General features: G+C 38.5%; 4 protein-coding genes and 3 pseudogenes across 4 annotated transcripts; 6 read left to right on the forward strand and 1 right to left on the reverse strand.

Annotated features, from left to right (window-relative positions):
- Positions 1 to 18,572: 18,572 nt before the first annotated feature.
- On the reverse strand, positions 18,573 to 18,824 carry LOC136176163 (U2 spliceosomal RNA; annotated as a pseudogene).
- A 2,531-nt stretch (positions 18,825 to 21,355) lies between these two features.
- On the forward strand, positions 21,356 to 22,375 carry LOC136175363 (olfactory receptor 5D13-like). The gene has a single exon (XM_065945688.1). The coding sequence runs from the start codon at positions 21,356 to 21,358 to the stop codon at positions 22,373 to 22,375; it is 1,020 nt and encodes a 339-aa protein (XP_065801760.1).
- A 4,086-nt stretch (positions 22,376 to 26,461) lies between these two features.
- LOC136175364 (olfactory receptor 5P60-like) lies at positions 26,462 to 32,705 on the forward strand (annotated as a pseudogene).
- Positions 32,706 to 32,883: 178 nt separating this feature from the next.
- LOC136174136 (solute carrier family 25 member 3 pseudogene) lies at positions 32,884 to 33,794 on the forward strand (annotated as a pseudogene).
- Positions 33,795 to 42,488: 8,694 nt separating this feature from the next.
- LOC136174921 (olfactory receptor 1165-like) lies at positions 42,489 to 43,390 on the forward strand. The gene is given in 2 exon segments (XM_065945186.1): positions 42,489 to 42,957; positions 42,960 to 43,390. Coding segments are annotated over 2 exon segments (900 nt in total).
- A 10,366-nt stretch (positions 43,391 to 53,756) lies between these two features.
- Positions 53,757 to 56,498, forward strand: LOC136175365 (olfactory receptor 1165-like). The gene is made up of 2 exons (XM_065945689.1): positions 53,757 to 53,760; positions 55,543 to 56,498. The coding sequence occupies exons 1-2, from the start codon at positions 53,757 to 53,759 to the stop codon at positions 56,496 to 56,498; spliced, it is 960 nt and encodes a 319-aa protein (XP_065801761.1).
- A 10,887-nt stretch (positions 56,499 to 67,385) lies between these two features.
- On the forward strand, positions 67,386 to 68,335 carry LOC136175366 (olfactory receptor 5D13-like). Its single transcript, XM_065945690.1, is given in 2 exon segments — positions 67,386 to 68,049; positions 68,052 to 68,335. Coding segments are annotated over 2 exon segments (948 nt in total).
- Positions 68,336 to 72,089: the final 3,754 nt, after the last annotated feature.

Raw genomic sequence — 72,089 nt, forward strand, 5'->3', positions numbered from 1 at the left:
TTAGAATCCACATATAAGTGATTGCATGTATTTGTTTTTCTCTGTCTGACTTATTTTACTTAGATTTCTTGGTCCATCCATGTTGCTGCCGACTCCCAAGTTTTTTAATAATCCTCATTCACAACTTTTATTCCAAGAATAAAAATAAAACAGAAATATTTGTGTTAATTTTTGAAGTTTTATTTTTCAATAATACAAGTCTGGTTGGTTGGAGGATAGGACTTCTGAAGCAGGGGGAAACTTTGAGGGTTGGCTGGTCTTCTTATTAAAGACCCTGCTTATTTCACACCAGAAGTGATCTTTCACTTTCCCGCTCTGTTATGTTCTCTGACATGTATACTGTGCATGCCCTATCCAGGAGTTCTCAGATAGCTGTCAAGAATTAGGTTTAAAACAACAATAAGCAAATATGTTAGGATCTTTTTATAAGAATTTCTAGCACATACTATTTTTAGGTTTATTTGTTGGGCATTTTAAACTGAGTCATAGAACTATGCTATTTTTCTTTTTTATATTATGAACCCATTTTAAGAATCCTCAACATTGACAACTCATTTTTATCTAACATGGCTCTCTCTACAACTTGAAAACAAATTCTCATGCAAGTACATCATATCCACAAAGTTTTTTAAAGACTTTTGAGATTCTACCCATTCCTAATCAGTTATCTAGTGGCCTATCTTGTTCCTAGTCATTTCTGACATTGGGCAAAGGAGCTCCAGGATGACTTTCAGTTTCTACTGGAAAAACTGCCATTAACTTGAACAGTGCCAAAGATGTGCCCATTGACTTTAAGTGATATTCTCCACTTGCCCACTCTAAGAAAAAAACAATTTCCCCAGTAATAGGTGCCCACTGCACGCTGCGCTGTGCTCAGTCACTCAGTCATGTCCTGCTCTTTGGGACCCCTGGACTGCAGCCTGCCGGGTACCTCTCTCCATGGGGGAAAAATACTGGAATAGATTGTCATGCGCGCCTCCAAGGGATCTTCCCAACACAGGGATTGAACCCAGATCCCCCACTTTGCAGGCGGATTCTTTACTGTCTGAGCCACCAGGGAAGCCTATTAATAAAAGCATGATATTAACATGAGCCCCGTTCTCACACCCTCACTGCTCCCAAGGAAAGCTATTATCAGAACGGTTGCATTTCTGATGCATAACAGGAGATTGGGCAATAAAACAGTTCATCCGTGTTCAGCACTGACTGGGTGACCAAGCAGTGTTTCAGTCCGGCACATATCCTCACAAGACTGTGTGCTGGGCTATTGTTATCACTTGACGGATGATCTGTTGAGCATATGTCCCAGTCCTCATGGTTAGTAAGCAATTCTGGGTCTAGAACACATGCCCATAACAAATATAGACTATCAGCTGCTAGAATTAGCCAGAGTTGCAGTTCACATTTACACGGACAGAGTTGGGAGAGACAGTTCCTTTGAACAAAAGAAAAGAGATTGATGTGGGGCTTAGGTAAGAGTACTGGTGTTGGACATGTGAGAAGCGCCAGATTGCCACTGGCTATAAAATTATCAGAGTAGAAAGCTATATTTTTAAGAAATATAGTTGCAGGTCCAAAATTTGGTCTTTTAGAATATTCTTTAAATGATGCAAGTAAAATGATGGAATTATCTTGTAAATCATTGCTACCCGGAATTGTCTGTATTGAATAAAGTCACATACAAAGAATGGGCTCTAAGAGTTCTCAGTGTGGATTTGTATTACATGATGCCTTTGATATCTAAATTGATATTTAGATATGCTAAATATCTAAATTGATTACACAGCCAAAAGATCAGAGGGGAAGAGGAGATATAAATAAAAAAACAAGAAAACTAGAAAAGAGCACGTCAGAGAATTTGCATAAATCCAGGGAGTTGCAAGATTTTGCTCGTACTTAAACCTATATATTGCTAAAACAAAATGAAACAAGAAAGCATATAAGGCAAGCATTATACATTTTAAAGTCTTCATTGTAGAAAATTCTTATATTCAACAAGTTCAGCGGTGGAAATCAGAGGTATCTTTTAGTTCATTTCCTCTCTTACTGCGATATGGCACCAGAGTTTCTTTATGGCATTCTTCTGGTAAAGTAGTTACTGGTCGAATGTAAATGAAGAATAAAGGAGCGAAAAAGAGGACCACCACAGTGATGTGGGAACTGCAGGTGGAGAGAGCTTTGCGGTGATTCTTTACAGAGTAGGATCTGACCGCGTATAAGATCACAGCGTAAGATATCAACAAGACCACGAAAGTCACCAGGCCCATCAGGCCCGAATTGGCGACGACAAGGAGACCGATTTTGGTGGTGTCAGTGCAGGCCAGTTTCAGCAGAGGATGCACATCGCAGAAGTAATGATCTGTTTCGTTGGGGCCACAGTCGGGTAAAAAGATGGCCAGGAGAAACTGACCAAAGGAATGCAGGAACCCCCCAGCGCAGCAAGCAGTGATCACGGCAACGCACTTCTGTCTGGTCATGATCAGAGTGTAGCGCAGAGACTTGCAGATGGCCACATAGCAGAACAGTAAAAAACAGAGAATTTCAATTTCCTTTTTCTGAGAAAGTCCTAGGAGAATAAATTCTGTAATGTTATTCCTATTTTCCATGACTCAGAGCAGTTTGTAGCTACCTAAAATTAAAGTTATCAATCTTTATAAATACGTAAATACAATGATGTATATTAGTCCTTGTCATGGGCATTTTATAATGGAAAGCATTCAAAACTTGAAGAAAAAGATTTGATTTTTATTTTGAAAGGCTTTTGTTGCATTCTCTTTGTCTCTTTCTGGAAAATGTTAATTCCTGAGAAGCAAATTTGATACCTGATTTAAAAACTAACACTGTAGAATGTAGCAAGCATATTTACGCAACCATTCTATTAGCATGTATTAACAAACATAACTGGATATTATGCCCTGGTAGAATTCAAGAAATGGTACTGTAGAAAAAAAGCAGTCATCCATTTCCTATTTTCACCATTTGTTATTGAGAAAATAGACATAGAAACGAAACTTTGACAGAAAATACAAACACACTTATATGTGGATAATGTTATATGTGAAAAATTTCCTTACATCTATCCTAGGTGATAAATAGAAAAAAAAAAAATCAACCAATTTGGAATCATGAGGCATATATACGTGGCCAAATTCAGTTTTATATATCTATTGTGCCTAATTTACAGATATGATTAATTTATAAGTGTGCCTAATTTACAGATAGGATATGATATTTTATACTCAAAAAGATAACAAGCAAAGTATAATTACATCTATTTTTTCAAAAGGTATCATCTCAAACTTTAAAAATATTTGTTTTAGACATTCAGTAAGGCAAAGAATGCTCAAACTACCGCACAATTGCACTCATCTCACACGCCAGTGAAATAATACTTAAAATTCTCCAAGCCAGCCTTCAGCAATACGTGAACCATGAACTTCCAGATGTTCAAGCTGGTTTTAGAAAAGGCAGAGGAATCAGAAATCAAATTGTCAACATCCGCTGGGTCATCAGAAAAGCAAGAGAGTTCCAGAAAAACATCTATTTCTGCTTTATTGACTATGCCAAAGCCTTTGACTGTGTGGATCACAATAAACTCTGGAAAATTCTGAAAGAGATGGGAATACCAGACCAGCTGGCCTGCCTCTTGAGAAACCTGTGTACAGGTCAGGAAGCAACAGTTAGAACTGGACATGGAACAGCAGACTGGTTCCAAATAGGAAAAGGAGTACGTGAAGGCTGTATATGGTCACCCTGCTTATTTAACATATATGCAGAGTACCTCATGAGAAACGCTGGGCTGGAGGAAGCACAAGCTGGAATCAAGATTGCAGGGAGAAATATCAATAACCTCAGATATGCAGATGACACCACCCTTACGGCAGGAAGTGAAGAGGAACTCAAGAGCCTCTTGATGAAAGTGAAAGAGGAGAGTGAAAAAGTTGGCTTAAAGCTCAACACTCAGGAAACTAAGATCATGGCATCCGGTTCCATCAATTCATGGGAAATAGATGGGGAGACAGTGGAAACAGTGGCTGACTTTATTTTTCTGGGCTCCAAAATCACTGCAGATGGTGATTGCAGCCATGAAATTTAAAGATGCTTACTTCTTGGAAGGAAAGTTATGACCAACCTAGACAGCATATTAAAAAGCAGAGACATTACTTTGCCAACAAAGGTCCGTCTAGTCAAGGCTACGGTTTTTCCAGTAGTCATGTGTGGATGTGAGAGTTGGACTATAAAGAAAGCTGAGTGCCAAAGAATTGATGCTTTTGAACTGTGGTGTTGGAGAAGACCCTTAAGAGTCCATTGGACTGCAAAGAGATCCAACCAATCCATCCTAAAGGAGATCAGTCCTGGGTGTTCATTGGAAGGACTGATGTTGAAGCTGAAACTCCAATACTTTGGCCACCTGATGCAGAGAGCTGACTCATTTGAAGAGACCCTGATGCTGGGAAAGATTGAGGGCCGGAGGAGAAGGGGACGACAGAGGATGAGATGGTTGGATGGCATCACCGACTCAATGGACATGGGTTTGAGTAAACTCTGGGAGTTGGTGATAGACAGGGAGGCCTGGCGTGTTGCAATTCATGGGGTCTCAAAGAGTCAGACACGACTGAGTGACTGAACTGAACTGAAGGCATTTTAGGATAATAGTAGGTTTCACTTGAGTTTTGGTTTCACACAGTGTCTTTTTCATTTGCATAAATTTGCTTCTTTCTAATTGATGTACTCAAACTCTTCAAATCTTCCTAATAATCAGTCATCTTGAAAATGTTTGTTTCTTTCTGTTCCTACATCACACGTCTTAGTATCTCAGGCTGGCTTTTCTCTCTTTAATTTCTGTTATTTTTACTTCCTCTCCTCCTAGCCACTGCTATAAAGTAATGTAAGACCAGTGCTAATAATGTGTTTATAACCATCACACCTTTGAACAAACCAATAACTTTCTATTGGCAGAAGTTCAAGAAGCATAGACTAGGGGAAACTACTGAGAATTAATCATCACACTAAATCACACCAAAATTCTCTACTTCAACTATATAAAACAGAGGATCTTAGTATTTAAAATATTTTATTTCTTTTACTCCAAACTTCAGAGCCAATATATTCACAATTTATTTTCAAATCTGTAATGCTCCTCTCCTTCTTTTTCATTTTCAGAGAAATTGCCATTCAAATCTGTATACATAAAGTGGGGTTTGGAAGAGGAAAACTGCAAATCTGTCCGGTGTATGAGGGTTACCATCAATGCCCACAAGATGACATTTAAATAGGTATCATACTGAATAGTGAAGAGGGGATATTTGTAGTGGTCAAATAAGCCATCTCCTTCAACCAGCACTAACAATTATGCTTTAGGCTTTTAATCATTCCCAATAATTTAAAAGCATGTAATTCTCTATTCTGATTTCTCCCCTAAATTTTATTCTTCTTCTTATTTGGTGGGAAACACTGCAAGTTAAATATTCAATCACAGATTATTCTTTATATAATACTTGATTTGCTGCATGATCAGTTAACTTACATTTTCTCAGCCTTTTTTCACCCTTACTATTTGTCTAAAATTCTGCATCTGTGAGACTCTTTATCAGATGACAGACCAAATTATATTTGAAAAAGACAATGTAAATGCCATTTTGATGAGTGTGCTTACACTAAAATTGGAAAATCAATGAAATGATTATGAATTATCAAGAAAATAAACACACTTTTAAAATACAGGTTATTTTGTCCTACCAATATTTGAATATTTCAGGCAAAATTGAAAATTTTTTTTAAAAATAACAATCATGTAAATGCACTCAATCTACTCTATTAGGAAGAGAGGGAAATATGTGAAAAATTCCTAAAAACTAATTTACCTTTTAAAATATAAAAACTGTATAATGCATGACTCAAAAGCTATAGCCTGTATTCCTGAACAACTTGAAAGCATTTCCCCTATTTTCAGTTATTTCTATAGAAATAAAAAAGTATGACTCATGTCTAAAAGTATCACAGCATTTTCACATTTAAAAAAATAAGTATTATATCATCTTAACAGAAGATATTCTTTAAAATGAAGCAAAGTATTTTCTCCTTCATCTCGTTGTGCTATTTTCTAACTTGTTGACTTGAGTATGCCACATCCCTTTTTTGTATTTCAGTTTAGGCATCAACGAGCAATGGGAGTTAAACTATATCTTTAAGGATCTCTGCTGGACCTGAACTTTTTGTCCATGGTTCTGACATGAATTTTGAGGCGTCAGCAGCTGGATGTTGATGATTATTGTTTTCCAAACAAATCAGAGTAAATTTACAACTCCTCTCCAGGTTATTGTCTCTCTTACCTCTTATAAGATTAACTGATCCGGTTCCAGAAAGAAGCACAACTCCTTGAGCTCTCCTTTAATTTGATCCTTTAGAGCTTGCTATTTTAATTTCCTTTTATCCAATCCAGGTATATGGAAATCTCTATCATCTATAGTTCATACTTAAGTATTCTCTGAAATCTCTAATGATTCTGTGAAGTAGTGAAGCTAGACTAGCAGTTCCAAATCAATATTTGTCCAATACTATCACAGTGTATTAAACTCCAGCTACTTCCAGGTAGATTTCACTAACTACAGCCCACCATGCCACGGTTGCCCAAATATTCTGTCTTGTGGTTCCTTGCCTCATATTTTTATCTGATTATTGTCAGATACTATTAAATGCTTTAGCTTATCTCTCTAAAAAAATCTTATCTTGGTGAGAGTTAGGGCCAGTGCCTCATTTTCTCCCTGAAATAAACAAAATTAAAAATGAAACAAAACAAAATTTATGCCATTCAGATCTATGTTGAATAGTGAATGCTTAACTTTGGAACAGATTATGTAAACTCTGAGCCACCTTACTTGTTTAATCTCTAAAGAAAGGAAAATAAAACTCATTATTAATTAGTTATCAACTACTATATGCGAAGAGTTGTACTAGCTGGAAAAAAGACTAAAATCACCTAGGAGACTTCACTGAAATTCTCATTTAGTAGTTAGTTACCCAGTTCTCCTATAATAAGATTGTGACTCGATAATGAAATGATGAATTATGAAGGATTTGATGTATTAGATTATACAATACATTCCTCATTTAATCAGTTGTAGTGCACTTTGTCTCATCATGAATTAAATTATTAATTATATTAGTTTTCTCATTATATCCTCACTCTATACTTTAAGTGTTCAGTGTATATTTGTCAAAGAAATAATTTTATTTCAATATTTGATAAAATGAAACAAAAGTTTAGTTATGTCATTATCAATATAATTGTTTTGAGACATAAAAGCACAGAATCTTATAATCATATTTACTTCAGAAAGATAGAGACTCGGAAAGATCAACTTAGGATTGTTCTTCTAATTTTTCCTAGTATTCTGTCTATTAGCAAAAATCATTTGAAGTTCACATAACCCCCTCCCTGTAGCCTTTCTCCATTTTTCACTCCCTTGGCTTACTGTGGAGACTAGACCCTGAAGAGTAGTCTTATATATTCAAACTCAGTCACTTGCCCTAAAACCCTGGTTGTCTCCAGCCTGGGTGGTTTCCAAAATGTACAGAACTAAATCTGACCATGCTCCATTCACCACTCTTTCATTTATTCTGAATAATTATTCAGATCAACTTCATTAACCTCCTATTTTAATAAATAGCTCTGTCTTGGTTGAAATGCAATAGAATAAGTAGTGTTAATACAGGAATGAGAAACTCAAGCTACAAATATGGCACATTCATAGAGAGTAAGAGCAGAGTGATTTAACACACTCTGTGCACTCCAGTGCTCTTGCCTGGGAAATCCCATGGACGGAGGATCTGGTGGGCTACAGTCCACGGGCTCGCAAAGAGTTGGACACGACTGAGCGACTTCACTGTCACTTTACACTTTCATGCACTGGAGAAGGAAATGGCCACCCGCTCCAGTGCTCTTGCCTGGAGAATCCCAGGGACGGGAGCCTGGTGGGCTGCCGTCTATGGGGTCACAGAGTCGGACACGACTGACGTGACTTAGCAGCAGCAGTACTTCTTGAGGTGTTCCTTAACAGATTTTCTGTATCCTTAACTGAAATATAAGTCACCGACTTTCTGCTTTAATTGTTTCCCTTTAATATCCCCCAAGTTATGAGAAAGTGTTTATTACTGTTATTGTTTATTACTTTATGCAACTGACATCGGAAGGGTAAGTTATCATACATGAGTTGTATAACCATGAAAGAGATGCTCTATGTTATCCGGTAGGTAGAGCAATAGTTTCAAATATTGACTGTGTGTAAATGTGGCTAAAGTTTACTTACAAACATTAGCCAGAGGGCAAATGATCATTAAATTATATTTAGATAATTAATTCTAAAATCATATTGATCAAGCAATAGTAATTAATTGTGGGTTGATTAAAGAAAAGTCAACTCATGTCCAACTCACCAGATATTTGGCTTAAATCTAAGGTACATGTAGTATTTCACAGTACCATATCTTAAGTTAACCAGTAAATTTTATGACTATGTAGTAATATGTCTCATTATACAAATAATTTTAAAGAAATCTGAAAATAGGACTTACCTGCTCTCTAAGGTAAGGTGTCCAGCTTTTTTCTTAAGCAAATTCAAAAGGCTTTTCCCAGTCTTACTTTAATATTTAAGAAAATAAAAGGGGGCACCGCCAGCATTTATGTTGGCAGCTATTCTTTATTTCTCTTTAAATAACACTTTTATTGTATTCTATGGTGAGCATAAAAGCAAAGACAACGCAAGGTTCCCATCTGATTTCTAAAAACTTTACTTGGGAGACATTTAACTTGCAGACACTTCTTGCAGTATCTCTGTGAGTCTGGAAATTCCCTTTGGGATAATTTGACCAAAGTGAAGCTGAACTTTTGGAACATTATTCAAAGACCTAAAAATAATTATATCGACCAAGCCATATTTTCCCTATGTGTATATGGAAACTAAGCACAAGTCAGCTTCTACTTTAATATGGTGACAATTGTGAGCAAAACTCTAATGACTTGGAAAGAAACCTCACAATACCCACACCTCAGAAGGAAGAGGTGAGGAAAGAAAAGGAAACTCTGAGTTGCAGGTGAAAGGGAAGCATTGATGCTGCCTCAACTGACAGTTTGTGGGGGATGCTGGCTATTCCAGCATGCATCTCCTAAAGTCTATTAATAATGAAACCTCTTTGAAAAGCTACCACAATCTATTCTTTACTCCTCAGTGTCCTTCACTGTTGATTTTTCTGTCAACAAGTCACTCAAACATCTCCCTTATCTACCTCATCCCTGTAATGGAAGATAATGCCAAGCATTTTTGTGATTGTTTATGTTTTTCTTATTTCTCAGTAACATTTTAAGACAGTATTTTCTCTTCTTTGACAGCATTTTATTCAGGCTCCAGAGACCATATTCCTCAAATGTATTAATATCTTAAAAAATGGAACTTTAACAACTTTAAGTGCACAACACAGTGGTATTAATTACATTTAAAATATTGTGCCACCGCTACATATTTCCAAAACATTTTCATCACCACAAACAGAAATTTGCACCCATTAATATTAACTCCTCAGCCTCCTATCCCTCTAACTGATATCCTGTAATATACTCTGCCTCTAGGAACCTGCTTCTTATCTTTCATGTAAATGGAATCACACAATGTTTATTTCTCCTGTTTTTTGAAATTAATTAGTTAATTTGGCTGTATCGCGTCTTAGCTGTGGCACAGGGATCTCTCATTACTCTACCTGGATGATTCAATGCAGTGTGGGGTCTCAGTTGCTCCTCTACATGTGGGATCTTAGCTCCCAAGTAGGGACTGAACCCGTGTCCCCTGCACTAAAGGTGGTTTCCTAACCACTGGACCACCAAGCAGATCCCCTATCCCTTTTTCCAACCTTGCAATTTACTCTTCAGTTCAGTTCACTTCAGTAGCTCAGTTGTGTCTGACTCTTTGTGACACCATGGACTGCAGCATGCTAGACCACCCTGTCCATCACCAAACCCTGGAACTTACTCAAATTCATGTCCATTGAGTCGGTGATGCCATCCAACCACCTCATACTCTGTCATCCCTTTCTCCTCCTGCCTTCAATATTTTCCAGCATCAGGGTCTTTTCCAATGAGTCAGTTCTTTGCATCAGGTAGCCAAACCATTGCAGTTTCAGTTTCAGAATCAGCCTTTCCAATGAATATTCAGGACTGATCTCCTTTAGGATGGACTGGTTGGATCTCCTTGCAGTCAGAGGGACTCTCAAGAGTCTTCTCCAACACCACAGTTCAAAAGCATCAATTCTTTGGTGCTCAGATTTCTTTGTAGTCCAACTCTCACATCCATACATGACAACTGGAAAAACCATAGATTTGACTAGATGGACCTTTGTCGGTAAAGTAACGTCTCTGCTTTTTAATATGCTGTCTAGGTTGGTCACAGCTTTTCTTTCAAGGAGCAAATATCTTTTAATTTCATGGCTGAGTCACCATCTGCAGTGATTTTAAAGCCCCCAAAATTAAGGTCTTTCACTGTTTCCACTGTTTCTCCATCTATTTGCCATGAAGTGATGGGACTAGATGCCATGAACTTAGTGTTCAGAGTGTTGTCCTAAGCCAGCTTTTTCACTCCCCTCTTTCACATTCATCAAGAGACTGTTTAATTCTTTTTTGATTTCTGCCATAAGGGTGGTTGTCATCTGCATATCTGAGGTTATTGATATTTCTCTTGGCAATCTTGATTCCAGCCTGTGCTTCATCCATCCCGACATTTCTCATGATGTACTCTGCATATAAGTTAAATAAGCAGGGAGACAGTATACAACCTTAACATACTCCTTTTCCAATTTGGAACCAGTCTGTTGTTCCATATCCCATTCTAACTGTTGCTTCTTGACCTGCATATAGATTTCTCTGGAGGCAGATAAGGTTGTCTGGTAGTTCCATCTCTTGAAGAATTTTCTACAGTTTGTTGTGATCTACACAGTCAAAGGCATTGGTATAATCAATAAAGCATAAATATATGTTTTTCTGGAATTCCCTTGCTTTTTCTATGACCCAACAGATACTGGGAATTAGATCCTTGGCTCTTCTGCCCTTTCTAAATCCAGCTTGAACATCTGGAAGTTCACAGTTGATGTACTGTGGAAGCCTGGCTTGGAGAATTTTGAACATTACTTTGCTAGTGAGTGAAAGTGAAAGTGAAGTCGCTCAGTCATCTCTGACACTTTGTGACCCCATGGACTATAGCCCATCAGGCTCCTCAGTCCATGGAATTTTCCAGGCAAGAGTACTGGAGTGGGTTGCCATTTCCTGTAATTGTGTGGTAGTTTGAGCATTCTATGGCATTGCCTTTCCTTGTGATTGGAATGAAAACTGACCTTTTCCAGTCCTGTGGCTTCTGGGGAGTTTTCCAAATTTGCTGGCATATTGAGTGCAGCACTTCCACAGCATCATCTTTTAGGATTTGAATCCCAAGGATTTTGTATCCCAAGGCCAAATTTGCCTATTACTCCAGGTATATCTTGACTTTTGACTTTTGCATTCCAGTCCCCCCGATGAAAAGTGGGCTTCCCTCATAGTTCAGATCATGAACACCTTATTGCCAATTTCAGACTTAAATTGAAGAAAGTAGGACAAACCATTACACCATTCAAGATATGACCTAAATCAAATCCCTTATGATTATACAGTGGAATTGTCAAATAGATTCATGGGATTATATCTGATAGACAGAGTGCCTGTTGAACTATATAGATGAAGGTTTGTGACACTGTACAGGAGTCAGGGATCAAGACCATCCCCAAGAAAAAGAAATGCAAAAAAGCAAAATGGCTGCCTGAGGAGGCCTTACAAATATCTTTGAAAAGAAGAGAAGCAAAACACAAAGGAGAGTAGGAAAGATATTCCCATTTGAATGCAGAGTTCCAAAGAATAGCCAGGAGAGATAAGAAAGCCTTCCTCAGTGATCAATGCAAAGAAATAGAGGAAAACAATAGAATGGGAAAGGCTAGAGATCTCTTCAAGAAACTGAGAGACACCAAGGGACATTTCATGCAAAGATGGGCTCAATAAAGGACAGAAATGGCAGGGAACTAACAGAAACAGCAGCTATTAAGAAGAGGTGACAAGAATACACAGAAGAACTGTACAAAAAGGATCTTCATGACCCAGATAATCACAATGGTATGATCACTCGCCTAGAGCCAGACATCCTAGAATGTGAAGTCAAGTGAGCCTTAAGAAGCATCATTAGGAACAAAGTTAGTGGAGGTGATGGAATTCCAGTTGAGCTATTTCAAATCCTAAAAGATGATGCTGTGAAAGTGCTGCACTCAACATGCCAGCAAATGTGGAAAACTCAGCAGTGGCCACGGGACTGGAAAATGTCAGTTTTTATTCCAATCCCAAAGAAAGGCAATGCCAAAGAATGCTCAAACAACCACACAATTGCACTCATCTAACAAGCTAGTAAAGTAACACTCAAAATTCTCCAAGCCAGGCTTCAATGGTACGTGAACTGTGAACTTCCAGATGTTCAAAGAAAAGGCAGAAGAACCAGAGATCATCCTCTGAATCATCGAAAAAGTAAGAGAGTTTCAGAAAAACATCTATTTCTGCTTTATTGACTCTGTCAAAGCATTTGACTGTGTGGATCACCACAAAATGTGGAAAATTTTGAGATATGGGAATACCAGTCCACCTAACTTGTCTCTTGAGAAATCTGTATGCAGGTCAGGAAGCAACAGTTAGAACTGGATATGGAACAGCAGTGTCCTCCAAATAAAGAAAGGAGTATGTCAAGGCTGTATATTGTCACCCTGATTATTTAACTTATATGCAGAGTACATCATGAGAAATGCTGGGCTGGATGAAGCACAAGCTGGAATCAAGATTGCCAGAAGAAATATCAATAATCTCAGATATGCAGATGACAACCCCCCTTATGGCAGAAATCAGAAAAGAACTAAAGAGCCTCTTGTTGAAAGTGAAACAGGAGAGTGAATATGTTGGCTTAAAACTCAACATTCAGAAAACTAAGATATGGCACCCGTCCCATCACTTCATGGCAAATAGATGGAGAAACAGTGGAAACAGTGGCAGACTTTATCTTTTTGGGCTCCAAAGTCACTGCAGATGGTGATTGTAGCCATGAAATTAAAAGACGCTTACTCCTTGGAAGAAAACTTATGACCAAACTTGAGCGCATATTGAAAAGCAGAGACATTACTTTGCCATTACTTTGTTTTAACTCCTCTTCATTTATAGTAAGACTGCTTTAAAGCTAAGAAAAATTTTATGAATTCTTATTCACAACCTTACAGAGTTATGAACACAAACAGTAAATTGTGTCAAATAAGACTATTACAATGATTTATTCAATCTTATTGAGAACCAACTTGGTGGGGTAGATCATAGAAGATGCCATAAAACATTCATTCTTTAAGAGCGCCTGCTTTACAGTTGAGATGAATAACTCTCCCTGTCCTAACCTCAAGAAGGCAATGGGCTCGCAGAGGATACAACACAGTTAACAACACAGGTTTGGACTGAACGAGTCCACTTATACACACATTTTTTCAGTATTAAACACAGTACTACATAATTGCAGTTGGTTGAATCTGGGAGATGTGGAACTGTGGATTCACAGAAACCATGTATATTAATTGTATTTGTTTCTGTAAGGATTTTAATATTTTTACTAATATCTGTACATAGTATTAACCACATTTTTGTGTATTAGCTTCTTATGCAATTAATTGAAATGAAGTGTTAACTCTTATTAACCAAAATATGTGATTATGTAAGTGACCAAGGGACAACACATCGCTGCTAGTTCAAAACTGAAAAGTGAAAAAGCAAAGATAAAAATCAAAGGTGAGTGGATGCTTGAATGTGATCAAGTAAATTACCATCTTTGAACACTTGTTTCCTTATTCCTGAAAGAGAAGTGAAATTACCAACTGACCAAAAAAAAAAACACCACAACCTAAATATTGATAATTATTTTTTATTCTATTGACTGAAACCTAGAAATTATGGGGCTTCCCTGGTGGCTTAGACAGTAAAGAATTCACCTGTTGTGCAGGAGACCGGAGTTCAATCCTTGGGTCAGGAAGATCTCCTGGAGGAGGAAATGGCTTCCCGCTCCAATATTCTTGCCTGGAGAATCCCAGGGACAGAGGAGCCTGGTGGGCTCAGCCCATGGGGTCACAATAGAGTCAGACTCCACTGACAGACTATGCGCAGCACAAACCTGGGAGACAACAGCTCACTTCAAGGAAACTGCTCTGAAAAGGGAAGGCAGGAGTCAGAATGTCCATGCATTTTGCAGCAAAATCCAGGTAGTCAGCCATCAGAAGATTACTGTAAATCAGAGAAAGCCAGGGAGCTCGTGTTAATGAATTCAGGGCTTCTCTGCGCCTGGGAAGGGGGAACAGTCTGGGCTCCTTGACATCATCCCTGTGAGCTGCACCTTAGCTGCTTAGGGCCGGTGCCTGTTCTTTCCTATTCTGTTCTCTCAGGGTGCAGCTCTGAACCCACCCAGAGCTCCTCAGGCTCACGGTCTGGGCGGGAGCTGGGGGTGCAGGAGCCGTGCTGACGGCTTGGTGGCCTCAGCATCCTCTGTCGGTCGGCACGACAGGTCAGTTTTCCTTCACAAAACAAAATGTTTTCAAAGTTATATTTAAACCACGAACATCTTGCTTTCTATCAGTTTCTGCTACTTTCTCTAAAGCAGTCAATGCACATTATTTGTGCCTTGATTTAAATTATAGTGTCACCCTGCCATCTAGTGGATATGCTAGGTGCATCACTTGTTAGGGAAAGACTAATTCATACTCTCTGCTACTAATTTGCAGGGGGATTTTATGCTGCTTGTGGCTCAGAATGTAAAGGATCCGTCTAGAAAGTGAGAGATTCTGGGTTCGATTCCTGGATCAGGAAGATACCCTGGAGAAAGGAATGACAACCCACTCCAGTATTCTTGCCGGGAGAATTCCAGGCGCAGAGGAGCCTGCTGGGTTACAGCCCACAGGGTTGCAAAGAGTCAGCCACGACTGAGCGATTAGCACTTTATACTCTTCGATCCTATGAAAACATTCTGCCAGTTGCTATGTAATTTTGCTGAGAATGAGACCACAAATAGCTAATGTAGGGTCAAACTGGGAATGTTGGGGGAAAGTAAAACCAACATTTCCTTCCCATTATGTCAAACTAGTATTTAAACTGTATATAAACTTAAGGGGGAAAAATAATCTCTTGTGTAATAAGAAATAATACTGGACTGAGATGATCAGATTTACTCTAATTCTTGAATCTTTTCTGAAATATGTGCCAGACTGGAGGCCCAGGCTAGATCAAAGAAAGATAAATAAAACTGCCTGTGAGCACAGTGAGGGACCCTGGACACCAGGGTGCTCGTGATGGCCTGCCTTCACACTCGCCGTTCTCAGAGGCATCTGCACACACATACCTGGGGGAGGAAAGTGCAGGTGTTAGTGGCTCTGTCGTGTCTGACTCTTCATGATCCCATGGACTATAGCCCACCAGTCTCCTCCATCCACGGAATTCTCCAGGCAAGAATACTGGAGTGAGCAGCCATTCCCTTCTCCAGGGGAATCTTCCTAATCCAGGGATAGAAGCCAGCTCTCCTGCATTGCAGGTCAAATCTGCACCATCTGAGCCCCCAGGGATCTATCTAAAACTACATACTTACATGTAATACTGAATTTAGGAGGCTATTTGAATTAACTTTCTTACTTTTTTCAAGTATGCTTTGCCCACTACACTTACAGGAATGACCTCTCAGTTTGTGCCGAGCTCAGCCACTCAGTCGTGTCCAACTCTTTGTGATCCCATGGACAAGAGCCCGCCAAGCTCCTCTGTCCATGGGAATTCTCCAGGCAAAAATACTGGAGTGAGTAGCCATTCCCTTCTCCAGGCGCTATTCCCAACCCAGGGACTGAACCTGGGTCTCCTGCATTGCAGGAGGATTCTTAACCATCTGAGTCACCAGGGAAGGCCCTCCTCTGTTATAGACAAAGATTAATAAAGTTTGCATTGAACTGAATCCTTCTGCGTTAAGGTGGTTAGAATGCACCACCCAATTATAGCAATAGATTTTTTATCAGGTGGAGTAGTTAAATCAACCTGTTACAGATGTGTAAATTATGGATTTTGAGAATTATACAAATAATTTTAAAACAGTATTTTGAGAACACCAAGTAAAAAGTGATCTTAGTGAGAACTCTGGGCCAGTGTGAGGACCAGTCACAGAATATGGGAAATGTAGAGACACATTGTGGAGTTTAATATCTTGTCTGCGTGCTTCCTGAGGAGTCTCCGCCTTCCTTTCGTTTACATTAAAGTTTGTGTCTCTAGAGCCCCTTCTTATATACTTTTAGTGAAATTGGGCAACCCAGAGACTCTGAGTCATTCATACTATTCTGTTTATTGACACTGGAGAAAAAAAGAAAATTCTTTTATTGTTGTTGTTCTGAAATTAGCTTCCTGTTGCTTTTAGAAGTGGATTCATTTAAAATTAAATTTCTGTCCTCAGGAAACAGAAAAAAAGGGCCAGTGTTTCTTTCATATTTTAGCCTTGAAATATTTGAAGACAGTGTTAAGAGTCTGTTTTTGTTTTCTTTCTGTGTTCCAGATGTCTTCAGGCCTTTGACTATCAGATGCTCTAGCTCCCATATTACACCTCACTGTTTATTACTTCACATTTTAGGTGCCTGTATAATTATCGCTAGTTTCTGGGAATTATTCACTTATCTGCAGTGAGATGTTGTCAAGAACATAATGTTTGCTTCTGAATCAAAATGATAATGGGAGTTACTTCTTTCTGTTTACGTCAACTACTAATGAAACCACACTGAATGCCATGATTATAATATTGAAACTGAATCAGTTTCATTCCCATTGTCCACACTGTTTTACAACCACAACCTCTTCATTACTACAGACTTGTCCTGTGGGCATGGAACTCTATTTCAACTCTGTTCAGCAACCGGTACCAATCCTAATTGCATTCTTTACACAGTTTAGATTCCCTGGTCGACTGATCAATCTCATACTGAAAGGTTGTTGCTGAACGATAAGACGCGGGATTCTTGGCCTCCGGAGGAGATGAATTCAGTCCGGGGCCAGAGACGAGGCTGGATCGCTCAGAGCTTTTGTGTAATAAAGTTTTATTAAAGTATAAAGGAGATAGAGAAAGCTTCTGACATAGGCATCAGAAGGGGGCAAAAGAGTACCCCCCTCATAGTCTTTAGCTGTATGTTATATAGTCACTCACAGTCTGTTAATGAAAAGAAAGGAATGTCATAAAATTTAGAATGGCACCAGATAATTCATCCCTGGCCATAAAACGATTGACTTGAATCTTGTAGAAGGGCAGATCACCATCAAATAGTTTCGTTTACATAGATTAGGGGAACAAAACCTGAGTAAGTAAGTTAGGCCATTTGGCAGAACCAACTTGAAGATAGAGTCTGGGGTTCATTAACATAGCTTAAGACAACATTTCCATAAGAAAAAGAAACGCATTGGTTAGCTCAAGGTTTGAGAGTAGTTAGCTTCAGGTGAGACCAGGTGTCATGGCAACACAGCATTTTAAGAGAAACCTTCTTTTAAATTTGTATAGAGAAGAAAACATATCACTGGTTTGTTTCTTCCTGCTGCTTAAGAGAGATAAAAATGTCTGGCACTTGCAGCCTCCTTCCTCCTTTTGGAGACCCCTGGCCTTCCCGCCTGCTACCCTCTCATTACTTTCTGTTGTTCAGTCTCCCAGTCCTGTAAGACTCTGCAACCCCATGGCCTGCAGCATGCCAGGCTTCTCTGTCCCTCACCATCTCCCAAAGTTTGCCCTGCATAAACTCTACTTCTAATTGAAAAAAAAAATTGAACATTCAAACTCCTACCTTGGTTCAGACTGTCTTCTCTGCTTAAAATGTCTTTTGTTTTTCTTTCTTATCCCTTCCCTCTACCTTAACACTATAGTTTGACTCAAACTTCAAAGTCCTATTGTGATTTTATTGATCAGGAAATACCTTGGTCATTATTCAAGTATCTCAACATGTGAAGAGCACTCTTAATATGTTTGACAAAAGTTTAATGAAAAATAAATAAGCAAAACACAAAAATATTATGCACAGTAGCAATGCAGAACAGTGTAGTATTTTTTAAACCAAATTATTATTTCTCTCACTACATTATAATTATACCATAAAAATCCTATTGTTGTACTTCCCAGGTGGCGCTAGTGGTAAACAACCCAAGTGCCAATCCAAGAGAGACAGGTTTGATCCCTGGGCTGGGAAGATTCCCTCGATGAGAGCACTGCATCCCAGTCCAGAATTCTGCCTGGAGAATCCCAAGGACAGAGGAGCCTGTCGGGCTTCAGTCCATACCCCTGCACAGAGTCAGATACCACTAAAGTGACTTCACACACATGCACCCAGTCACAAGTCACACACATGCACCCAGTCACATTATCATAAGCCATAACTGAGAACAAGCTTAAGTCTCTGCATTGCCACTCAAAAGGCATCTGCCTACTAATCTGGAAATAATTTGAGACTTTGAACAATCAAGAAATGCATTCTATTGCATAGGTTGACAAGGTGTGATCTGCAAACCAAATCTGTCCTACTGTTTTATAAATAAAATTTTATTGGAACAGAGTCATGCCTATTGATTTATGTATTGTCTACAGGTGAATCCAGGCTGCAAGATGCAGACGTGCATAGCTGAAATTGAGATGATGTGGCCCACAAAGGCTAAAGTATTACACTTGATCTTAGCCAAAAGGCCGAGAAGCGATAAAGTATTTACTGTACACATTTTTCCAGAAAAAAGTGCTGCTCCCTGTTCTATTAATTAAGTCACTGGAGTTGAGATGTTTATATGTTGATACGTCAGCTTCTTAAATAATAAGTATACTATACTTCCCATAAACCTAGACTACAAATTGAAAAATAGAATGGAATTTCAATAATAAATGTAAGAATAAAAAAAATTTTGCTCATATTTGTAATAGTAATGCAAGTTGTATTATCTTAAGAAAACCAATCACTTTTATAGAAAATGAAACACAACAGAATGTTAAAGAAAGGATTAAAAAAACACTATAATATGATTCATATTGTTTAAGTTTTACATCAAACACATCAATATGTCCCTCAGATACAGAGAAAGTGAAAGTTGCTCAGTCATGTCCGACTCTTTGCTACCCCCTGGACTATACAGTCCTTGCAATTCTCCAGGCCAGAATAGTGGAGTGGGTAGCCTTTCCCTTCTCCAGGGAATCTTCCCAGCCCAGAGACTGAAGCCAGGTCTCCCGCATGGCAGGCAGATTCTTTACCAGCTGAGCCACAGGGGAAGCCCAAGAATACTGGAGTGGGTAGCCTGTCCGTTCTCCAGGGGATCTCTCCGACCAGGAATTGAACTGGGGTCTCTTGAATTGCAGGAGGATTCTTTACCAATTAACTATGAGGGAAGCCCACAGATACAGATACAGATGGACAACCAGAATTCAACAAAAATTAAGAATCTTTGGATTGTGACACAATAGCTGATTTTGCTTTAGTATATTTCTGCAAGTATTTAAAGACAAAAATATAGTGTCTAGTTCAACATTTCTAAAAGATCAATGAACTAGAGTGCATGATGAAATTGTTCCCCAAACTTTGGAAAAAAATGCATATGCAACCGAAGTATCACAAGGGCATTATTTCATCTAATTGCCCCATTCGTGGTCTCACGGCAATAGTTAAATAATATTCTCTAAGGTAAACCTCCGTAGGGTTTTGGTGGCATATATATGTGACAGTTTGATGTTAGGGTTCAGCTTTTTTGGTCTCCTTTGCTCTTTGTCATGCCTGAATATATTTTTAATACATTATAAGAGAAATTCATTTTCTGTAATATACTATAGATTCCTATTTTTCAGGCTTATTACTATATTAAAAAAAAATTGACTTCTCAGCAGAAATTTTCCTGGAATCCATTAAACTTAGAAGCTTTATTAAATGAGCCAGTCAAATTCTTCTACACTCAGGTGAGTTGATTTTTATTTCACTTTAAAGGGAAAATAATATGTTTCTAATATATTCCATTAATCTTTGCAGGAGGCAAACAACATGTGCATAAATCTAATTGCCAGGTTACCTGTTTAGCTGACTAAAAGTCTTTGATTATTTATCTTTCACCACATTTATTGTTGTTCACTAGGCTACATCGCTAGGAAATATCTTTGGTTTTTCTGAGTCACAATATTTTCATTCCCTTTATACATACAAACTTTAATAATAAACAAGAAGTATAAGTTGTCATTTGTGCTTATACGGATTATATCCTGGAATAATGCTCTAAGAAGCAAATTGAGGCTGAGATTTTATAATTTTATAATTTCTAAAATGCCTGTTACAGGACTGAGTACATAGTGGGTCTGCAATGGGAAAATTATTCCAGGGTAATTGCACAGAAAAGAAGATAAATACTATGCACAGCACCTGTGCTCCTAACTGAGCATGGCTGACACTTCCTGGGGCTACATGGGCGATTGGGAACATTGGCCCCAGCCTGTTGATGAATACAGAATGTGGGAGGTGGAGTGAAAAGCTGCAGGTGTGGAGAAGGCGTGTGGGGAAGAAGGAACAAGTATGCATCAGAAATTGTATTCATCCTTGGTGAAGATTTCCCTTTCAACCCTGGACTACTCAAACTTTGTTACCATAGACATAGGGAACAAATCCTGACTTTTGGAAAAAGTGTTTTCAGTTAGAGAATGTGTCCTCTATGATTTGTATGTTAAAGTGAAACATACTTTCAGGGAATCAGGAATTAATCACATGTTTAGGAATGTAAACGAACAACTGAAGAAAAAGAGTGGGGGAATATGTGAATGGCATAGCTATACATGTAGAGGAAATCTTCAAGTGTTATATGTGTTCTTGGAGTATAAAGTTATAAAACCTGAGTGAAAGTAACAGAGTGTTTAATTTCAACTCCTAATGAGATATAGAATTTTTAGAGAATTCTATGTGGAATGAACTTCCCTTTACACTGAGTGCCATTTCAGGTTTCGGTAAGAATTTAGGAAGTAGTTTGAAAAGAATGAATTTTAATGTCGAAAAAAGACAATAGAGGCATTTTGGAGGAAAAGAGGTTAATTAAAAAAAAAAAAAAGAATTCAATGCACTCTTTTTCCCATAAGTACTCTCATTCTATGCCTGGGTCAGGAAGATCCCCTGGAGGAGGGCATGACAACCCATCCAAGAGAATCTCATGGACAGAGGGACTTGGCAGGCTACAGTCCATGGAGTTGCAAAAACCTCTGACCAGACTGAGCGAATGACACGACTTTTCATTCAAATTTTGCTTCAGAGGTCTCTGAATCAACTTTTATATTTTGTCCACAGGAACCAAGAAAACCAGAATGCTGCAGTCACTTTCATTCTCTTGGGCTTCTCAGAATACCCCAAACTCCAGATACCCCTTGTCCTGTTATTCTTAACCATCTACTCCGTCACGGTGCTGGGGAACCTGGGCATGATCCTAATTATCAAGATAAACCCCAAACTCCACACCCCTATGTACTACTTCCTCAGACACTTGTCCTTTGTTGATCTCTGTTACTCAACAGTAGTTACGCCCAAGCTACTAGAAAACCTGACTGTGGAGGACAGAACCATCTCCTTCACAGGATGCCTCGCGCAATTCTTCTTTGCCTGCACATTTGTGGTGACAGAAACATTCCTGTTGGCAGTGATGGCGTATGACCGATTTGTGGCTGTTTGCAACCCTCTTCTCTACACAGTCGTGATGTCTCCGAAGCTTTGTTCCTTACTGGTGGGTGCATCATACTCTTGGGGTACAGTCTGTTCCCTGACTCTTGCCTACTTTTTATCCGAATTGTCCTTTAGAGGAAATAATATCATAAATAACTTTGTCTGTGAGCACGCATCCATAGTTGCTGTTTCCTGCTCTGACCCCCACATTAGCCAGGAGATCACTTTAGCCTCTGCCACGTTTAATGAAGTAAGCAGCCTGATGATAATTCTTACCTCCTATGTTTTCATTTTTATCACTGTCCTGAAGATGCCTTCGACTGGGGGGCGCCACAAAGCCTTCTCCACCTGTGCCTCCCACCTGACTGCCATCACCATCTTCCACGGGACCATCCTTTTCCTCTACTGTGTTCCTAACTCGAGAAGCTCATGGCTCATGGTCAAGGTGGCCTCTGTCTTTTACACAGTGGTCATCCCCATGCTGAACCCGGTGATCTACAGCCTCAGGAACAAAGACGTGAAAGAGACTGCTAGGAAGCTAGTTAACACCAAATTATTATGTCAACAATGCAAATCGGCTTAGGTTTGCTTTTTCATTTTCAAGAGCACTGTGGAGAACTGTCCAAGTTTCTAGCATTTTAAAAAGCATTTCAAACTCCAATTTTTAGGAAGGAAAACAGTGCACATATTTAACATAATTCCCTTGTTGATACATCGTTCAACAACTTTAGTAAACTGTAGAGAATTAGCAAAAAAATAATGAATAACACCTAATTAAAGCCTAGATGATTTAAAAAGTCTCTAGATAACCTGTTTGTCACGAAAAGATTTCTGAGTAAAGACACATTACCATTTGCCTGTTCAGGTGAGTCTTCTTCTTCTTCTTTTTTTTTCTTTAAGTCATGATAAGTCATGGAAGAATGGATTTGAGTTGTCATGAAAATTGGCCACCTGATGAGAAGAGCTGACTCATTTGAAAAGATGCTGATGCTGGGAAAGATTGAGGGCAGGAGGAGAAGGGGATGACAGAGGATGAGATTGTTGGATGGCATCACCGACTCAATGGACATGGGTTTGGGGTGGACTCTGGGAGTTGGTGATGGACAGGTAGGCCTGACATGCTGCGGTTCATGGGGTCGCAGAGTCAGACACAACTGAGCGACTCAACTGAACTGATGAGGGAGTCACATCAGTTGAATCACAGTAACTAAGAGTTGTTCAACACTAAGACAGTGAAGTTAAAAGACTTGCTGGTGCTTAGTTGCCCAGTCATGTCCGACTCTTTACAATTCTAAGGGCTTTAGCCTGCCAGGCTCCTGTGCCCATGGCAAGAATACTGGAGTGGGTAGCCATTCTCTTTTCCAGGGGATCTGCATGACTAGCAATCAAACCTATGTCTCCGGCATTGAAGGCAGATTCTTTACCATCTAAGGTACCAGGGAAGCCTAAATTTAAAGGATACATTTATTTAACACCACGTAGAAAGAATTGGTACATTATAAGTGCAAAGAAGTCATGTCTCTGCCCCCACAAAGTCCTCAATATGATTTGGTAAAATTCTACTTGTTAATATAGAATGTATTTGTTTTTTATACACAAATCATCAAAAATAAAATTAAGAAATGCACACTTCAGAAATAGTTCTGGCTAAATCTAAAATAGTCTTTCATGTCAGTCAAGTTACATATAAAATAGCTATTGATGTAGAATGATAAAATAACAGAGAACTTCATCAGTTATAGCATCTTGGTTAACCTGATTTAACTTTGCCCAACTGGCAAACTCATGGACTTCCCTCATGGCTCAGATGATAAAGAGTCCGCTTGCAATGCAGGAGACCTGGGTTCTATCCCTGGGTGGGGAAGATCCTCTGGAGGAGGGCATGGCAACCCACTCCAGTATCCTTGCCTGGAGAATCCCATGACAGAGGAGCCTGGTGGGCTTCAGTCCATGGAGTCACAAAGATTCAGACAGGACTGAGCAACTAACACACTTTGCGGTAAACTCACGTCCAGTCTATAGAGTGAATCTATTTGACATATGCTGTGGAACTTCCCAGCTGGCACTGGTGGTAAAGAACCTGCCTACCAGTGCGGGAGACATAGGAGACATGGGTTCAGTCCCTGGGTTGGGAGGATCCCCTGGAGGAGGGCATGGCAACCCACTCCAGTACTCTTGCCTGGAGAATTCCATAGACAGTGAAGCCTGGTGGGCTTCAGTCTATCGATTGGCAAGGAATCAAACACCACTGAAGCGACTTAGCATGCACACACCTTGATATCAAGTGTACCCAGCCCCTCCTCCCTAAGTAGAGTCTACTATCACATAAGACATATAATATCTGTCAGAAATTGGGGGGAAAGCCTAACACCTCTTTGTGAAAGACTATTTTTTTTCCCTGCTAAGCATTTTGTCTAATAGTAATTCTATGTTCATTCATGTGACAGGAACCACCAACCTATTCTACAGTGTCTGTAGCATTTTAGATTCCCAGGCACAATATATAACTTCTGGTTGCTTCATATCCTTGCCAATCATTGCTATTATATACATTTATTATAGCAAATCCAGTGGATATAAATTGATATCTCATCATGATATTGATTTGCATTTTCCTAATAACCAAATAAGTTGAGAATATTTTCACATGCTTGCTGGACATTTGTAAATCTTGTGTTGTATCTGATTTGACTTTTTGTCTTTATTGTTTCTTTTCTGTACCTTTTCTTTTCACTTTATTGATAATGTTTTTAATATACAAATATTTTAAATTTTGAGGAAGTTCAATTTAGCAATTTATTTATTTATTTATTGTCACTTATGTTTTTGTTTCCCTAAGAATCTACTGCCAAATTCAAGGCCATGAAATTTAAGGTCTATGTTTTTCTTGTAAGAGTTTTATAGTTTATGCTCTTTCATTCAAGTCCTTGTTCACTTTCTGAGTTAATCGTTGTATATAATATGAGGTGAGTGTCCAATCCCATAATTTTACTTGTGAACACCCAATTGTCATGGCATCATTTATTTGAAGAAGAGTGTATGCTTTCTCCAATGAATATTAAGAGATCCATAACCTCAGAAGCACCATGATGATGCTGAGGTACCATTTGGGAGAAATCAGAGCCCGTATAGGACACAGCTGCACAGTCAAAGTGTATTTTATGTCTTCCACTAGTGAGAAATGAGCGTGTTGTTATTGCTTTTCAGGCACTAAGTTTCGCATCCAAGTCTTTGCCACCCCATGGACTGCAGCATGCCAGGCTTCCCTGCCCTTTGCTGTCTCCTGGAGTTTGCTCACACTCACGTGCATTGAGCCGGTGATGCCATCCAACCATCTCATCCTCTGCTGCCCTCTTCTCCACTAGCCTGCTCTCTTTCCCAGCATCAGGGTCTTTTCCAGTGAGTCAGCTCTTCACATCAGGTGGCCAAGGCACTGGAGCTTCAGCTTCAGCATCAGTCCTTCCAATTAATATTCAGGGTTGATTTCCTTCAGGATGGACTGGTTGGATCTTACTGGATGAAGGACTCTCAGTAGTCTTCCCCAGCACCACAGTTTGAAAGGAAAATTCTTCGGCACTTTGTCTTCTTTATGGTCCAACTCACACATCCGCACCTGACTACTAGAAAAATCATGGCTTTGACTGTATGGACTTTTGTTGGCAAAGTGATGTCTCTGGTTTTGTATATGCTTCCTAGTTTTGTCATAACTTTCCTCCCACGGAGCAAGTGCATTTTAATTTCATGGGTGCAGTCACCATAATGCAGTGATTTTGGAGTCCAAGAAAGTAAACTTACTGCTTCCACTTCAGCTCCTTCTGCATCACGTTATTATTATTGTTAACCTGTGTCTTTAAAGCCAAAATGGGTAGTTACCAAAATTAGTGAAAATATCATCCTTTTCATAAACAGATATTTTTAGAAAACATATCATCCAAAATTTCTTTTTAGATTCAGTAATAAACATCTGAGAACATTCTATATTTGAAAAGCCAATGGAAGCTGTTTTCTATCAATAGAATCAATAGTGTAAATATAAAATAAAGTTTATTATACAAATATTGTAAAGTACAAAATAAACAGTATAATTATAGTTTAGCAGCCATACGTTTAGAAACATAAGAATATATATATATATATATATATATGTACCTTCATAAGAATATTAAAAAAATTAAATATGGATAATAAAAGATAAATCTATTGTGGTATAATTTCCCCTTGTGGATTTATGTATTTTATATCCACATAAAATTTTTTTAAATGGTGTTGTTTATTTGTTAGGATTAAATGAGTAAAGTTGATAATACAGCTGCCCTAAGGCTTTAGGGAAAGAATATACAACCAATATACCACCTGAGACAGTGTTAACACGTGATTAGTTGAACTGCAGTCATCAAGGCAGTACTTCAGTTATATTCTCTATTTTTCACATCCCTAAGGTCATGATGGCATATATTTGTGATACAGCGTGGTGCCAGGATTTACTTTTCAGGCTTCATCTTATCTTTGGTATCTCTGAGTTTTCTTAACAGGTTGGAAAATCATAAGATATGAAATAATTAATGAAAAATGCTGGGCACTTTTATTACCCTTTTCATGTGTGTTTCTATCAAGTACCAAGCAGCAGCATTGCTAGAGTTCGTTAATCTTGGCAAAGAGGTCTTCACTAATGACTCATTCAAGTTCTTCTGTGTTTAGGTGAGTTGACTCATGTCTCCTTTGTTTTACTTAAAAAATAAAACACAAGGATCCAGTAATCTTTGTAGGAGACAAACACATGTGTAGAACAAAGTGTCCACAAAGAACCACTTTTTGGCTGAGAAGGTTTATGGAATTATATTCCAATTCTTTCTTTCAAATAGTTTTTATCATAGTTTTCTCATTGGATATTCATCATAAAGTCAGAAATGGAGAATTCTCCTTTTGGTAAAAGGAAGAATTATAACAAAGTGGGCCTTGTCTTCAAGATTTTCCTGTAATTTTCTAGAAACAAAGTGACAGTAACAACCATATTTGTAAATAATAGGAAAATAACCTACAGCAATTGTAAGTGATAAATATGAAAGTTTGTCTGTATACAGAGGGGATGAAACAATGAGTCATGTCTATAAAAGTAGGTGGTAAAATAAAGCAAACGTCATAAGAAAGAATCAAATGGAGAAATAAATTATAAAGAAATAGGCGTGTACTACATAGCAGAAGTTGATAAATCCACCTTCACTAAAGAAGGATGTATCAAGTGATAATGAGGTTGAATATAGATCTAAGCAGTTTTTGGAAAAGTCATACTGAATAATGTTAATGTTATGCATTTGCTTAACATTTATTTGGAACCTTAAAGTCACTGTTATATTAAACAATCGTGGAAAATTATTCTCATAGTCTTTCACAGAGTGTTTTAAATGGAAGGAATGTGACTGGAATAATAGAGTCATAATCAATCTTTGCAGAGCTGAGAGCTTACAGAGTATTTTCACAGAGGATCTGTTGTGGATATGGTCTTTGGAAGATATCTTTCTTACAAGTTCATCATGTGGGAATCAGAGAAAGCTATAGTGTGGTGAGAAAACCTAGAGGAAAATAAGGAAATATGCATCTTAAACCAGGCGTCCTAATGAAATTCTACAGTGCTTCTATGGTGGGGCTTCTAGAAGAAGGGATTCTGACATTTTATTCCCCAATGTCACCTCCAGTTGATAGATGTCCATGTTTCTGCAGGATTTTCACAAACATATCAGGTGTTTGATCTAACAGTTATCCATAATTCTAATATATAAAAAGGTAAATATCTGTTCTACCATGTCTTACAGCATTTGAATTCATTATTGAAGTATCTAGTTCCATTCTAGTGATTGAAAGTTTATATTAATATTCTTATCTTACTGTTGAGGAAATGCCTTGTGATCAGTAATAATCAAGAAACATTCTGGTGTCCCATTTGAAATAGGTGTTTTCCAGCCACTTTTCCTCGGAATTCAAATTCAAATTCTTTTTAATTCAAAATGGCAGAGTATATATTTGATCCATTCTGAAGCCTATATACTTTCTCCAGTACTTTCACAGTTCTTATTTTTGTCACCCAAACTCCAAAGTCTGCTACAATGGAAAAAAGTAAGAGTTTTCTGTTCAATACTGTTTCAACTATTATCACAGGAAGCATAGCACATATTTTGTTTTGAAACTTCTGATAAATAATACAATTGGCTATGAAGAATACATTTAAATATTTTCAAAATTAATTCAACATAAGTGAAAAAATTCAGTATGTTTTATAGCATAGCTCCAGAAAGGGTTGAGAATTTGGAATAACTAGGAATAAGAAAAGAATTGAAAGGAGATAGAACAACCAAGAAGATATTATATTAACTGTTTTGCAGAGATGTTACCATTCTACAAATAAACATATAAGTTAATTTTCTCATATCTCAGGAGGTGAGGCAGGTAAGAAACTGGAACCTAATGATATGTTTTTCTCCAATGCATGTAATTGAATTGTCATATCAGATATTTTCACAAAGCTCAGAGTCATGCAAAGACAATGTCTCTTGAAAGCAGCTGATAATAATGAATTTTATTATTTGAAATAAAGCTGGATCTAATCTGTTTTAGTTCTTTGTTTCCGAAGATCATACACAATGAAAATTATTATTGGCTATTTAATTAACATATAAGTGGACATTAGCATCTGAAATAAGGCAGAAGTATAGCATTTACAGAAACACTGTAAACAGAGACCCACTGAGCTTGTCAACACTTTTCTGTTCTCTCACCTATTTCAAAGTTTAGTTTTTACTTCTGGATCAACATTAATATTTTGTCCACAGGAACCAAGTGAACCAGAGTGCTGAGGTCGCTTTTATTCTCTTGGGCTTCTCAGAATATCCTCAGCTCCAGCTGCCCCTGTCCCTGGTCTTCCTGACCATCTACACAGTCACTGTGCTTGGGAACCTGGGCATGATCCCGATCATCAAGTCCAGCTCCAGGCTCTGAACGCTCATGTACTTCGTTCTCAGCCACTTATCCTTTGTGGATTTCTGTTACTCAACAGTAGTTACACCCAAGCTACTAGAAAACCTGATTGTAGAAGACAGAAGCATCTCCTTCACAGGATGCCTCATGCAATTCTTCTTTGTCTGCATATTTGTGGTGACAGAGACATTCCTGTTGGCAGTGATGGCATATGACTGATTTGTGGCCGTTTGCAACCCTCTTCTCTACACAGTTGTGATGTCCCAGAGGTTTAGTTTTGTGTTGGTGATTGCTACATACTCTTGGGTTATAGCCTGTTCCCTAATATACACATTACTTTTTTTGATTTTATTCTTCTGTGGGACTAAGTTCATAAATAACTGTGTCTGTGAGCACACGGCCATAGTTGCTGTTTCCTGCTCTGACCCTTGCATTAACCAACAGATCACTTTAGCCTCTGCCACATTCAATGAAGTAAGCGGCCTGATGATTATTCTTACCTTCTATGTTTGCATTTTTATCACTGTCCTGAAGATGCCTTCAACTGGGGGCCGCCATAAAGCCTTCTCCACCTGTGCCTCCCACCTGACTGCCATCACCATCTTCCACGGGACCATCCTTTTCTTCTATTGTGTTCTTAAGTCCAAAAACTCATATCTTATGCTCAAGGTGGGTTCTGTTTTACGCAGTGGTCATCCCCATGCTGAACCCGCTGATCTACAGCATCAGGAGCAAAGATGTGAAGGCCGCTGTCAGAAAGTTAATCAACACCAACTTAATATGTGAGGCGAGCAGAAGTAATGCAGCTTAGATTAGGAGTAGGCCTTCCTACTTGGTAAGAATATCAGGCCACCTGGATACCACCAATTAACTTTCGCTTAACACTGACCACCGTTTGCTCATTAGGACCAATTAGCTTTCACTTAATACTGACCGCTGTTTGCCAATTAGGAAATTAGGAACGGGGCGGAAACCCCCAGGAAAGTCCCGCCCACGCGAAAGTTTTGACCAATGAAATTGCTTTGCAAACTTGTAACCAATCCGCTTAAACCAACTACCAATGGCGTGTGCTCACCCTATAAATTTGTGTAACAGCTTGGGCTCGGGGCTCTCTGACCCACACCACTGCGTTGGTTGCAGCAGAGGGCCCTGGCTCAAGTCAGTAATAAACTTCCCTTTTTGCAAGGTGCATTGTCTTGGAAGCCTTCTCTCTTCCCTCTCGGGGATTCGGACATCAGGCATAACATTTGGGGGCTCGTCTGGGATCCCTTGACCGGGAGAAGAGAACACTTCCAGGACAGAGGGGAAGAATAGATAATAGCACCGGTGCTCAAGAAAACTCAGGGGATCCGAAAACCCAGCGCTGTGTTGTCGGCCGACATTTGTCTGTCCGTGTGTTTTCTTTGGCTCTCCGTGTTTGTGTGTGTGCCGGCATTGTCTCAGGCAGGACAGGAAAGTTCAGTGTAAATCTGAGGCCCTGCTGTGAAGCAGGAAGGTATCTGGCACAGGAGAAAGCTTTCCATAAAGGGGGGAACGGATTAAACGTTCCAGCCGGTATAAGGCCGAGGCCAGCGAGCGCACTGGAAGGCAGCCGGCTCTGTGGGAAGGAGAGTTCTTGTCCTGATCCCGAGGCTGGTGAGAAAACTCAGGGGGCCCGAAAACCCAGCGCTGTGTTGTCGGCCGACGTTTGTCTGTCCGTGTGTTTGTCTTCAGCTCTCCGTGTTTGTGTGTGTGCTGGCATTGTCTCTGGTCTCGTTCCTACTCTTTTCAGGAGTTTCAGTGAATAGGCGAGCGGTTGTGGGCGCAATTGGTGAGTCCTGACCAGGGTTACACTCTGGCGGACTCTGAAGGCCCTACAATAAGTGAGCCTCAGTGACTAGAGCCTGATCACGTGAAACTCTCCTTTCACTACGATTGTCAGCAGCTGTTGCAGGTGCTCTTCACCACAGAATGGGAGCGAATTCTGGCTGAAGCGCGGAAACGGGTCCCAGGGGCCGATGGGAGGCCAACCGCCCAGCCTCATATCATGGACGAGGGGTTTCCTCTGTTGCGACCTAACTGGGATTTTGAGCGAGCAGAAGGTAGGGAGCATCTCCCAGTGTACCACCAGACTCTGATGACTGGCCTGCGGGCCGCAGCAAGAAAGCCGAAGACAAGAGCCCACTGAGAGCTCAGCAGCCTTCCTAGAGAGGCTGAATGAAGCTTTCAGGCAATATACACCTATGGACCCCCAGGTTGAGGAGTCACGTGCTGCAGTTCTGTTAGCGTTTGTAAATCAGGCAGCCCCAGATATTAGGAGGAAATTACAAAAGATAGAGGGATTGGGAGAATAGATGATACAGGATTTACTGAAAGCAGCTGAAAAGGTATTTAATAATAGGGAGATCCCAGAAGAAAGGGAAGAACGAATTCGACGGGAGGAAAGGGAATTAGCTGAGAAGATCAGGAAGGAAGATAGAGAATATAGAACGAGGGAAAACTGGAAGAACCAGAGGGAGCTAGCCCAGATTCTTTCTGTGGTGATAAAAGCTGGAACAGAACTGAGGGAACCTCGAGACCCCTGGATGGAAGAAAAACAGAAACAAAAAGGCAGGCCCTAAAGAAAGATCAGTGCGCCTACTGCAAAGAACGGGGGCACTGGAAAAACGAGTGCCCTAAGAGGGACCTGAAGAGAGAAACAACCCAGAGAGAGAGAATCTCTCCTGGAACTCCAATTCTATATGCGGGGGAAGACAGTGACTGGGGGAGTCAAGACTCGGCACCCCTCCCCGAGTCCTGGATAACCATACATGTGGAGGGGAAGCCCATTGGCTTCATGGTAGATACTGGTGCCCAACACTCTGTTTTAAATCAAAAACTGGGATCAATGTCTAAGAAAACCAGCTTGGTGCAAGGAGCCATGGGGACAAAAAGATATTATTGGACCACAGAACGAAAAGTAGATCTGGGGACCCACCAGGTGTTCCATTCGTTTTTGGTGATACCAGAATGGCCAGCCCCTCTACTTGGAAGAGGCTTGTTGACTAAAGTTAATGCTCAGATTCATTTTGACTGATGGCATTCCCTGTGGATATGTTGGATAATTGCAGTCATGAGGAACTGGAAAACTCTGCTGAAGATTGCATGTTAGATCTGAGGTGTGGGGACCCTGAAAATCTGGAATGTTTTCCTATTAGCCTGTCAAATGTAGGCTTTGTACCTCTCTATGGTGGAGATCAGACCCAGAAAGTTCTTGCTCTTTTTGCACCTGAGGACTCACTCACAGCTGTGACACTTTACCTTGCTGATCAGTGGTGGGCTATTGATGGTATTGTGAAAACATCTGTCCCTTCTAGAGAGGGGCTTAAGCAGGTGAGAACTCTTGGGGGGAGAGTGGTTAAAGCAGGAAATGGAGAGAAATGAGATCCCATTCCTGTGTCATAGCAGTACTGATTATGCTAAGATTCTGTGGAAGAAAGGAGAGGCCATTGGGTTTTATTCAGTTAAGCCTACAGAGCTGGGAGAATGACAGTCATGGATGGACTTGGACAGCCGATACATATCTTATCCCGAGCCTTAAGAGATGAATAAATGCCCGTTGGCCTGGGCTGAAATGGCAGGGATGGGACTGGCCAAACGGAGAGACTGTGTTGGACTTGAAAGATGCTTTTTTCAGCCTACCCCTGGTGGCCCAGAGCCAGGAGATATTTGCCTTTGAGTGGGCCGAGGGGGAAGGCCAACTGGTAATACAATTAACTTGGACGCGCCTCCCACAGGGGTTCAAAAACTCCCCTACCTTGTATAATGAGGCTCTGAGTGAGGACCTCTACGAATATTGGACTTGCCACCCAAAGGTTATTCTGCTACAATATGTAGACGACCTTATGTTGGCTGGAACCACGGAGGAGGCATACAGCCGTGCCACTGGGGACCTCTTAATACTGGCTGAGGCCCTGGCGGCATGAAAAGGCTTAACTGATGTACCTCTAGACAACAGTGAGCTAGTGTGGTTCACCGATGGGAGCAGCTGTGTAAAAGATGGGCAAAGGAAAGCTGGAGCTGCCACAGTAGAAGAGTACAGTTGTGAATATGGCTCCGTGAAGTTTTATGCACTGTGTGGTTTTGGTGAGGTCTTAAGTTGTGGTCTGACACACACTGCTGTTGTTCCTCTGGATTTAGTGAAATGCCGTATGCAGGTGGACCCAAGAAGTACAAGGGCATTTTTAATGGATTTTCAGTTACACTCAAAGAGGATGGTTTCCGTGGTTTGGCCAAAGGATGGGCCCTGACCATCATTGGTCACTCCCTGCAGGGGCTCTGCAAGTTTGGCTTTTATGAAGTCTTCAAGGTTTTGTACAGCAACATGCTTGGCGAGGAGAATGCCTATCTGTGGCGCACATCACTGTATTTGGCTGCCTCTGCCAGTGCTGAATTCTTTGCTGACATTGCTCTGGCTCCTATGGAAGCTGCTAAGGTTCAAATTCAAACCCAACCAGGTTATGCTAACACTCTGAGGGATGCAGCTCCCAAAATATATAAGGAAGAAGGCTGAAAGGCATTCTACAAGGGGGTTGCTCCTCTTTGGATGAGACAGATGCCATACACCATGATGAAGTTTGCCTGCTTTGAACGTACTCTTGAAGCATTGTACAGGTTTGTGGTTCCTAAGCCTGAAGTGAATGTTCAAAGCCAGAGCAGCTGGTTGTCACATTTGTGGCAGGTTACCTAGCTGGAGTCTTCTGTGCCATTGTTTCCCACCCTGCCGATTCCGTGGTGTCTGTGTTGAATAAAGAGAAGGGTGTCAGTGCCTCTCAGGTCCTCAAGAGACTTGGATTTAGAGGTGTATGGAAGGGACTCTTTGCCCGCATCATCATGATCGACACTCTGACTGCGCTACAGTGGTTTATCTATGATTCTGTGAAGGTCTACTTCAGGCTCCCTCACCCTCCTCCCCCTGAGATGCCAGAGTCTCTGAAGAAGAAGCTTGGGTACACTCAGTAGATAAATGAAAGCCAATGTGGACTGAATCTGCGTGTTGATCAGTGTTTGAGGAAAATGCAACTGGACGAGAGATAATCCAGGCTTGCAAAGCATGCCAGCTGATGAGGACAGGGAAAAAGCAGCACACGGGAACGAGGTACCGAGGGGAAGAGTCAGGGTAACACTGGGAGATAGATTTCACTGACGGATGGCCAGGCAAGTACGGGTATCGCTATCTGTTGGTTCTGGTAGATACCTTCTCAGGGTGGGTGGAAGCCTTCCGTGCTAAGGGAGAGACAGCAATAGTGGTTGCTAAAAAGATCTTAGAGGAGATGGTGCCTAGGTATGGGCTGCCAGTGACTATGGGCTCTGATAACGGACCTGCCTTTGTGAGTCAGATTGTACAAGGGCTGGCCCAAACTCTGGGGATGAAATGGAAATGACATTGTGAATATAATCCCCAGAGCTCAGGACAGGTTGAGAGAATGAATCGGACCCTAAAAGAAACTTTGACAAAGTTGGCAATAGAGACTGGCGGGGACTGGGTGACCCTCCTTCCCTTCTGCTCTTTTGGGCGCGTAACACCCCTTATAAGCTGAATCTTACCCCTTTTGACATTCTGTATGGAAGACCCCCTCCTGTGTATTAGAACCTAGATGGAAAGGCCCTTATGTTGTTCTCCCTACCACTCCTACTGCTGTCAAGGTCGATGGGATTGGACGCTGGGTTCACTGCCATCACGTGCGGCAAGCCACACCAGAAGAACAAGAAAAAGCACAAGCAGAATGAAAGGCGAGTCCTCACCCTTCAAATCCTTTGAAACTGAAACTCGTCTGCCGGGAGGTCTCCTACGTCGGGCAGACTCATGAGCTGCTCAACAAGTCCTCAGAAATCCACCCTCCGAACACCTGGTGGCCAGACCTTTACTTTGACCTAAGGGGAATCTTCCCCAGGGAAGGACCCCAGGGGAAATACCCACAATTCAGGCCATGGGGAGCCATGGGGACCGGGAGAAATCTCGGCCAAGAGGGATTCTTCACGTGCCTGAGCAACCTGTGGTGGCATGGAAAGCTTATTGCAGGAGCTGGAGCTGTGTAACCTCTTGTGATGGGCCCCGGGAATGGGACGTAGGAAACAGAGATTTGGTAGCCCCGAGTGTGGCACAATTGCAGGGCCAAGTACCTCAGATATGGGTGATCAGCTTCACTATCTCTGCAAGGCCAAGGACTTTCCTCCCTATGAGCCTCTGTAGATGCAATCAGTCACTTAGAGAAGTCCTTGACTTCCTTGTCTGAGGTGGTCTTGCAGAATAAGAGAGGATTAGCTCCAACAGGGTAGGGTCTATGAGGTTTCTATGCAGACCATACAAGAGTGGTAAGAGAACAGTGAGAGAGGGACTGGCACAATGAAAGAGAGAACGGGAAGCCCAGCAGAGATGGTTTGAGTCTTGGTTTCAGCACTCCCCCTGGCTGACTACCTTAATTTCCACCCTCCTGGGTCCACTTATAGTGTCAGTGGCCCAAGATGGAAAAGAGGAAGATCCCTCTACTTGAACAACAGACAGGGGAGAATGTGAGGCGAGCAGAAGTAACACAGCTTAGATTAGGAGTAGGCCTTCCTACCTGGTAAGATTATCAGGCCAGCTGGATACAACCAATTAGCTTTCGCTTAACCCTGACCGCTGTTTGCCAATTAGGAAATTAGGAACCGGGCGGAAACCCCCAGGAAAGTCCCGCCCGCGCAAAAGTTTTGACCAATGAAATTGCTTTGCAAACTTGTAACCAATCCGCTTAAACCAGCTACCAACGGCGTGTGCTCACCCTATAAATTTGTGTAACAGCTTCGGCTCGGGGCTCTCTGACCTGCACCACTGTGTTGGATGTGGCAGAGGGCCCTGGCTCGAGTCAGTAATAAACTTTCCCTTTTTGCCAGTTGCATTGTCTTGGAAGCCTTCTCTATTCCCGCTTGGGGATTCGGACATCGGGCATAACAAATATGTCAATTAATGATTAATGTAAAATGACTAAGATTGAGTGTGCACTTTCAAGAGGATAGTTGTCCAAGTCTTCCAGAATTTATAGTACTTTCAAACTTTTTTTTTTTTTTTTTTTTTTCAGAAAAGAAAACAGTACACACTTTTGAAGTGTGGAAGGCCCTGGTTAATACAACATGCAACAACTTTAGTAAACTTCAGAGAATTACCTATAAAATAACAAACAACACATAATTAAAGCCTGGACCATTTAAATTAAGTCTCTAGGTGGTTTTTCATATAAAGATTTCTGAGTAAGCTCACATTATCATTTGGCTGCCAAGGTACAGTCATCGAGCAATGGATTTATAGAGTTGCTCTGAAAATATATAGCTAAAAGTTAAAGTAATTTATAGTTAAATTTATAGAAAATTTATGAGAGTTGCATCAACAGAAATATAGTAAACTGAGAGTTGTTCAACACTAAGACACTAAATTGAAAAGACATATTTATTTAATCCCACACAAGGAACATTGGTACATTATAAGTTCAAAGAAGTCATATTTCCGTCCCCACAAAATCCTGAATATAATTTGGTCAAATTGTACTTGTTAATATAAAATTTATTTGCTTTTTGTAAATAAAACATCAAAAATAAAATAAGAACTGCACACTTCAGAAATAGTTCCAGCTAAATCTAAAGTAGTCTTCACGTCAATCTTAAACTGTGTATGATATAGCTATTGTTATATAAAGATAAAATAACAGAGAACTTCATTGGTAAGTAACATTATTGGTGGACTGAATGGGAACCCTGCTAATATCAGCTAGAGCATCTTGGCTAACCTGATTTAATTTTGCCCAACTAGCAAACTTACCTGCAGTTTATACAATGGACTATCTTTGACATATGTTACACATCTTGTATTTAAGATCCTAATCTTAAAAAAATAGATGACAGATTTTAGGCAAAGAATAATTTTGAAGCTGTAACTAGGTTTCTGTCTTTCAAGAAAAGCCAGAACAAATTATAAAGAAAAAAAAAAGTCTGGATGGCTACAGAATCCTTTAGAATAGAATGTTTGTTGCTTCAGAAAATACTGTGAATAGTCATTTATTTACATGTATTTAAAGCAGAAATTCTCCATAAATTTTGACAGTAAAATTTTACAATGAAAGTAATGATTTTAAGATTGAAAATCTGTTAATATAAATGATTTTATTGTCTGTTCTACAAAGTCCTAATGATGAGCTCTTTATTTCCAGAAATAAATTGTACTCTTTTAACTTTAAATTCTTCTTGGTGGTTTGCATAGGTGCAGCTTTTTGTTTTGTTTCTAAAGTGCTGTGGAAATATTTTTAATGAAGTTGTTCACAAGATAAAGAAAAAAATGTACAGAATAGTCTCTTAATGGAGAAAATGTTATAAGTTCAAAATAAACCTCATTGTGTTAGGTGCTCAGTCTCCTCCAACTCTTTGCGACCCCGTGGATATAGCCCACAAGCTATTCTGTCCATGGAATTCTCCAGGGAAGAATACTGGAGTGGATAGCCATTCCCTACTCCAGGGAAACTTCCCAATGCAGGAATCAAATCCAGGCCTCTCAGGGATTGAACCAGAGTCTCTGGCGGCTCCTTCATTGGCTGGCAGATTCTTTACCACTAGCACCACCACCTGGAAAGCCCTGGCTCAATATTCACCAAAGATTAATTAAAACATTTATCTCATTAAAGATATTCAACCTTGATAATTTCAGGTAATTCTATATCATATAACAGATAATCCATGACCATGACTGGTCTTACCAAAGGTTTTAATAATTGATGGACCATTGGACTGCTTTAAGCAAATGGCTGATTGAGACTAAGAATATGAACTTGTCTTTCCTATTTGGGTCTCACGAAGCATTACTAAGGTTTATAAGCAGAGGGCAGGGAGGGACCATGTGTTGTAGTTACAACTCAACATATTAAATATTGTTTGTTTCCTCCCATGATTTAGTTTTCCATGAAAATTAAATGTTTACCATATCATATGTAATCTATGATTACACAATCTTATGTCTTTAATTGTTTAGGGTGTACAACGAAGTTCCCGACCCTCTTTGTGTATGACAATAGTGATAATGATTTAGCGTTTGTTTGTCATCCAAGGGTCATAACCGAATGTTCCTTTCCAGTACAGGGAGCCCAGTCTGGTGTTCTGTGATGACCTGAAGAATGCAATGAGGAGAGGGGAGGGAGCCTAGGATGGGAGTGGGTCGCTGTTTTCTTCTCCAGGTGATCTTTCCCCATCCAGGGGTCAAACCCACATCTCCAGAAATGTAGGTAGATTCTTTACCATCTGAGCCACCAGGAAGCCCTCACATAAGGGAAATTCAGAACCAAAAGTTGTAAAATGTTTAAAATATAAAATCTACTAGATTTAGTAGGAAATTAGTAAAAGAGCTCTTGATTCAAGTTGATAAAAAATAGTTTCTCGATCTGTAATACCTATCTTCATTTTTCCATATTCTACTAACCATAGCATCCTCCACTCCTAAAGATGGCACATTTCCAGTCTGATCATTACTGTGCAATATCGTGATTAATTTTTTCAATACTTAAAAAAAAACCAAACCTAATTTCCTAGTATAACCTTCTAGGGAGGTTTATATTTTCCCAAAGAAATTCAGGTGGTAATTTTGGGGAAGGCTTTCAAAGATGAGTATCTGGACAATATCTTTAGCCTTAAACACAGAACAAGCATCATGTGAATAAAAAAAAAAAAAATGGATTCCAATAATCAGTGGTCTGTAGTAATATTATAGTTTATAAATTACCCTTTGTGGATACTGTAATGTAACATTCACTGAACCAAATGTCTTGAAAAATTGGGTGTCTGGTGGAGAATACTATCATGAAAGTTGTGGTGGCCACAGGAAATGGGAGAAAATGAGGTATGTGTTCTTTTGATTGTCCTGGGGAACTTACAGTAGGAAACTACAAAATTCTGGGCATCAACACTTTGGCAAAATTTAGTTTGAAATAAGTTGAAATATGGTAGCCCTAAAGGAATCTTCTTTTTTATTAAGCCACTAGTAAACTTCCCTAAATTTCTCAGTGGGAAAACTGTGTGTCAGAGACTATATAGTCCTCCACATAATAAAATAATTTTCATCACATGATCTGTGGCACTTTGCAATATTGATGACATTCCAGTATATTTTGATATTTTCCCCCAATTGCCTGTTTGTGTCTGTTAGGATACAGTCTGATTTTGTATTAGACCAAAAATAAAAATACTTCTCCCTTTGAAAAAGTTTCTTCAACAATCTGTCTTGGTCCATTCACAGTTTATTTTAATATCTCTCTAGTCTAGACTCTAGAACCTCCATATTTCTCCTGACAAATATTTTCCTGTAGTTTAACTTGCCTTTATTTTAATTTCTCTCTTTTTTTTTTTCCTCACCCTACTTGTTTAAAAAATAACAAGTTCTGTAAATAAAACCATTTAGTCATTTATTACTTAAATGAGCATTTGGCACTTACTTCTCCCACAAATCTTTTCATCTGAATTTGAAATAATTCTGTTTTTTAACACAAAAGATCCCATATCACAAATAATTAAAATATTCATTTTCACAAACATATTTACATAATGCAATCCCCAACCTCTCTGTGGGAGCATTCACAATCTGGGTTTCTCTATTTAGAAGCACTGTCAAAGTTTATGGAATCAAGGTCTTAAAGCTTTAACTAAAGTCCATATTGGAGGATAAAAGCACTGTTTGGATCCCTGGTCTGGGAAGATCCCAAATGTCACAGGGCGACTAAGCCTGTGCCCCATGACAACCGAGCCTGTGTTCTGGAGCCCATGAGCCAAAGATAAATGAATAAATATTTTTAAAAAGAAACAAGTTCATATCATATACACAGTGCTTGCTTTAACTAAAACTAGCATTCAATTCTGAGCAAAATTTTGAAGAAAGGAATTTAGAATTTTAGAGTAATTCTTTATAGAAATAATAAAATTAAAATTAGAACTTGTTGAACTAATTATCTTTGGTCTACATGGACTTCAGCTGTCTTTATCATTTATATTTGACTTACTAATAAAAAGCATACTAGGAAATCTATAAAATACCAAAAAAGTAAAAAACCAAAAACCTATTTCAAGTGATTCTCTTTTAAAAGGCTCCTTTGGTTGGAATTACAAGTATATTTGGTGATTCAATCCCTGCCCTAACAAACCTTCAGTTGAAATATCAGGCCAACTGCTTTGATGTGGCTTACAATAGATGCTCAAACAAGTAAGCAGATATTTTCTTTATTTCTTCATCATCACATATTAAAAATAGCTTACAGTTGTAAATGTGAACTTCAATTAGCTGCTGAGTTGTAGATTACCCGTTTGGCTAAATCTTCCAAAATTAGCTGCACTAGAATTGTCAATCACTTTGAATAACTTGTGTAATCTTTGTTTTACAATGCCCCTACATATGTGTATATCAAGATTTCCTATACAGGAAACTACATGTGTATGTATGTATGAAAGTGTGTATATGTTCAGTTGTGTCTGACTTTTTGCGACCCCCTGGATGGTAGCCCACCAGCCTCCGCTGTCCATGGAATTTTCCAGGCAAGAATACTGGAGGGGTTACAATTTCCTCTTTCAAAGAAACTGTGCAGTAACATCTTATTGGGTCAATATTTTACACGGCCTTCTTTCTTTCTTGATATGTGACATAAAGGAGTAGGTGCCGGGATCACATGGATGAACTTAAAATATTAGTGCTAAGACCTCTACGACTGTAGTTCAAAAATATAGCTGAATCTATCACCGGGATCATCAGTCAGTCAGTCAGTCAATCATTTCAGTCGCTCAGTCGTGTCTGACTCTCTGTGACCCGATGGACTACGGCACGCTAGTCCTTCCTGTCCATCACCAACTCCCAGAGTTTACTCAAGCTCATGACCATCGAGTTGGTGATGCCATCCAACCATCTCACCCTCTGTGGTCCTCTTCTCCTCCTGCTTCAGTCTTTCCCAGCATCATCCAATGAGTCAGGTCTTTGCATCATGTGGCCAAAGTATTGGAATTTCAGCTTCAGCATCAATTCTTCCAATGAACATTCAGGACTGATTTCCTTTAGGATTGACTGGTTGGGCCTCCTTGCAGTCTAAGCCAGTATCATGACACCTAATAATTCTCCACTCTATCAACCCTTAGCTGATGGTGCTCATATTCAGGGCATGACAAATAATAAGCCTAACTGACTAAATGCGAAAATATGTATAGTATAATGTTGTGTGTTTTGTCTAGTGTATTGTTAAGTGTGTTTTCATATTAATATATGTAGAGATATATAAGACTAAAAAGCATATCTTATCAGCCATAATTTGGGTTAGGGTCATTGGAAAATATGTTAATATAATTTTTATGATAAGGAGTATAGCCTCTGAATGGTCTTCCCAAGTGGCGCTAGTGGCAAAGAACTCTCCTGCCAATGCAAGAGACATAAGAGACATAAGAGGGGTTGAATTCCTGGGTCAGGAAGATCCCCTGGAGGAGGGCATGGCAACCCGCTCCAGTATTATTGCCTGGAGAATCCCACGGCCAGAGGTGCCTGGCAGGCTACAGTCCATGGGGTCGCAAAGAGTCCAACACAACTGAAGCGACTTAGCATGCATGAACACAGCCTCTGTATAGAGGTGAATTACTTTTAAAAACATCAGCAATAGGTCAATGACAAAAGAAATCATACTGTAAATTACAGAAGAGGAAGTTTTCTTTAGTTATTCTGTTTGTAGCTCATGACAATAAACTCTAAGAATTCTTCAGGGTTTGAGTCCCCAGGGTTAGGTGGTTAGATATAAAACAAATTAAAACACCATCATGAATATAATTTCTAGGTCTGTCTATTCCTCAAGGGTGTGTTCATTCTCCTTCTGCAATTTCTTGACTGTTGCAAAAATGACAGGTGATATTTCTTGCTACCTTTATTAACTATATTTTGCAGGAATCATCAGCTTTCTGATTAAAGGACTGGAAATATTTAAACCAAAATTTCAATTTTGATACAAAACGTGTATGCAGCATATTAGTGTGAGCAAGGAATCCATCATAAAAACACACCAAGGATATCTGGCATTTGGTGAGTTGATTCAACCTAGGATCATCCTTTCATTCTGAGGGATATAGAATCCAGAAGGTTTTTGGCAGAGGAAACCTAAATGAGCTGAAAACAGCAATATACAGGCTAAATTCTACTTTTATTAGTCCCAGGACCATCATGCATGTGCAGTTATATGTTTAATCCAACAGAAATTTACTATTATATTTCTCTTTATGTATTAAAAGTGTTTAATCTTTCCCAAGTCAATTCTGCTCTTATCATGGGACTCCCATAATCCAACCAACTATTTGTTTAGTTCTTTTTCTTTTTTTCCTGATTTCCTTCTCTGTAGCCTGCATTTTCACAGAATTATATTCTATCTTGGGGATATTTAATGCTCTAAGCATCACATTCATTTAAGAATCATTTATGTATAATACTACTATTGATAAATACTATTCTTTCTTATTGAGAAACTAAAATTCTAAAAGATAGAACTAATTTCCCATAATCACATTCACTTAAGTTGTCAAGTAAAGACTTCAACCTGACACTTCAGAACATTCCTGAGTATACGCTGATCACACTGCCTTCACTAGCATAGGTTGAGCTATCTTCAGTTTCTTTCACTCCACCTTCTCATGTTCCACTGCTCAATTTTAATTCTTCTTCATTTTTATTTTTTAAATCAAGAGCCATGGTACTGAATGGAGGAAATCAGAGCTCTGTGACCATATTCATCCTCTCGGGCTTCTCAGAATACCCACGCCTCCAGGTACCCATTTTCCTGGTGTTCTTGACCATTTACACAGTCACTCTGGTGGGGAACCTTGGCATAATTGTGATCATAAGGACCAGCCCCAAACTACACACACCCATGTGCTTTTTTCTCAGCCATCTATCCTTTTTGGATATTTGTTCTTCCAGTGTATTTACACCCAAACTTCTAGGTGTCTTGGTTGTGGAAGACAGAGTTATCTCTTTCAAAGGATGCATGGCACAGTTTTTCTTTGGCTGTGCATTTGTGATTACGGAGATGTCCATGCTAGCAGTGATGGCCTATGGCCGGTTTGTGGCTGTTTGTAACCCCCTGCTCTGCACAGTTGCTATGTCTCCTAAGCTCTGCAGCTTTCTGGTCGCTGGGACTTACACGTGGGGTGGAATGTGTTCCTGACAATCACATGTTCTCTTTTGGGGCTGTCCTTCTGCGGTTCTAATGTCATACATCACTTTGGCTGTGAGTATTCTGCCCTCATCTCTACTTCCTGTTCTGACACCCATTTCAGTCAACTGACATGTTTCATCATTTCTACACTCAATGAGGTGTGTAGCCTCCTGATTATCCTCGCCTCCTATGTTTTCATAGCTGTCACAATCATCAAGATGCCTTCAGCCGGTGGACTCCGAAAAGCCTTCTCCACCTGTGCCTCACACCTGACCGCCATCACCATTTTCCATGGGACTGTCCTGTTCCTTTATTGTGTCCCCAACTCCAAAAGCTCATGGCTCCTGGTCAAAGTAGCCACCGTGTTTTTTACTGTCATGATTCCTATGCTGAACCCTATTATCTATAGCCTTAGGAATAAAGATGTGAAATAAAGGAGTTTGATAACTATGTAACTGCTTTCTCCTTCAGTATAATTCAGACGTCCAATGGGACTGAAAAGCCACTTGAATTAAAGTCAAGTTGTGTATAACTCAAATATGTTTATGTTCATACTATGCCTAATAATTTTCAAATATTTTTCTGATGCTAGCTTATCTTTATTTTAAGTAAATATATGGTTATGTTTCAAATAAATTGTATGTTGCATTTTGCATTTTTTATTTGGTGATCAGGATGAGCTACAATTATTTCTGAATTAATATAGAAATAATACATTGTGGAAGTCAGAGTGACAAAAAGAGATATATTGTTAGGGACTCATTCCTTATGCTACAGTTTATGTTGTGATTTGTAACACTGCTGCAAACACAGATGATAACTATGTTTAGTGTCAGGGTTAAGGTTAGGGTTAGTGTTAGGGTTAGGGTTAAATTTGCACTCAGGTTCTCATAACTAACTCTTTTGATTCAGTTCTATAAAATGCAACTTTTAGCTTTTCTCAAAACTTTATTTTACTCCAGCTAAAATGAAGACTTTTGAGTTTGCATGATAAAAATATTACCTGATTTTAAGCAAGAAGATCCTGAAAATAATAGCTAGTCTCTGTAGGCATCACTCATTTTTTGAATACCAGTATAATATAGTTCAACAAAAGGTACTTAAGATGATACTGAAAGTTGAGAAAAAGTTAAATGTATGTTTAAGGAGTTATGATGATTACTCAGTGATAAAGCCCAAGTTAAGAACTGCTTTATTTTCTCTTCTTCTGACATATACTCATTCACGTCTCAGGTTTGCACTCATAATCCAAATGAAAAGAAATGCTCTTTGTCAATAATGAAGTATGAAAAAATTATAATGAGATTAACAGAAATGCTTCTGAATAACTGGACTTAATCATGAATCTACCTCATTCAGTATAATAAGTCTTTCTTTTATTCCTTTGAAGTACCTGCCATTACCACGTATTCTTTATGATAACTTTGAAGTAAAGCTCACTATCTATTAGAGCAACTTCTGATAGCTTTTCTTCCCTGTAAGTGGATCCCATTTATCCTTGACTGTTTCATTTTCATACAGACTTCAGTATTTATTTTGTTCATTCTTTTAAACCCTGAGACTCTTAGGGGCTCTAAAATCTACGTCACTTTTTCTTTAGCTCTGCACGTTAACACATTCTCGGCTGTAGCCAGGCCCTCTCGGCTTCATTCGTCTATACTCCTTCATAATTATAAGATCATATTAGCTGGTTTTTATTTTACCATTGTTTAAATGTATTGATTTTTAGTTTTAGTTTTGGCTGTGCTGCACGCCATGTGAGATCTTAGCTTCCCAACCAGAGATAAAGCCCGTGCTCCCTGCAGTGGAAGCAAAGAATCTTAGCCCCTGGACCACCAGGGAAATCCCACCATTGTTTTTATTGATGGGACTTTATTTGATTTATTTCTCATTATTATTACTTTGATTGATTTGGTTTCTGAGGGAAAAGAGACAACAAAGGCATGTTATATATTGAGTTTGACATGCTGAGTTAAAAACAATCCAAACTTTATCTCTTTCTTTACTGATTAGGGGAAAAAATGGGCATAGGTAAAATTCTACAGGCATGGCAGATAAGAATATATTGTGAAGAATCATTGTTAAGAAATTGCAAATCTTAGTGAAATGAACACCTTCCTTGGGAAAACATAGCATTCAATCTTATACAATAAAAATAGAAAATCTAAGTAAAGTCTTATCTATTAAAGTAATGGATGTCTGTGTGTGCTCAGTCATGTCTGACTCTTTGTGACCCCACGGACTTTAGCCTGCCAGGCTTCTCTGTCCATGGGATTTTCCGGGCAAGAATACTGGAGTGGGTGGCCATGCCATTCTCCAAGAGATATCCCTGATGCAGGATCGAACCTCCATCTCCTGTGTCTTCTGTGTTGCAGGTGGATTCTTTATGACTGAATCACGGGGGAAGCCCAAAGTAATGGAATTTGTTTTCAAAAACTTCCTAACAAAGAAATCATATGCCCCTTTTATTATGTTATGAATTTCTCCAAACATTTAAGAAATATTTTCAATCACGCACAAATCTTTCTAGAGTATAGATTAAGAGGATACTTAATAATACATTATATTCACTGAGTTTTTAACAATCAATTCGAACAAAGCTATTATAAGAATAAATTTATAGATCAATGTTTCTAATGTGGTTATATAATGAATATTCAAGACAGAATATTAACACACTGGATTTTATTCCAGAAACTGAAAAGTGGTTTAACCATCATGAATTAATAACCACAAATCAACATATTGAAACAAAAGGGAAGATATATCATTCTTGCAATTTATAGTTCTAGAAAAATTATTTCATTAAATACAAAACTCATTGCACTTTGAATGGATGATTTTTCTCAACTCGCATTTAATAAAATTGTTATTAGTTACAAGAAACTTTAAGTAATCCTCATATTAACTATTGAAATTACTGTGATTAATTTTAAAATACTTTGGCTGTAATACTATGTATATACCTTGCTAACATTTTCCCAAGAATGTACAAATCCAAAGGCAGTCCCCTAGAGTTGTAATTGAAAAGTTCATACTTCCTAGATGGCTGTGACAAATATTTCTAGTATTCATGTGTTGAATCGAAATTAACCTCTTCCTGATAAGACAGCAGTCTTCTCTGGTGGCTCAAATGATAAAGAATCCACCTGCAGTGCAGGAGACCCGGGTTCAGTCCCTAGATTGGGAAGACTCCCTGGAGAAGGGAATGGTCAGCCATCCCAGCAGTCTTGCCTGGAGAATTCCATGGACAGAGGAGCCTGGCGGACTACAGTCCATGGGGTCCCAAAGAGTCAGGCATGACTGAGTGACACACTTTCACTTTCTTGTTAGAGTATAGAATGTCAGAAATAGGTTATCGTTGTGAAAAACTTGACCTGATGATCATGAATACTAGAAAAGGCTTGCCTTTGGTGTAACTGAGGTACTCAGGGATTACAGTTTAGCTATCAACAGTTTATTGATAATCCATATGCTCGCAGACTTGAGTTCATTCCCTGGGTCGGGAAGATCCCCTGGAGAAGGAAATGGCAACCCAGTATTCTTGACTGGAGAATTCCATGGACAGAGGAGCCTGGCAGGCTACAGCCCATGGGGTCGCAAAGAGTCAGACGTGACCAAGAGACTAGCGCACACCCACACGTGCATGCATGAATAAGTCTTGCAAATTATACTTTTAAAAGTCATTTCTATTTGCTCACCATTATAATACAATGATGCAATTGATATTTTTAGATATACTCATTTATGTAGCACTACTGCATTCTGTTATTATTTTCCTATATTTTGGTTGCAGATTCCTTAGAGCTTTCTATATACAGACTCTAGCTGGCAAATAAAGACAGTTTTACTTTCTACTTTTCAGTAATTACAATTTTCTTTCCTTATTCAGCAAAAGTCTGAAATAAGATGTTGAATAAAAGTGGTTGAGGACATTATTTTTTTGGTTGTTGTTATACACAGGGTTAGGAGAAAATCAAGTTATTTTACTTGGTGTAGGATTTTTTTTTCTGTTTTCTGTTTTTATATTAAACATAATGCTAGCTAGAGGTATTTTTGTAGATGATCTTTATCAGATTGAAGGAATTTTCTTATATATCTTGTTTGCTGCTCTGCAGGCAATTGTTTTGGTTCCTCCCCCTCACGTGAGTCATTAATTATTTTTCTATCATATACTGTGATATTTTATTTTCTAATTTTTTTTCAGTATTTCTGTAATGAAGTGCATTAGTTATCTTGATTTTTTTTTTTTTTTTACAACATCTTTGTCTGGTTTTGTTGTTCATGTTGTTGGTTAGTTACTAAGTCTTAGCTCTTTTACAACCCCATGGATGGTAACCTGCCAAACTCCTCCATCCATGGGATTCTTCAGGCAAGTATGCTGGAGTGGATTGCCATTTCCTTCTCCAGGGGATCTTCCTGATCCAGGGATAGAACATGTGTCCTCTGCCTGGCAGATGGGTTCTTTACCTCTGAACCACCAGGGAAACCCATGAAACACCAGAGGTGTCCAAAAACTCAGAAAACGATGAGAAATATTGGCGGCGGCTCCTCCTCCCTCTCGGAGACACCCACACCCTCTCTCCTGGTGTGCCTCCGCCTTGCTCCGACCCTAACGCTTTCTCTGTGCGCTCGCCCGCTTGTTGTGCTGTGTCTCTAAAAGTAAGCTTCGTAGCTCATTTACAATTTCTGCCTCACTGGGAAATGCATTTTTTACTGGGGACAATATATATATATATACTGATGGCTGCCAGTAACCCGCATCTCAGCTATCAGTTTTTAAACTATGGAGCTATGATTCACACATTCTAAACTAATCATTTTCAGGTTTTGCACATTGCTGATTGAGTTGTCGTTGCCTCTTCAACTGAATTCTGTGCTCCTGAAGGTCAGGAAGAGGCCAAGGAATTCTGTCATTGTCCTTGCCCAGCGCTGGATTCTAGATATTTGTGCCTGAAAATCAAACCCAGAAACCTTTGGTTTCTATCATAGAGGTTTCTTAGAACCGCTGCCAGAATCACCTGGAAAATCAGTTGAACTCCCGGATATTTGGCTGAGAAACGCAGGAATGCTCATTTTAAACAAGTCTCTTGGAATATTCTTATGTACACGGATGTTTGGGAATCAGAGAGCTGTCACATACAAATAAGCACAATCCTAAGTACATGTTTCACACAAGGTATAGGTAAGATAGTAACAGCATCAAGTTTAAATAACATTCCCAGTCTCATTTCCTCCTCTAGTCCCTCCTCCCCCTCCCATCTGAATCGTCTTCCTGGAGTAAAATTCCCATCAAGCCCTTCCTTCAACCAAAACCTTCCCAACTATGAGAATATAAAACCCATGATCATAAGCTTATCCTTTAAGAATCTTTATGACCCAGTTGCAACCAAATGACATAACTTTTAAACTAAGAGCACAAACTCTAGGGTCAGACTGACTGAATTATCAAATCCCAATGCCTCCAGTTTGAGAATGAGCTATATTAACGGGTGAAGAAAAAGTGTTGCATATACGTCTTATTGCTCTGTTTGTTCAAATATCCATGCACGTTTTTTTGTGCTGTTTATTAGTTAAAAGCTTGACAGAATTTACCATTTAATAGTATGGGCCTGGGGTTCTGCTCATGGGAAGATTTTTAACTGAAAATTCAATTTTATAAAAAGATAGAGGCTATTCATATTTTGTATTTCATCTTTAGTAACTTTATTTGTATGGTTCAAATGATTTTTCAACATCAACTAAATAGTTAAATTTTTTGGAAGAAAATTATACATAATACTGCCTAATTATTTTTTCTACATTGACAACATTTGTAATGAAGCTCCATTTTTTTTCCCCTTGAGTAGCAATTGCGTTATTATCTCTTATTTTTAATCAATTTATCTAACAGATGATTGATTTTATGTATTATTTTAGACATCAGAAATTTAGTTTTGTTCAATCCCTTATTTCTGTTTCACAGTCCATTTTCTATTTTGCTGATCACCATTCTCATCTTTTCCTCCTTCTATTTATATATTAAAATTTTTTTTTCATTTATTTTCATTAGTTGGAGGCTAATTACTTTACAATATTGTAGTGGTTTTTGCCATACATTGACATGAATCAGCCACGGATTTACATGGGTTCCCCATCCTGATCCCCCCTCCCGCCTCCCTCTCCATCCCATCCCTTTGGGTCTTCCCAGTGCCCCAGCCCTGAGCACTTGTCTCATGCATCCAACCTGGGCTGGTGATCTGTTTCACCCTTGATAGTATACTTTTTCCAATGCTGTTCTCGCAGAACATCCCACCCTCACCTTCTCCCACAGAGTCCAAAAGTCTGTTCTGTACATCTGTGTCTCTTTTTCTGTATTGCATATAGGATTAGCGTTACCATCTTTTTAAATTCCATATATATGCACTAGTGTACTATATTGGTGTTTGTCTTTCTGACTTACTTCACTCTGTATAATGGGCTCCAGTTTCATCCATCTCATTAGAACTGATTCAAATGAATTCTTTTTAATAGCTGAGTAATATTCCATGGTGTATATGTACCACAGCTTCCTTATCCATTCATCTGCTGATGGGCATCTAGGTTGCTTCCATGTCCTGGCTATTATAAACAGTGCTGCAATGAACACTGGGGTGCACATGTCTCTTTCAGATCTGGTTTCCTCAGTGTGTATGCCCAGGAGTGGGACCATATGATTATCTCAACAGATGCAGAAAAAGCCTTTGACAAAATTCAGCATCCATTTATGATAAAAACTCTCTAAAAGGCAGGAATAGAAGGAACATAACTCAACATAATAAAAGCCATATATGACAAACCCACAGCAAACATTATCCTCAGTGGTGAAAAATTGAAAGCATTTCCCCTAAAATCAGAAACAAGACAAGGGTGCCCAATCTCACCACTACTATTCAACATAGTTTTGGAAGTTTTGGCCACAGCAATCAGAGCAGAAAAAGAAATAAAAGGAATCCATATAGGAAAAGAAGAAGTAAAACTCACTGTTTGCAGATGACATGATGTTCTACATAGAAAACCCTAAACACTCTACCAGAAAATTACTAGACCTAATCAATGAATATAGTAAATTTGCAGGATATAAAATTAGCACACAGAAATCCCTTGCATTCCTATACACTAACAATGAGAAAACAGAAAGAGAAATTAAGGAAACAATACCATTCACCATTACAACAAAAAGAATAAAATACTTAGGAGTATATCTACCTAAAGAAACAAAAGACCCATACACAGGAAACTAAAACACTGATGAAAGAAATCAAAGAGGACACAAACAGATGGAGAAATATACCATGTTCATGGATTGGAAGAATCAATATTGTGAAAATGAGTATAGTATCCAAAGCAATCTATAGATTCAGTGCAATTCCTGTCAAGCTACCAATGGTATTCTTCACAGAACTAGAACAAATAATTTCACAATTTGTATGGAAATACAAAAAACCTTGAATAGCCAAAGTAATCTTGAGAAAGAAGAAGGGAACTGGAGGAATCAACCTGGCTGACTTCAGTCTCTACTACAAAGCCACAGTCATCAAGACAGTATGGTACTGGCACAAAGACAGAAATATAGATCAACGGAACAGAATAGAAAGCCCAGAGATAAATCCACGAACCTATGGACACCTTATCTTTGACAAAGGAGGCAAGGATATACAATGGAAAAAAGACAACCTCTTTAACAAGTGGTGCTGGGAAAACTGGTCAACCACTTGCAAAAGAATGAAACTAGAACACTTTCTAACACCATACACAAAAATAAACTCAAAATGGATTAAAGATCTAAATGTAAAACCAGAAGCTATAAAACTCCTAGAGGAGAACATAAGCAAAACAATCTCTGACATAAATCACAGCAGGATCCTCTATGACTCACCTCCCAGCATATTGGAAATAAAAGCAAAAATAAACAAATGGGACCTAATGAAACTTAAAAGCTTTTGCACAACAAAGGAAACTATAAGCAAGGTGAAAAGACAGCCCTCAGATTGGGAGAAAATAATAGCAAACGAAGCAACAGACAAAGGATTAATCTCAAAAATATACAAGCAACCCATGCAGTTCAATTCCAGAAAAATAAATGACCCAATCAAAAAATGGGTCAAAGAACTAAACAGACATTTCTCTAAAGAAGACATACAGATGGCTAACAAGCACATGAAAAGATGCTCAACATCACCAATTATCAGAGAAATGCAAATCAAAACCACAATGAGGTACCATTACACGCCAGTCAGGATGGCTGCTATCCAAAAGTCTACAAGCAATAAATGCTGGAGAGGGTGTGGAGAAAAGGGAACCCTCTTATACTGTTGGTGGGAATGCAAACTAGTACAGCTGCTATGGAAAACAGTGTGGAGATTTTTTAAAAAACTGGAAATAGAACTGCCATATGACCCTCCTTCTATTTATTGTGAGATTAAAAACTATGTTTTCTTTTTTATCTTCTTAAGATGGAATCACAGGTCATCAAGTTTCTTCTCTTAAGTAAAACATTCAAGCAAGTAGGTGCTATGTTAGAGCGAATGAGTTATAAATCGAGAGAGTACAAAAATGTTGACCTCATAAGTGACAAGTAGAAGTCTAAACTACTCCTTACGATTCCCCACCATTTGGTGTACACATATCTTCAACTAGCCATTCAATTAAACGTTAAACTGGGAGCTAATGACAAATAATTTTAAATTATAACTAGTTTTAAATCAGTTGATAAGAAAAGAAAACTATCCTGATTGGTGGCCTCATATAATCCAATGATTTGTTAAAAATGCTTGAATCCCTCTTTAAAGAGATGTATGAATTATAAGAGGGTATTGAAAGAGAAATTTGAAGTGCAAGAGTGACTTGAGTGGAGAAAATAAAGTGGATGCCTAGGAGTGATTTTTAGGAACTGTGAATAACCCCAAAACAGATGTCAAGGAAACAAGACCCTATTCCTACATCTTCAAGGAACTGAATTATTCCAACAATATGAATGAGCTTGGAAGAGAACCAATTTCTAGATGAGAAACTTGATGACACTTTGATTTCAGCCTTGTGAAAACATGAATAGAGGGACGAGGTGTATTGTGCCTAACTTCAGGCATATGAAATTGTGAACTAATAAATGAGTGTTTTTCAAGTCACTGAATCTGCAGCAGTTTATTATGATGAAATAGACCATTAATATACAGCATAATTGATAGGTTTTATTAATTGCATTATCAAAAATTGTATACTCAACAAAGTTTAATAAAACAGGGAAACATTGGGATATGATAATAACTGCAAATGTCATAATATCATATTTGTATTCAGTGTGATATTGAATGTGTTTTTTTTTATGAAAATGTAGATGTCCAAATAGGAAAACTTAGAGGAAAGACTGAAATAAACATAACACAGGAACAACACTATGTGTGCTCTATTGAACAGTAATTGTGATTTTCTCTTTCTGAATTTTGGAATTCACGTCTTCCATGATGAATATAAACAGTTTTATTTCTAGTGTTATTTTTCTAAGATGAGAAGATAAATGTGCTCAAGCTTCCTATATGATTTAATGATTTAAAATAAATTATACTCTAGATGAGGAATATGGGATTTTCTTTAAATTGTCTTGTTTGTAGATGGAAAACACCCCAATCAAAATTATCTGGGGTGTGAATCCCCAAAGTCCCTCAGGTAGACATAAATATACAGCATGATCCATAAGTTTAGCTTACAAGTATTGCTTACCCTTAAGAGTGCCTCTATTTTTTAATGAGAAAAAAATGTAATTTTCTTGATGACTTTACTGAAATATACTTCAGAAGAGGTTACAATACTCATTACAAACTACAATAATTTTAATTAAATGTAAGTATTTTTGTTGAATACTTTTTAAGATTCTTATTTAAATTAAAGAAGTCTTCAGTAAATCAATCTATATAGACTATATGGCTTCTGGTGAGTTGTTTAAATTAAGTGACTTACTTTAATTCTGATGTGGGAAACTCTGAAGTTAACAATACTTTTGGCAGAGAAACACCTATGCAACCCTAGTAGCAGTGAAATGATATTCATTTAATTCATTTAAGGGTAAGAATACAAGATATTGAATTTATTTCATATATCTTTAATATTCACAGATGCATTTAGTTTTGAACTTTGCTTATATAGCTGAGTGATGCCCTTGGTGGGCACTCAAGTAGTAGTATTTGTTTTCAATTAAAATTTTTTTAAAAATTTTGGGAAATATTAAAAAGAAATCTATAAAGCTGTAGAGAAATATGCCAGACTTTGCATTAATTTTTTTTTTTGAGTTTAAAGTCATGCAGGTGAAAGCAAGTTGGAGCAGCACAGCAAATTTGACTTCTGAATTAAACCCCAAAGTAGTCTGAAATATGTTGCCTGGTATTTGATATTAAAAGGTAATAATGCTTTTATATAACAAAATGTGTGTATTTTGTACACAAAAATCAAAATTGCTGCAGTGAGCAAAACAAAAGAAGTAGCTATCAAACAGTCTGGATGATGCAGCGATACAGTGCATGCTAAGTTGCTCCAGTCCTTTCTGCCTCTTTATAAACAACCCCATGGACTATAGCCCTCCAGGCTCCTCTGTCCATGGGATCCTTCAAGCAAGAACTCTGGAGTGGGTTGTCATGCCCTCCTCCAAGGGATTTCCCCGACCCAGGGATAGAACCCATGTCTCTTATGCCTGCTGCATTGGTAGTTTAGTTCTTTTAGAGATCACAGAAATCCAGACAGAAGCATCCAGATTGCAGGCAGGTAATTTGTATGGAGATGATTTTGAATATGGGTAAGCATTTGAGCATGATTTTAAACTAATATTGAAACAAAATTGATCCTGAAGAATGGCTGTAGGAAATTTAAATAAAGATAGCTGCTAAGTAGATGGGTGGTAGCTAGTAATAAAGATGGGAGTGTATTTTGAAGAATATGTTCATTTTGCCCTAATTACATTTTTCACAGCCTTAAACTTGAATGGAAAGGAAATCATAGAGATACAGACAAGGACAGGGAAAAATGGACAAAACAAAGCTTATGCCTTGATGGCTTGAGACATTAATGGAAATGTGCAGCTAAGAAGGAAACATTAGGAAAGAATTAAGTAAGAAAAAGATTTCCCCCATGTATGCATTTTTTCTACTTGTTAGTTACTATTTGCACCATTTTAGACTTTGTAAAATTATAGGTGGTACTACGTTGTAGAATGTTTTGAGGTCATATATTTCGAATTCAAAGTAAACATGAAAAACAGCATTAGAAATACAAGAGAAGAAACTAAATTTGGTGAGGGGCATTCATCACATGTGAAGTTAAAGTCTTAAATGTTTTAGAAAAATTAAAGTTGGACTTCCCTGATAGCTCAGCTGGTAAAGAATCCGCCTGCAATGCATGGGACCCTGGTTCAATTCCTGGGTCGGGAAGATCTGCTAGAGAGGGGATAGGCTACCCTCTCCAGTATTTCTGGTCTTCCCTTGTGACTCAGTTGGTAAAGAATCTGCCTGTAATGTGGGAGACCTGGGTTCAATCCCTGGGTTGGGAAGATCCCCTGGAGAAGGGAATGGCTACCCACTCTGGTATTCTAAACTAAATTCGGTGGGGGGCAATTATTACATGTGAAATTAAAGTCTTAAACATTTTAGAAAATAATTCACTAGTTTAACTTATATTTTATACATAATTGTGTAGTAAAAACAAATTCTTATAATAGAATTATATTCTATAGGTAAGGTTTCAGAGAGTTTAACTTGTCAGAGACATATTAATAAGTGGCTGAGGTTAAATTTGAAGGCAAGTTGACTTGATTAAAGAGTCTAGATTATTAACAAGACATCATTCATATTCTCTAGGAGATACGATATGCGACGTTTTATCAAGGTTTGGCCAGTTGGCGAGATCATTAAGGGAATGTAAACCTGAGGCTTCTCTGATAAGCTGGGCACTGAATCTCTCAGTTGTGTGACTTGTCAGGCTCCTCCGTCCATCAGATTTCACCAGCAAGGATACTGGACTGGGTTGCCAGTTCTTTCCCTTGGGGATCTGCCTGACCCAGGGATTGAACTCATGTCTCTTGCATCTCCTGCACAATCGGGAGGGTTCTTTACCACTGCATTACCTGGGAAGCCCTCTGTGATTGGAGAGCTCTAAGGAAAAGTGAGAGAAAAACAGAAGACATCCTGAGCAGTTAGAATGGCCTGAACAAACATAAGAATTTGCAAGTGTAATCAACAATTTCAATTAAATGAAGCTAAAGAAAGGAATTATCCATGTGGAGAAAAGGGAGACATAGCTGAGGAGGCTGAGAAAATCCAAACAAGGACATTTTCTGAGTCACCTTGACACTCAGTTCTTCCCAGTCCATCCTCTCCTTGCCCCTCCATCAGCAGCTGCCTTGCACTCTCCACACCTGTAGACATGCGGTGTACCATTTGGGCTCCAACTGTGTCTCATTCGCCTTCCTGGGAAATCCCAGACTTCACCACTGCAGACCAGTCCCCTGTCCAGGTTGGGAAAAAAATACCCTCTATTTCTGTCCTGTCTGGTTGCTTAGGGTGAACTCTGATTTTCTCTGCAGGAACCGTAGTGATGGATGAGAGAAATCGGAGTGCTGGAATCACCTTCGTCCTCTCGGGCTTCTCAGAATACCCACAGCTCCAGGTGCCCCTCTTCTTGGTCTTCTTCGCCGTCTATACAGTCTCTGTGGTGGGGAACCTGGGTATGATTGTGATCATCAGAATCAGTCCCAAGCTTCACACTCCCATGTACTTCTTTCTCAGCCATCTCTCCTTTCTTGATTTTTGTTACTCTTCTACAACTACACCCAAACTCTTAGAGATCTTGGTTGTGGACGTAAGGACCATCTCCTACGTGGGTTGCATGATGCAATTCTTCCTTGGTTGCACACTTGTGATTGCGGAAATGTTCATGCTAGCAGTGATGGCCTATGACCGGTTTGTGGCTGTTTGTAACCCCCTGCTCTACACAGTTGCTGTGTCTCCTAAGCTCTGCAGCCTCCTGGTCGCTGCAACCTACACGTGGGGCGGAATGTGTTCCTTGACAATCACGTGTTCTCTTTTGGAGCTGTCCTTCTGCGGTTCTAACATCATACATCACTTTGGCTGTGAGTATTCTGCTATCGTCTCTGCCTCCTGCTCTGACTGTCACCTCAGTCAGATGACATGTTTTACCATTTTTACTCTCAATGAGGTGTCTAGCCTCCTGATTATCCTCGCCTCCTATATTTTCATAATTGTCACAATCATCAGGATGCCTTCAGCCGGTGGACTCCAAAAAGCCTTCTCCACCTGTGCCTCCCACCTGACCGCCATCACCATTTTCCACGGGGTCATCCTTCTTCTCTACTGTGCACCCAACTCCAGAAGCTCAGGGCTCTTCGTCAAAGTAGCCACTGTGCTTTACACAGTAGTGATCCCCATGCTAAATCCCCTTATCTACAGCCTTAGAAATAATGATGTGAAGGAGACCATCAGAAAATTAGTCAACACCAAAATGTTTTCTCACCCAATGTAATTTTGAGTGAGAAGAGAGATAGAGGAAAGCACTTTCTTAAATGCGCTTTGTACAGTGTGTTGGTGGTTATTACATTTTTCTTCAAATGTGTGCTTATTCACTGATTAGTGTCCTACTCTTTGCGACCCCTTCTCTGTCCATGGGGAATTTCCAGGCAAGAATACTGGAGTGGGTTGCTATGCCCTTCTCCAGGGGATCTTCCCAAGCCAGGGATGGAACTCATGTCTCCTGAAGTGCATGTTGATTCTTTAGTGACTGGGACACAATGGGATAAAATCTGTTGAGAAAATTATACATATACATATACATATATATCGTACAAATATAATGTGATTTTTAAACTGCACTGTGATTTTAAAATATCACCTTCAGTTTAAAAGAAAAAAAGAAATAAAATTATGTTTATGTCTCACTTTCAGAGTGTTATAAGCAAAATAATGATAATCTAATGTTGTCCATGGGCTTCCCTTGTGGCTCAGATGGTAAAGAACCTGCCTACAATACGGGAGACCTGGGTTCTTTCCCTGGGTAGGGAAGATCCCTGAGAGGAGGGCATGACAACCCAACCCAGTATTCTTGCCTGGAAAATCCCCATGGACAGAGGAGCCTGGTGAACTAGAGTCCATGGGGTCGCAAAGAGTCGGATAAGCCTGAGCGGCTAAGCACAGCCCAGCAAAAGGCTGTTCACATCCTAACATCCTCAGAATTTGCAAATGACTTATATTCCATGTCTTCTTTCTTTCTTTTTTTTTTTCTTCTCTTCCTTTCCTTTCTCTTTTTCTCACTCTCAAATTATGAAATGTGATAAATAGGTAGACAAGTAATTTTGTATCATCATCCTGTATGCTAGTTTCTCCAAGAAATTAAAGACATTATCTGCTCTTTATAGCATTTCTGTAAGCATTTTTCTAGTCACTGTGCCTCTCTGATGCCTCTAGGAGCAAACTCCATTGCGGTGTTCAAAACTTTTTCTTCAAAACAGAGAATAGGTTATGAGAGTTAAAACTTAGCTTTGTAGCTTTTGAAATTTGTATTATTAAAATCTTAGAGTATATTCCCTTATGTCTGGCTTATTTGGCTCAGAATTTTGTTTCAAAAGAATTTTTAAGTGATTGACTGTATCAGTAGTTCCATTTTTGTTGCTGAAGAATGCTCCACAAAATAAATATATTGATATGATAATGTTTATTCATACTACTACTGCAAGTGGAGTTTGGCTATTTTCTCTTCTTTAATGGAGTATTATTTATTTACAGTGTTATAATAATTTTAGATGCACAACATAGTGATTCATTATGTGTTTAGATTATACACTGTTAAAACTTTGTGGCTCAGTGGGTGAAGAACCTGCCTGCAATGCAGGCGATGCCGGAGATATGGGTTTGATTCCTGGGTGGGGAAGATCCCCTGGAGGAGGGCAGAGCAACCCGATCCCAGGGGCAGAGGAGCTTGTGGGCTACAGTCCACGGGGTCGCATGGTATCCTCGTAGCTTACCTGTTTTATACAGAGTATTTTGTATGCTTTACACTCCTGAATTGCCCCGCCTGCTTTCCTTTATAAAGCCTGCAAATAACGATTGTTGGAGAGAATTAGAGTGAGGGGAAAGCTTGGGCATTGAGGGTGAGGATGTAAATTGGTGTAGCCAATGCTGGAAAGCAGTATGGGGTTTTGCACACACACACACACACACACACACACAAGCTAAAAATAGAACTACCACGTGAGCCAGCGGCTTCACTCCTGGATGTTTCACCTTTTTTGTCTTTAATGGAAATGCTGCTTGAACACTCTTACACAAGTGTGTGCCGCATTGCCCGTGGGCACTCACTGTGTGAGGTGTGCCCCATCTCTGAATGTTCTGGATTGAAGGGAGCTTGTTTCTGATCTTTTGCTAGATACCATCAAATAATTTTCCAAAATAGAGGGATTAGTTTAAACTCCAACTTTATTGCATGTGGGTTCTAATTATTGTCCATTCTTGTCCATGTCTAATATTGTCATAACAGACATTTTAATATTTTTAGGTTGGTGGATGAGTAGGGGTACTTCATTTTGGTTATGAATTCAATTCCACTTTATTAATGTGGCTGAATTCCTATAATTTAGTTATTAGTCATTTGACTTGACTTACTTCTTTGTGATGGGCCTATTCAGAGTTTTTTTAACCTATTTTTCTATTAGGTTGTTAATATTTTACTATGAAATATGTATTTCATTATGCATTCTAAATAAAAGTCCTTTGATATATGTATCATGAATATTTTCTCCTAGATTGTGGCTTGTCTATTCACTCGGTTGGTGATGTATTTAGAGGCACACATTTCCTTATGTTTAATGAACTAATGTTTATCAAACTGTTTCTTTACACAGTGAAGGCGTCTAATGTCTTATTTAAGATCCACTTATTATCTCCAAAATAATAAACACATTCTCATATTTTACGTGCTAAATTATCACAAATTTCGTACAGCATTATATTTTATATTCTACTTCCTCTGTTTTCAATTTGGGGTTTTATTTTCTCTTTTTACATTGATTTTTAAATTTATTTCAAATTGAAAGTAAATTTTGATGGGGCGTGATTATAAGCTAATTTTATATTTTGACTTATTGGTGTATATTTACCCCAGAAATAATTATTGAAAAATTCACTCATTTTAACACTGCTCTGTGGTGCCAGAATATTCATAAAGCAAACATCAGTATATCTATAGTTAGTTTCTGGACTTTCTGTATGGTTCTAGGGGTTTTATAACCAGAACTACCCTTAACTAATAGGCTTTGGCATCAAGTTGAGCAACTCCTAAAAAGTTAACTCTTTATCTTGCAGAGTGTTTAAGATATTCTTTATCTTTACCTTTTAAAACAAACTTTAGAATTATGCTTGTTTAGATTTAGTGTAGAAAAACAGAATTGTAGATCTATTTGCAGACAATGATAAATTTGCATCCTCAAGTCTTCCAAATCATAAGCACTCAACATTGTTATGTTTATTTAGATCTACTTCATGTTTTACAATATAAGATATATCATATTTTTATAAAGTTCTTACATATATTTTAAAATTAATCTGGATGTGTGATTATTTTTTTCATACTATTTTAAATCTCATTTGTAAAATGTTTATTGTTTTTTAATTAGGATTCAATGCATTTTGGCAACTCTAACAATATCTCAATAATTTTATAATTTATTTGTAGATTATTTTCGATTTTCAACATGTATATCATACAATCTCTAATTAAACATTTTCTGGATATGTTATTTCCAATGCTATTCCTTTTATTTTTTCTTGTGTTTGGTTAACTAACTGAAAACATTAGTACAATTTTGAGTAAACAGGAAAAGTGGGTATCCTTGACTTCCTCATCTAACAAGGAAAGTATCAATACTTAACATTTCATGCTTAAAGTATTAAGCAAAGTTATCTCATGTATTCTTTTGTATGTGCTTGCTTGCTATATTTCATTTTTTAGTGAGTGAATGTTGAATTTATCAAGCTAATTTTCCTCATTTTAGCTCCTTTAATATTTTGATATGGTAAATTATATTTTAAAAAATTTTCTAATGTCAAAATATGTGTTTTTTTCCTGAGAACATTACTGTAAACATTATATATTTACATTTCTATTAGTTGATTGGTTTAATGTGTCAATATTTGTGTATAGTTTAAAATTCTATGATCATTGGTAAGGTTGTTCTGTAATTTTCTTTTATTGTCCTTTACTTGTTAGTTTTTGCCATCAAAATTATATTTTTCTCTTAAAACAAAAATGGTAAGAGAGTCTTTTTATTCAGTTCAGTGAATATTATGTAGAAATGAAAAAGAGTGTGATAGGGAGAAACACATATTAAAAAAAAACTATAAGTTAAATGCTATTCAGTTCAGTTCAATTGCTCTGTCGTGTCCGACTCTTTGTGACCCCATGGACTGCAGCACAACAGGCCTCCCTGTCCATCACCAACTCCCAGAGTTCACTCAAACTCATGTCCATTGAGTCGGTGATGCCATCTAACCATCTCATCCCCTGACGTCCCCTTCTCCTCCGCCTTCAATCTTTCTCAGCATCAGGGTCTTTTCAAATGAGTCAGCTCTTCGCATCAGGTAGCCAAAGTATTGGAGTTTCAACTTCAACACCAGTACCTCCAATGAATATTCGGGATTGATTTCCTTTAGGATGGACTGATTGAATCTCCTTGCAGCCCAAGGAACTCTCAAGAGTCTTCTCCAACACCACAGTTCAAAAGCATCAGTTCTTCGATGCTCAGCTTTCTTTACAGTCCAGCTCTCACATCCACACTGACCACTGGAAAAACCATAGCTTTGACTAGACCGACCTGTGTTGACAATGTCTCTGCTTTTGAATACACTGTTTAGGTTGGTCATAACTTTTCTTCCAAGGATAGGATCTTTTAATTTCATGGCTGCAGTCACCATCTGTAGTGACTTTGGAGACACCTCCCCCCTCAAAAAAAAAAAAAAAAGTCTGTCATTGTTTCCCCATCTATTTGCCATGAAGTGATGGTACTGGATGCCATGATCTTAGTTTTCTGAGTGTTGAGCTTTAAGCCAACATGTTCACTCTCCTCTTTTACTTTCATCAAGAGGCTCTTCAGTTCTTCTTCACTTTCTGCCCTAAGAGTGGTGTCATCTGCATATCTAGGCTACTGATTTTCCCGGCAATCTTGATTCCAGCTTATGTTTCATCCAACCCAACTTTTCTCATGATGTACTCTGCATATAAGTTAAATAAGCAGGGTGACAATATACAGCCTTGACATGCTCCTTTTCCTATTTGGAACCAGTCTGTTGGTCCATGTCCACTTCTAACTGTTGGTTCCTGACCTGCATACAGATTTCTCAAGAGGCAGGTCAGGTGGTCTGGTATTCCCATCTCTTTCAAAACTTTCCACAGTTTTTTGTGATCCATACAGTCAAAGGCTTTGGCATAGTCAATAAAGCAGAAAGAGATGCTTTTCTGAAACTTTCTTACTTTTTTGATGATCCAGGGGATGTTGGCAATTTGATCTCTGGTTCCTCTGTCTTTTCTAAAACCAACTTGAACATTTGAAGTTCACGGTTCATGTATTGTTGAAGCCTGGCTTGGAGAATTTTTAACATTACGTTGCTAGCGTGTGAGATGAGTGCAATTGTCCTGTAGTTTGAGCATTCTTTGGCATTGCCTTTCTTTGGGAGTGGAATGAAAACTGAACTTTTCCAGTCCTGTGGCCCCTGCTGAGTTTTCCAAATTTCCTGGCATGTTGAGTGCAGCCCTTTCTCAGCATCATCTTTTAAGATTTGAAATAGATCAACAGGAATCCCATCACCTTCACTAGCTTTGTTTGTAGTGATGCTTCCTAAGACCCATTTGACTTTGCATTCCAGGATGTCTGGCTCTAGGTGAGTGATCCCACCATTGTGATTATCTGGGTTGTGAAGGTCTTTTTTGTACAGTTCTGTGTATTCTTGCCACCTCTTAATAGCTTCTGCTTCTGTTAGGTCCATACCATTTCTGTCCTTTATTGAGCCCATCTTTGCATGAAATGTTCCCTTGGTATCTCTAATTTTCTTGAAGAGATCTCTAGTCTTTCCCATTCTGTTGTTTTCCTCTATTTCTTTGCACTGATCATTGAGGAAGGCTTTCTTATCTCTCCTTGCTTTTCTTTGGAACTCTACTTTCAAATGGGTATGTCTTTCCTTTTCTCCTTTGCTTTTGTCTTCTTTTCACAGCTCTTTGTAAGGCCTCCTCAGAGAGCCATTTTGCCTTTTTGCATATTTTTTTCTCGGGGATGGTCTTGATCCCTGTCCCCTGTACAATGTATGAACCTCTGTCCATAGTTCATCAGGTACTCTGTCTATCAGATCTAGTCCCTTAAATCTATTTCTCACTTCTACTGTATAATCGTAAGGGATTTGATTTAGGCCATACCTGAATGGTCTAGTGGTTTTCCCTACTTTTCTCAATTTAAGTCTGAATTTGGCAATAAGGAGTTCATGATCTGAGCCACAGTCAGCTCCCGGTCTTGTTTTTGCTGACTGTATAGAGCTTCTGGATCTTTGGATGCAAAGAATATAATCAGTCTGATTTCGGTGTTGACCATCTGTTGATGTCCATGTGTAGAGTCTTCTCTTGTGTTGTGGGAAGAGGGTGTTTGCTATGCCCGGGCGTTCTCTGGGCAGAGCTCTTAGCCTTTGCCCTGCTTCATTCTGCACTCCAAGGCCAGTTACTGCACTCCAAGCAGTCACTCCAGTAATGGCTATTACTGCTATGCTTAGTCACCCAGTTGCGTCTGACTCTTTGTGACCCCAGAGACTGTAGCCCACCAGGATCCTTTGTCCACGGCATTCTCAGGCAAGAACACTGCACTGGGTTGCAAAGCCCTCCTCCATGGGGTCTTCCTAGCCCAGGGATTGGACCCAGTTCTTCCACCTCGCAGGCAAGTCCTTTACTGTCTGAGCCGCCACGGAACCTATTAGTGGAGGAGGCCCTCAAGAAACTGTGATTTTTATTATCTATTTAAGTGAAGAAAAGAGTGTTTGAACCCTGGCTTCACATACCAATTTTCTGGCCCAGGAAATTAGGTTTGTTGTGTCTTGTTTACTTCTTTGTGAAATGTGTATATTGGGTTAGCCAGAAAGTTTGTTCTGGCTTTTCTGTAACATGTTATGGGAAAACTGGAATGAACTTTTATGGCCAGCCCTATATTATTAGGAAATTGTAAGTTTATAGTCACTAAATTAGTTGCTATTTAGTTAATAATAAGTTAAAAAATATTGCTTACTACTCCCAAAAACTACCCCTCAACCTTGAACCAACACACTGACAGTCACAGAAACTAAAAGTAAAGTCTGGCAAATGTTGTACCAAAATAATGCAAAGTAGTGATACTGACAGCTACGTATTACATTTACACTTTTTCAGTTCAGAATTGATAGTATGTTGGCATAAAGCAGAGCTGGTTGTAGTATTGAAGATACAATAAAATGGGACTACTTGTGTGAATGATGGCATTTAAAAAATAAATTATATAATTTTTAATTTAAAAAATAAGTTGTAAAGATATTTCAGAGTTTTCATCACACCTCACTGTACATTGTTAGTAGGAATTCAAAATGTTGTAGCTGCTATGGAATATAGTATAGAGGTTCTCTATTAAGTTGAAAATTAAATTGTAAATGATCCAGAAATCCTTCTTATGGGTATAATCCTAAAAATTTAGGTCAAACTTTCAAAAATATTTTAGCATTCCCACACTCACTGTAGAACCATTCACAATAGCCAGAGTGTGGAAACAACTGAAATGTCTGTGGACAGATAGTTGGATAAAAGAGTGGTGCATATGTAAACAGAGGAATACAATCTGACCTTTAAAAAGATGGAAATTGTGTAATATGTGACTACATGGGTGAAACTTGAAGACATTATGCTAAATGAAAATGTCAGTCATAGAAAGACAAATACTGCAGGATTCCACTTATATGATATATTAGAATCAAGGAGTGGAATAATACTTATCAGAGGCTAGTGGAGAGGGAAGTGGGAATTTATGAATCAATGGTCAAGAAGTTTCAATTTAGCAAGACACACACATTTTGTGTACTGTACAAAATTATATGTGTAGTCAACAGTATTGTATTGTACACTTAAAAATATCTTAAGAGGGTAGATCTCATATTGTGTTCTTACACAGTAAAATAAAATTTAAGAAAGAATTAATGGTATATTGTGATGACTAAAATTTAAATTTTTTTAGATTTCATCTGGTTTGTTTTTTCCTGCTAATATACTCTTTTCTTTCTGAGATGTAATCCGGGGTACCATATTGGATGAGTTTTCACATCTCCTCAGTATCCTCTGGTCTGAAACAGTGTTTCACTCCTTTCTTATTTGTTCTTGACTTTGACAGTTCTAAGGAATATTGGTGAGGTATTCTGAAGAATGTTTCCGGATATGGGTTTACCTAATGATTCTCTCACGTTAAACTGGTATTGTAGATTTTCAGTATGGTTTTATCACAGCTTTTCTCATGACATCATATCAGGGTGAATGATATCCATATTACATCACTGGAGAAGACCACTTTTATCTTTTGCTTAAGGCAGAGCTGGTCAAGTTTCTCTACTATAAACTTGAATGCTGGATTTGACATGCAGTTAATAACAATTGTTTATATATATTTTTTTCATATTTCAAAGTCTACATTTCATGTTTATTTGATGAATACCTCTTGTTTCAAAAGTTCATTGTAAAAAAAAAAAGTAATTAATGGGATAGATGTGGTGGTGTAATTATCTTTAATGATTTAGAAGAAAATGCATCCACTAAAATGACACAAGAGACAGTGTCTCACCTAATTAAATGGTTTGTGGTCCACTGGGTATTACTCCAATTACAATTCTGTGTACTCATTATATTCATGGTCATGGGGGGAAATATAAGACCCAGGGTTTGGCAGAATTTAGACTGTGAATTCAGCTTTTAAATTTTTCTTTGTATTTTTTGATATTTCTAATGTCCCTAGAAACAAAATGCCATTTTACTGCCATGCTCATTGAAATATACTACCATTTTGGCAAGCCTGAAGTCTTTTAATATCTTAAAGAATGTTTGAATACTGAGAAGAAATACACCTGAGATTCATTAATCCTGAAAAGAAATTCTCAGTAAATTAATCAAGAACATTTGGTTTCAGGTCAGTTCATGTTTCTTTCTGTATCTTTCAAATTAAGTGGAAAAGATGGAGCTACAGCTCATATAGACTACTCCACAAGCTATAGATGATCCCTTTCTATGATCAGAAACATTTTAATTTGCACTAATATGGCATGAAGTGGTTTTGACAATTAAGATTTATATTACTGAAACTGGCAGCAATGAACAATAGGGAAATTGCAAAAATACACAGAATTCTGTAATTCTACAAACTTAGTTCCAATTTGAGTACAAACCTACCATTAATCCACTGATTTTCTCCAAAATCATTTCAAATTGCTAAGGTTGAACACTAAATCAAGTTTCCAGTCAGTTTCGTTATTGATGTGAGTATTGCATCAGTAAACTAAAACAGTGGTTCCAGTCTTCCTAATATACCGGGGTGTTGCTAATATTTTCAAATGTTGAAGGAAAGCCATTTATTAAAGTAGTCTGAATAATAATGGATATTTGCAGTGTATCTGCCCAGTCCCTCTTGCTATTGGAAAAAATATTCTGATGACATATCATTTATGCCTAGGGTTGTTTGTAGTGGATATCAAGTAGGCCTTCATGGAGCTGAGTCCGTAGCCTGACACTTGATCTGGACAAAACTAGATGAAACAGACCATCCACCTAATTTACTGAAGTTTTATGTTTGTATCTTGGGGCCATTTATTTTAAGGCATTAAAGCTCTTGCTTCCCCATCTTCTCCAAGTTTGCCTTGTAACAGAGGTTTACTCATTGGTAGAGAAAATTTGTAGTTTTCACTGCATCTTGAATGCATTTAGTATAAAATTATTGTTGGCAAGTATAATAATTAGTTATATATAATTTATAAATATGTTATATGCTTTTGTTTCTCATAACATCATATATATTTTATATTATATATTTAATTATATATTGGTGGCTGAGACTGTAAAGAATCTGTCTGTAGTAGACCTGGGTTTGATCTCTGAGTTGGGAAGATCCCCTGGAGAAGGGAATGGAAATCCACTCCAGTATTCTTACCTTGAGAATCACATATACAGAGAAACCTGGTGGGCTAGAGTCCATTGTTTTTCAAACAGTCAGACATGAGAGAGCAACTAACACTCATTTATAATTTTAGATATATATCAAAAAGGTTTAGCTGCTAAGTCATACTGGAGTGGGTTGCCATCTCCTTCTCCAGGGGATCTTCCCGACCTAGGGATTGAACTCAGGTCTCCTGCATTGCAGGTGGATTATTTACTGACTCAGGCATGAGGGAGGTCCGCAGCAATACTGGGGTGGGTTGCCGTTTTCTTCTCCAGGGAATCTTCCCCACCCAGGAATTGAACCTGTGTCTCCTACATTGAAGGTGGATTCTTTACCATTAAGTCACTGTGGAAGCCTTATATGTTAAAATAGATTATCTAAAATCACATTTACAAATAATATATGTAAGTTAATTAGATTCAATTAATGACCAAATCAATGTTAAGCAAAATGTCAATAGAAAAACCCAAAAATTATCCCAGGAGGCAGTATAACCTTAATGGAGGTTCTTATGGAAGGTACATGATTATTTCATGAATAAGATTCTATAATTAATTTAAGCACAAGATGGAAGGCATAAACTAATTACAACTTAAGATTTATGCCAATTCACAAACTTTATGGGTGCTTAATTCTTTAATATGACTAGAATATAAAGAAAATTATACTAAGATTTATATGGCACCTTTTACATATCATGTGATCTCCTTGATCCTTAGTGTAATTGTTAGAACCATAACAAAGTACTCTGCTTCTTTTTGGCATCTCAAAATCTTGAGATTTACAATTTCTCTTGTGTTCCAAATTTATATTTTAGTTGTATATTAAACATACTAATGAAGGGCTAAATTTTAAACGATAGGATGAATAGTCTGTATTTTAGTGGTTCTCATAACTTATCATGCATCTTAAATCACCTGGAGGGCTGGATAAATCACAAATTGTGGGCTCCATTCCAGAGGTTTTGATTCAGGACGTTGGAGACAGGGCTTGAGAATTTGCATCCCTCACATAGTCTAAGGTGTCCCTGCTGCTGGTGGTTTGAGGATCATACCTGGAGGATATATACCAAGTCCACAGAAACATGAAGCTTCTGCCTTCTCTGTTTCTCTTTTCTATTCATTTCTATTTTTCAGGAATAATGTTTGGCCCTTTGTTCAACAGGAATCATGCTGCTATCAGAAGGAAATCAGAGTATCATACCCACATTTATTCTCCTGGGTTTTTCAGAATATCCAGAACTCCAGGTCCCACTTTTCCTTGTTTTCTTGTCTATCTACACAGTCACTGTGGTGGGGAATTTAGGCATGATCATAATTATCAAGGTCAATTCAAAACTCCACACAGTCATGTACTTTTTCCTTAGTCACTTGTCCTTTGTCGATTTCTGTTTTTCTACTGTAGTTACACCCAAATTGTTGGAGAATTTGATTGTGGAGGACAGAACTATCTCTTTCTCTGGTTGCATTACACAATTTTGTTTCGCTTGCCTATTTGGAGTAGCAGAAACGTTCATGCTAGCAGCGATGGCCTATGACCGCTTCGTGGCAGTCTGCAGCCCCTTGCTCTATGCCTCTGCGATGTCCCCGAAGCGCTGTGCTCTCTTGGTGGCTGGCTCTTACTCCTGGGGTGTAATGTGCTCCATGACACTCACATACTTTCTTCTTGCGTTATCCTATTGCAAGTCTAGCACCATAAATAATTTTCTCTGTGACCACTCTGTAATTGTTTCCGTCTCCTGCTCAGATCCCTATATCAGTCAGATGTTATGCTCTATTATTGCCATATTCAATGAGGCGAGCAGCCTGGTGATTATTCTGATGTCCTATATGTTCATTTTATCACTGTTATGGGGATGCCTTCTGCAAGTGGGCGCTGGAAAACCTTCTCCACCTGTGCTTCCCACCTGACATCCATCAGCATCTTCCATGGAACCATCCTTTTCCTTTTCTGCATCCCTAACCCCAAAACTTCTTGGCTCCCAGTCAAAGTGACTTCTGTGTTCTACACAGTACTGATTCCTATGCTGAACCCCTTGATCTACAGCTTGAGGAACAAAGAAGTGAAAAATACATTCACAAGATTACTTTTCATAAAACCGTTTTGTCACTGCACATAACATTTTTAAAGTCATTATTTTATTTCTGAAAAAAAATTGGTATCCTATGCTACAGATTGTTCCATTCTTGCAGTGTAATTGATGATTCAAATCTTTTGATAAATACACTTTAAGTTAATATACCTATGGCAGGATAGCATTTTATTGATGATTATTGATTTTTGCATACATCAGTGTTTAGTAAAATAGCTGTAAACTATATGTAAACCAAAATTTTTAAAAAACGACTGCTTTTTTTGTAGTATTTATAAATCATTTTTGAGTGAATTCAAATGTATTAAAAGTTTATGGGTATATGATGAAATAAGCTATTTTTTTCTGCTTTGGCCAGTTGGCATGTACAACATAAGAAAAATGATTAAGGAGAAAGTTCAAGCTTCATACAAAGAATGAATAAATCTGTTTATGACATCCTCTTCAAAACACAAGTCTGGGAAAATTAAAGACAGGAGGGCAACATGAACTCCAAGAACTAATCAATCAAATACACAATAACAATAAAATATGACTAACCAACCAACAACACAATTATTCCAATCATACAATGGCCAAGTGCTGTCTTAGACTAAAGTGTTTAGGCATGCATGACAGCAATCTGTCTTTCACTATATCACAGAGTTTGCTCATACTCATGTCCATTAAGTCAGTGAAGTTATCCAACTATACCATCCTCTGTTGCCCACTTCTCTGCCTGCCCTCAACATTTCCCAGCATCAAGGTCTTTTCCAATGAGTCAACTCTTCTCATCTGGTGGCCAAAGTGTTGGAGCTTCAACTTCAGCCTCAGTCCTTCCAATGAGAATTCAGGGTTGATCTCCTCTAGGATTGACCTGGTTTGATCTCCTTGCTGTTCAAGGGACTCTCAAGAGTTTTCTCCAGCACCACAATTTGAAAGCAACAATTTGGTACTCAGCCTTCTTTACGGTCCAACACACACACATCTATACATGATTACTGGAAAAACCATAACTTGGACTATATGGACCTTTGTCAACAAAGTGATGGCTCTGTGCTTTTTTAAAAATTATTTTATTTTTTCATTTATTTTGATTAGTTGGAGGCTAATTACTTTACAATATTGTAGTGGGTTTTGCCATACATTGACATGAATCAGCCACGGATTTACATGTGTTCCCCATCCTGATCCCCCCTCCCACCTGCCTCCCCATCCCATCCCTCTGGGTCTTCCCAGTGCACCAGCCCTGAGCACTTGTCTCATGCATCCAACCTGGGCTGGTGATCTGTTTCACACTTGATAATATACATGTTTCGATGTTATTCTCTCAGATCATCCCACCCTTGCCTTCTCCCATAGAGTCCAAAAGTCTGTTCTATACATCTGTGTCTCTTTTTCTGTCCTGCATATAGGGTTATCATTATCATCTTTTTAAATGCCATATATATGTGTTAGTATACTGTATTGGTGTTTATCTGCTTTTTAATACACTGTCTAGGATTGTCATAGCTTTCCTTCCAAGGAATCATATATGAATGAATCATAGATATAAACATAAAAATGAAAACTAAAAAATATTTAGCATAAAACAGAAAAAATCTTTCATAAGTTAGGATGATAGTTTTTTTGAATGAACATAAAAAGGATGGATTTTTAAAAAACAATAAATGGTGCTTCATTGCCATTAAAATATTTGGTTAAAGTTTCTTAAGCATAAATGACACCATTAATAAAGTGAAAATATAAGCCATAGATTGTAAGTATTTGCAAAACTTATATTTGATAAATAATTTCAGTGTAAAACACACAGAGGTAGTCTTTATACTCAATACAAGAAGAAAGCCTACTTAAAGTTTTGATGAACTGTCTGAGCACACATTTGACAAAACAGAACACACAAATAAACACATGAAAAAATACTAAGCATAGCTAGTCATCAATGACATTCTTATTAAAATTAAAACTTAAACCACAAGGAGAAACTACTCCACTTAGAATAGCTAAAATGAATAAGAGATTCAAATACTGCTGAAAATGTGGAGCAAGTTAAATGCTTATGCATTTCAGGTAAGAGTACAGGGTTAAATAACTTTGAGAATAGTTCACCAGTATCTTGTGAAGCTGCACAAGCACTTCCCGACTATGATGCTGCAGAAACCGTGATAGCAGTTTCAGCCTCGAAGTTGGTGGCAGTTTATTGTGCAGCATGGAAAACTAATATCCAACAAGGTTGCTAGTTCTGGGTGACTAGGGTGTAGATGCTGGCTCCAAAGTAGTCCAGGGTACAGAGGGGTCAGCAATAGGGAGAAGATGCCTCGTGGGACTCAATCCTGTCTCAGTGAGAAAATAGCCATGCAGACCTGTGGGATTTTGGATCAAGACCACACTATGTACAATAATTCTGTGCCTGGTGGGAAACAGCCTCTGGTGTGTTATCCCTTCCTGGTAGAGCCTGGCAAGCGTTGGTCAGGTTGTCAGGAGCCTAGGGGAAGCATTTGTTGCTGCTGTTTAGTCGCTAAATTGTGTCCAAATCTTTTGCGTATCCATGGACTGCAGCCCACCAGGCTTCTCTGTCCAACAGATTTCCCAGGCAAGGATACTGGAGTGGGTGGCCATTTTCTTTACTAAGGGTTATTCCTGATTCCAAGCAGGGATAGAACCTACATCTCCTGCATTGCAGGTGATTTTTTTTTTTTTCTTTTTTTACCACCGAGCCACCAGGCAAGACAGTGAATCTAACTGTGATATTTCAGTATAGTAGAACCAATGGATTGATTGACACTCAGAAGTTTTAGAGATTTAAACATGTTTCCAAAATGCATTTTCCATTTTTAAGACATTGTATTATTTAATTGTATTAATATAAATTTGAAAGTGTTGATTGCTTATATTTAGAAGAAAACACAATTTAGTTTCAGTGAAGAGCATCACTGTTTCTGAAGACAATAATATTTAAGTTAAGCAACAAAATCAGAGACCAGGTTATATTGCTTATATATCTCAAAACACATGCACTTCAGACACAGAATGGGAAAGAAAAATCACACAGTAAATATATATAATAGCAGTTAATATCTCTGAACAGTTTCATTTTTGCTTGTTTATCTTTCATTTTGGGTTTTATTGTAGTCATCAAGTTTTCTTATTCAGTTCAGTATTTTTTTTTTTTATAATTATTTTTGAAGAAATTCATGAAATGGATTATTTGAGGTGCTATCTCCAGTGATTCAGAAGGAACTACCTTCTTGCAAATTGCCACATGAAAAAAAAAAAATTCAAGCTAATTTATTGATGTGTGATATAAAAATAAATAGCTCAAGAAATACTCTCTAGGGTCTAAATCCCCAAGGTCACGGAAGCATACATAAGCTCTACGTTCTGTTCATAGGAATCAGATACAGCTTCCAAATCTCTCTCTCTCTCTCTCTCTCTCTCTGTTTCTTCCTTTCTCTGAGTTTCCTGGATATTAAGAAAAAAGTATATTCCAGTCACATTAAATTTTTGTGGGCTCCTCCTATATTGATTAACTCCTTAATGTTTTACATGATGTTTGAATTCTGAGTGGGAACTCCCCTGGAGACAATTAATAGTAGAAACGGGATCTTCAGGTGAGTTGCTTTCAGGTGGGAATATCTATCTTGGTTCTTTTCTCTCCTTTGGGGAACACTGAGATCCTGAAACCTCTAAAGCAGTGGACACGCTGTCAGTCTTTGTGCGATAATGTCTCCCAAGTCCATTTTCTGGAAGGCTGAGCTTTTATCTCCTCCCCCTTCACTGGGGTATCATCCTGGATTTTGCT

The sequence above is a fragment of the Muntiacus reevesi genome, chromosome 9 (genome assembly GCF_963930625.1).
Source record: "Muntiacus reevesi chromosome 9, mMunRee1.1, whole genome shotgun sequence".
Lineage (NCBI taxonomy): Eukaryota > Metazoa > Chordata > Mammalia > Artiodactyla > Cervidae > Muntiacus > Muntiacus reevesi.

Bases quoted from the DNA above. Each gene is read 5' to 3' on its own strand.
- LOC136175363 (XM_065945688.1), top strand. From the start codon at position 21,356: ATGACACGACTTTTCATTCAAATTTTGCTTCAGAGGTCTCTGAATCAA.